Raw genomic sequence first — 70,848 nt, 5'->3', positions numbered from 1 at the left:
CTGTATATTTGAGTCCATTCTGTCTTGCTTGGTTGTAGGGACGTTGATTTATGCACTTGTTTCAGCTTGTATGTTGAGCTGTAATAGCTTGATAAAAAACCAAATATTATCTCTTGGGCCTTTTTCTCTCATGAAGTCCATTGACTTTCTGTTAACTTCATCAAGATAGAATGGGTGCATAGTACACCAAAAAGTTCATCGTCCCAGTCAGCAGAACAGGAGATTCAGGGGGTGGTGGTGGTTTTTCCTTGAACGCTTGGACTAAAACTTCAAAAGAATTTGACAGTAAATTTATGCTGCTGTTATCAAGTAGTTACAAGACAGTATTAAGAAGCCTCTAAATGCTACTAGCTTTTGTGAGTAAAGGACAACAATCTTTGAAAAATTGGTCTAAAGACAGAAAGCACATACTTTTATCCTTGTTAGACTGTCTATTACCTCTTTCTATCGTGGTCTGCCTATGGCTCCAATGTGTAAGACTTCCTTATCGTTCAGGATTATTACTGTTCCAGGAAAGGAAGATGTGGTTGGGTAGTGCACAGTACACATGAATTTCTAAATCTATATCTATCTTTTTGTGAATGATTTTCAAAGAATCAGTATACTATGGGGTGATGGCAAGATAGAATTGGCATGAGCAAGAAGTAGAAAAGTGAATAAAAAGATGCGCAACTTCGCTCTTCAACAGCATCAACAGGGACCTAGGAAAGATCCACCATTTGTCAGGTTTATCTTGGTTTTGGGTATCTTAGACCTATTGAGGCTATCAGAGACTTGAATGTACATAGCCCACATGTAAAACATCTTTGGAGAAGGGTAAGAGGCAGAAACAAAAAGGGCTAGAAGAAAAGCTAGACATGCATCCTAAATCAGGAGCTCATAGGGTAAAGGGGGATGGAAGCATCTTTAAAAGTAAAGTTGTTGAAAGAACCATAAGTCAGTGACACATAAGGATTAGAAATGATTAAAAGGTGTTCTTGGGTCATTTACATATAGTTACAGCACACTGATTCTCAAGGGTCATGACTCATGACTCCAGTATGATGTAGAGGCTAGATAGACAATATTTTTCTCTCTCTCTTCTTACTCGACTTCTTGCTCTTCAAGTGAGTCCATCTAAGCTTGCCTCTCGGAGCTTATTTCTAGTAGAGGTGATGCTTATCGTCACTTTTAACGACTTCATGTTTGAGACTCTCTTCTCTTCTCTTCTAATAAGCTTACACCCAATAAGCTTTTTTTTGGCAAATCAATTAGCCCCATAGGAAAGAGCGAACTTGATAACATGCTGTGCTTTCCCTGACTATGATTGTCTTACCATTTGATTTGTCCCATTTCAAATTTGATTGTCCTAACTCTGTTAATTAATTACACCACCCGTCTAAACCCTACTGGCTTTTTTTATTCTCAATATGTACCTTTCTGTAGAAGAGTCATGTTGAAATAGAGGAATTATTATTGGTTTTGAGTTTGAGCAATATCCTTTTTTTGCACAGAGCTTCAAGGTGTTTCTCATTTCGAACACCCAAGTACAACAGCAGGCATCTTCATTAATCTCCCATTATCTTGTATAACCACCCAATAGAGATTAATGATAATGTTGTACATTTTAATCATGTTGGTTGCTGGAATGGAAACAATCTTGGAAATTGTGTAAAACAAGCAAGTACCTCTCAAGAGAGGATATAAAGGAATTCATTTGAACAGTTATTAGGAAGCCGACAATACTTTAAGGCTTTTCAGGTGCAAAGGTGCACTTCCGGTATCTATTCAAGTTACTGGCTCTCTTTACTTATTTAATAAGAAAGTAAATCATGAAACTCGGTTTTCTTTATCCTTTGAGATTGTATTAAGATGTATTACAATGTCAATATTCCATTTCTGATTTTGTATAGAATATTTTTGGTGTTATTTTTTAAAACTAAAAAATTGTGTGCTTTGCTTTGCAACTCGTGTTCTGCTCTCCTTCTGCCTAGGTTGCAGTTCTGTAATGTGTTGGTGCACTACTGCACTTGATGCATTCTATAGCACTGAACTAGAATACATATTGTGGAAAGAAACATTATGCCAACTGAACCGAGTACTTGATATATCAATTGTCTTAATTGATGTAGATAATTTAGCTTTAACTAACTACCCTTACGATACCCTGGCAGTACAACTTTCCAAAGCAGGAGGTGGTTGTGCAATTCGTCATTGAGGCCATTCAAGCAGAATCTTTCAACTCTAAAACTCTGTTTCTGATTGGCAGTTACACAGTTGGTATGCTGATTTTCTTGGTAGTTTCCACTCCCATTTTGCATCCTATATCTCATCTCTGATCCACTTTCTTTTGAATTGATAGGAAAGGAGAGAATTTTTATAGAAGTAGCTCGTGTTTTGCGTAAGAAGATCCATGTTCCTGCAGCAAAACTTCGTCTCTTGGAGTGTTTGGAGCTGCCTTCTGAAGATATGCAATGGTTTACTCTCAATGAACATGAGAGCAACATACATATTGTACCAATGTGGACGATTGCAAGCTTCAAAAGGTTGAAACAGCTATCATCTCAATATGCAGTAAGTGAAAAATATTATGACTTGCTTAAACCGTATCATCTAAAGTTATACACTACTACATCACCAACGAGCTTTTACCATTATAATTGTTAAGAAAGGTAGCATGATGCATGAAGAAGTGACTTCTACCACTTCTGATTGATTCTTTTGGTTATTTACGTTTTCAAGTAGTGTTCGATCGATTACGTATTAATAAATATTCGATTGATTGGTCTGAGGTTATCGACAAAAAAGATTTGTCTAAGTCACTTCGTTTCTTTTTGTCCAAGTTGCGTCTCTTTTTGTCCAAGTTGCTTCTCTTAGCATGATGCATGAAGAAGTGACTTCTACCATTTTTGATTGATTCTTTTGGTTATTTATGTTTGTCAGGAAAGGTTCAGTTTGATAGTTGCTTTTTCTCCCACTGGTTGGGCGTTTGGTAAAGGAAAGAAAAATGCAGGACGTGCAGGGAGAAGATGGCAGCAGGGTACTATTATAAGGTGATTATCAGTTTAAACTCCACATATTTAGCTCAATAGCACTTGTCATCTTGTTTAGAAGGAACCATCCATCGAGGAAGCTAGAGACCCACTAGTAGGAAAGTATAAAGGTGAAAATTTAAAACTAAGACTGCCAGCACTAGTATAGGTGATGTGTCTAAAACCCATCAAGAAGCAGCTTTGAATGAGCCGAATGCCTTATTGGTAGGACATGATAAAACTATCATTTAGATGGCTGTAGACCTGTAGTACAATATAGTTTTAGGGTCAGCGAACAAGCTTTACCAAGTTTAGTTCCAGGTGATGGATTTGTTAGCGCATACATTTTGTTGGATGTATATTACGTCTCAAGATAATTGTGGAGTGGTTGCCTTCAGACTTCAGGCATTGTTCTGGGTACAGAATTTCTGAAGTTCTGTGATAAAAGCTGGTGTTATGTGATGCCATCAAGCTATAAGTCATAACACAATGGAGTCTTCGAGGGGTGGCGCCGTGGGGACTGGGGTTACTAGGAGATCTCATGAAGTGATCTTAACGTCTCGTAAGGTATGGCTTGACCTTCCCTTGACCTAGGTGAAGGCATGCTATGACCTGGTCCAGCCAAATGCTCTTCTGCCTTCATTTGTTTTAGGTCACCCCTATGAGTATGTTTTGAACCTCAACTACCTGTGATCTTACATAGGATAAATATTGTGTTTATTAAGTTTCTTGTTTCTGTTAAATCAAGGGGTTTCAAGAGTATCAAAGTATTTCGAAGATGAGTAGGGAATGGAAATAAAGAGGGAAAGTACAGCGAGGGACCGAGGGTTTCTCTTAGTTGGTATCCTTTTGGTCTTTAAGGAGAATCTCTGTCAGCAGTTTTTCTGCGTTTGGCAAATGTGCTTTTTTTTCTCATTCATAGTCCAGACTCCATACCCTAGAGTGGTGATGTAGATCCACGGCAGTTACTGCAATTTTGGGTTTAACAGTTAAAGGGGGGTGGGTAAATGGCAAAATATTTGCACCTAACACTTTAATCTTTGAAAATTTTGTTCCTTTTTCTACATATTCAAAGTTATTTTCCCCCTAAATCTATGTTTTGTCAGTAATCAAATATTTGAAACTGTTCTTATTTTGTTGCATTGTGTAGGTATGAAGTACCGTACAGTGAACATTGCAGCTTTGAAGAATTGAGGGAGTTTGTGAAGCTTATATCTCCAACTAAAATAATTCCTAGTGTCAACAATGATAGTGAAGCCTCTAGTAATGCCATGATTGAGCTCCTATTGTCGTAATTTGATGATCCAATCTTTTTTATAAGCAAATCATTTTTTATGCATATTGATTGCAAGGGGAAATATACAGGGTAGCAAGCTGATGACCTTGGTTTAACAAGTTATATGGCAGCGAAGTATGTCTGTAGATTAAACCAGCAGTAGTGCAGAATCAGTTGCTCTTCTTCCTTTTGCCTGTTTCTACTCTGCTACTGTTCGAGATCATGAACTAATGCACGTGCAGAGAATGCATAAAGAATTTAAGCATGGCTTCAACTTTTGCAGCTACAAAGAATGAAATTGCTTTTTCCAAAATTAGACCAGCTCTCTGGTTATTTTGGTATAATGTAGTACATGAAGCAGTCCTGTAAATGTCATGTAATTTCCTTGGGAATGAGTGAAAGATTATGTGTATTTATGTATCCGTTGCCCAATCAAGTAATTCAAATTATTTTATGTTGTGACTTTGTTCAAACCAGTTCTTATTTCTTCAACAAAAAGAAAGAAAATGTGATGTTGCAAAGCCCATCTGTTTTTATGGTTGCTTAATATTTTCTTCTTTCTGGAGTGTTTGAAATTCGTAGTTGTCAATTGTCATAATAACAAACAAATAGCCGAATTCTTTCATCACTAAATCAAAAAAAGATGATGCAAAAACTATATCTTGTCCTGAACAGTTTTGCAGAAGTATAAGATCCATTTGTCTGCACAAACTTGGAAGTGAATATCAACTTCATGAACTATGAAAGACCCGTTGTTACCTGACTGTTTCATAATCATAGTGACTCATTCCAGAAAGCTGGTTGAATACATTATCTCGAGGAATGTTACGTACTATTGGAAAGTTGCATGACAGAGAATCCGATGTCTGAAAGTAATTTTGATGACACTGAGGCAGGTTTTTGTATGGTTCAGTTACTAATCCAATATAATTTTTTGAATTTAACGGACTGTCCTGTATACCTGTGGCTGTGGCCTTGCTAACATCTTACCACCTGTAACAGAAATTGTGCATATTGCAACTGAGGATCTTAACGAACTTCTGAACATCAATTTCTTTATACAATAGCTACCAGATCCCAAGATTTCTGGAGAAATCATTTGTATTGTCAAGATGGTATTCTGATCATATAGTGTACACAAATGTATATTTTATACAATGAGTTAATATTGATTAATATAATATACTTAGTATTTGGGGTTCTAAATGTTTTGCGGTCATATGCGGTTGCCTATGTTGCACGTGCTCAGCACCACCTTCGTATACGACGACAACAACAATAATAAAGTGAATGCTTACAAGATTATTCTCTTTAACAATCAGCACCATTGTGCATTTCCAGTAGATTATAGTTTAGCTTGTTGGAAACTTCTCTTCTGATTTCGGGCAAGATCATGTCAGAGATAAGTTGTACGTACACAGAAAAGACAGACCAAAGCCACTGCAAGAAAGTAAAGCTAATGAGTATTGACCTACTTGCCTGAAGTTAGGGGTTAACTTTCTGATGCGTTTTTCTGAAGCCTGCACAGTAAATGAAAAACAATCTCCATTTTTTTTAGAGTTGGATCAATTTTTCTAAATTCACGCAATGTGCAGTACCAGAATGTACAGTACCGTAACCAATTAATTCGTTTCATGTAGATAAAATTAGTACAAAGTTGCATGATACATCTATTTGAATCCCGAGTGTATATGATGGCCGAATAAGCACAGAGCGATCATCAGAAAACTAAAATTTAATAATTAAAACTGACATTATTCACTCTAGTTTTGCTAAATGAAGCAACAAAAGGCTTGAAGATGTGTTCTGACGTCGTCATTCAGCATCAGCGATCCCCACCAAGCTTGATTACATGTGATACAATGTAACTTTGTAGCATTCATTTTGTTCAAGCGAAGATTGACGAGTTTTTCACATTCAACAATATTGACTTGCCGCAGTGCATGCCATTCAAATGAATCACATGTATGAATGTTAACAAGTCTTTCAAGGCTAACAAGTTCTAGAATCTTCAACTTGGGAAATGTGTCAGTCCCATTGCACTGAGGGTCCATCTCAATTACTTCTACAACTTGAGAACACTTCTCTACTCTCAAGTATTGTAGCTCTTTGAGTTGTTTGCCCATCTCCCCTGAAACAATTTTCAACAAATTGGGACAATCATACACGGTCAAAGTTGTCAAATTTGCAAAACTGTCTGAAGAAATAGGGCCTTGGCAAATTTCAGTAAGTTGCTGCAACTTGAGTAAATGCAGCACCTTGAGCCACGGGAATGCACGAGTTTCTGCTACACAACTACTTACGACAGTTGTCATTGCATTGCATTCTTTCACCTCGCACACTTCCAAACTTACCATCTCATCAATACCAAAGTCTGAGAAGCTTGTAATGTTCTGATGCTCAATGAGTTGGAAAGCATGAGTGACCAAGAGCACCTCTTTGATTACATTTGGTGTATCTGTACCTTCAGAATAGTGAAGATATCGCCGACCTGAGCATATAGAAGCACTAAACTGCGGTGAGTTGTGGGTCCCATGAGAACCCACATATATATTGAATGATCTAAAGTTTATCCCATTTCCGTTCTTCCAAGAGATGCTAGTTCGAGTGAAAGCTTCGAGTGCTTCTGCGGTTGGGAAGTAGAATGAAAGAGAACTCAACTTCTTTAAACCAGCCAGTTGTACAGCAATTTCTGGTGCTATCTCGTTCCACCTTGGATCCTTTGGATCTGCATCAATGGTTAAATCTTCCAATTGGATAGGTAATTGAAGGATTTTGGATGGATATTTATCCTCACCATTGCATGCAGCATGGTTTTGGTTGCTCAAATAACTAGTGAACGAGACTCGCAGACATCGAAGACAAGTTAGCTGCTCAATCACCTCAGGAAAACCATGAACCCCAGTGCGACGAATGTCAAGGACTTCAAGATTCTGGAGCTTCTTCATATCCACAGGTAGATCCTCCAGTTGGTGGCAGTCATTAAGATAAAGCCCTGTAAGGTTGGTTAACTCGGAAATAGATGAAGGGAGAAATTTGATGCCCGTTCCAAACAAATCAAGAATTTTAAGGGTGGGCATTCTATTAAAGAAAGATGCTGGTATTGTTGATAAGCTTTCATTCTTCTGAAGAAATAAAGTTGAAACCGTAAGGCATTCAGGATTCTCAGGCAAGTCTACTAAATCAGAGTTCATCAAAGAGACAACTCTGGCATTCTTCCATTTCTCAAGGGGAGGATGACTCTCTGGTTCTTCACCATCTATGACCAATATCTCAAACTTTCGAACATAAGCCATTTTTAGAGCTGCATTTCTAAATATGATGGGCATCTTCACATATTTTGTGGTCTTACATCTGTCAAATAGGCATCTGTCCATCAAAGTATCCAAGTTTGAATGTCCTTCTGCACAAGCTTTCTTCAATGTCTGACCAATCCCAATTAACTGCTCTGCCTTCCAACATTCAACCAAATAGTCTTTATAAATCTCATAATCTTCTGGAAAAGAAGCTCCATATAGCAAGCAGTCCTTTAGACTATCCTGCAAGTCATCATAGATGAGTTTGAAAGCGGAAAAAACTTCTTGCGTATGCTTCAGCTGATCCATACTCGGGGACTGCAACCTCGATAATGTGTTACTCCAAAGATCTTCGCTAAACTTTCCTTTTAAATGGATTCCTACAGCTCTGATGAGCTGCGGCAACTCTCCACACTGTTTAAGCACCTTTTCAGCTATTGGCCTGATTCCTGGATACTCAAATGCTACACCTACAACATCACGGAACAACTTTCGGGCATCATTCTTTGACAGTCTTTCCACTTTGATCTCTTCATCCGTCTCCATCATGTTGCAAATGATTCTCTCTCTTGTTGCTATCACCACTTTCCCTTGCATATCACTTTCATAAATTCCTACGTCATGCAAGTTAATTATTGAGGAAACTTCATCTAAAAGAAGCAAATATTTTTTATTTGCCAGTGATCTTGATATCAAACTTGCACCTGGATTTTCAGCATCAATCCCTTCCCCTTTCACACCCAATCGCTTCAAGATTTCCCGTTGTATCTGACGAGGACCCCCCTCCTTCGACACAGTCACCCAAACTACAATATCAAATATCTTAAGCTTTCCTACTTCGTCATGCAGATTTTCTAGAATTGTTGTCTTACCTACTCCAGGCATCCCCCATATTCCAACTTTCTTTATGCTGTCATCTTTAAGAAACTCTAGGAGTCTCTCCACATTTTCACTTTGTGTTGGAACATCTATTTTCTTGGGAAATTTCTTCTCAATTCTTTCTACAGGTAGATCTCTCAGTAAGATATCATCAAGTTTCATCCGATCTTTGAGATCAACAACAGACGTGGTCATTTTTACAACCTCTCTGCTGAGCTTCAGACGAGTGTGCAATAAACAGGGTCCACAAGAGCCATTGTTAGCTTTCTGATATCTAATTTTCAGATCTTTCAGATCATCTGTCATTTTACTGACATCTTCCAGCCAAGTCTCACATTCATGAGTCTTCTCCCTCATTACCTGGTTCCTAAAAATCTCATTATTCACATCTTTCTCTCGGCTAGACAGATATCTTGCTTCTTTCTCGAGGTTTTCAAAGTTCCGACCCAAGTACTTGATATAGTAATATTTGCGCTTCAGACACTTGTATATCCCTTTACTAGCATCTGCTGCTGGACCAACCAGTGCTCCAGCTGCTTGCCCAGCTCCTCCAGTTAAGATATCCATCCCAACTGACCCTCCTGACATCCTGTGTAGATGCTGTCATTTCAAAGATCAGCCATGTAAAATGAGCGGTAAGCATGTAATGGTTCAAATGGCAGCTCAAGAATTTTACTCAATAAGATATAAGAGGCAAAAAGAACAAAAACAAATTAAGCTGGTGCATCAGTTATATAACATCTTACCTATATCATTATTTAATCATATACTAATCTTCATTTGGAAAGGTTTGGTGTAGTACATATTCTCATTTATTTATATTAAAGAATCAAGCATAGTTAGATATAATTTAGCCTCCAGAAATCCCATTGTCAGACATCAAGATTCAAGAATCTGAGCACACTTTTCTTTCCCCCTTATAAATATGAGATTGTTTTAATCAAACTAAATAGAACAATAATTTCAAATCCCCTTGCAGATTGCAGTTAGTGTTCAACAGTTATACTGTATCCGGAATTGGTTAGAAAAGAGAGCATTCGGCTTATTCTTCCAATCTTGTGCCAATTTTTGGAGAATAGGGTCATACTAAACTATGTAAAAGAGTGTGTTCTATACTTCTATTCCATTGATATTGACTATGAACATATTGGAACTTAAATTTTATAACTTATCCGAACTTATTTTTCTCAAACATGAAAAGAAAAGGTCAAAACAAGTTGCACAGGATACTACCTAGTACCTAACTATGTCACAAAATTAGTAATGGATGCTAACTATTAGCCAAATAACCACTTAAAGAATGTAACATTTTTCAACAACTAACATTCTTCTAACTCAAATATCATCTCCTGTTTAATAGTGCTTAGAACGAACTCAATAACCAAATGAACTTAATTATGTATTACCAACAATTATACAAATCTCTGTTCTTAAAACTTAAAAAAGTTGGATCTTCTACTGATATATGCATTTTTCATCAGCTCTTAACAATACAAATTCATTTTGGTTGGTGGTTTTAGTTTCTGTGGAGAGGGAGAGAAAGAGAGAACCTGAAGAATCTGGGTTGATGCTCCAAATGTAAACTACAATGCAGGGTGTTCTCTTCTGACTGAAAGTTCCTGTTACTGTACAAGCTCTGCAAAAAAAAAAAAAAAAAACCCAGAAACTAAATAACCAGGAAAAAAGTGATTGAAGTGAACAAGATGGATAATTGTAGCAGCTGAAAGCTGAAAAAAATGATAGAATGAATTATGAATATATTATACTACTAAAACTGTATAATTTGGGATCCAGATAAGTTATCATCCAGTCAACTCTTTAATATACTCCAAGTCTAGAAGATATGGACCCTCATGCAAGGCTGGAAATTTGGACTTTTTCTGCATTCACATATTGATATTATGTGTGCAAATGTGTATTACTCCCTCCGCTTTTATTTATTTGCTACATTATTGTTTATACAAAAATTTAAGAGATGTCCCTTTCATTTTTTTGGGTGTATTTTTTGACTTTTTTAGCATTAAATAAGGTAAGAAAAAGGGAAAAATAGTACTTTTTGGTTGGAGAAGAGAAGAAACAAATATAGAGTTTGTCTTGTAAGAGAGACCGCCTATTTTTAAATTAAAATTAGGCAATAGTAAGCCCAATATTAAAAAGAGAACTAACTCAGTATTGACTAGGTTAATTCTTCCGGTGAGTAGTTTAATCCATTTAGGGACTATGTCTACCTTTTTATATTAAAATTAGACCGTCTCTTTTAATAATTCTTGACAAATATAATACAATTACTTTTTGGTGGGCCAAGTCTCCGAATAAAGAAATGTAGCAAATAAGAAAAATCAACCCTTTTTGAAAAATGTAGCAAATAAATAAAAGCAGAGGGAGTATCAAATTACTCCCGGTTCTTTTTAATTATAGTACTATATTTTCATTAAATAGGTAAATAGTTGTTTATATTTAATTGTTAGATTGTCTGAATTTTTTTTATTTGAAGTACTTGATCTATCAAAAAGAAGTATTTTTTTTGCTTACCACCAAAAAGTACCATCCAGAAAAGTTTGAAAGTGATATTGCCTAAAATCTTTTGTAAAAAAACAATGTAATAATAAAAAATGGAGGGAGTATGTCTTCTCTCTTTTGTAAGAAGAATGTTTGCACCTTTATAATTTAGTTTCACAATTGTCATTAACTTTTTGGGTAGATCAACTGTTAGAAAGTTGGAAAATTATAGTTCTTCTTTAAAATATGAAGATTTTAACCATTACTAAAAATCATGTTTGCAAATGACAAAAGGCAAATTGATAGTTACCACTTTTATTGACTGAGAGAACAAACTCTTAATGCTTGGATAAAATATTCACTACTTACAAGTGATAGTTGATTTTCGTCTTTTGTAAATGTAGGGCATTATAACAAGTTTTGTTATGTAACTAGTTATTAGGCCCCGATTATGCCCCGCGTAAGAAAAACATCTATTAATAGAATACTTTATAATAATAACACTAAATACAACTTAGCCTAGTGGTTAGAACTTTGGTATATGTACTTGAGGTTTCGGGATCAAATCTTATACTATGCAATTTCTTAATTTTTTTAATGGATGAGGTTGAGTTTGAGTGACATTGTACCCGAAACCCGACTCATCATCCAATTCATTACTTGCTAATTATTGTACCCACAATCCACTAGATTTTTTAAGAAAATCTACCATTCATGATTAAATAACTCGATATGTAAAGAGCATTTCACCAAATAAAAGATAAAATAATTTATGTCATGTAATTTAATCAAAGTTGAAATTTACTGTATACGTATTAATTTGGTTGTTGAATATCTTTTTTGAAAATCATCCATTCCAATTAATTTACCTATGACTGACATGAATTAGATGGAAGTGACAAACGTAAGAGGTGACTTGTGGATTGGGTGGAGCAAATGAAACCAAATGATGATAACAATAAAGCTCCATCCATAATGAGATGATTAATTAGGTTGCTTATATTTTTTTATAATTTTGACACTAGTCGTAGGAATATATAAAAGAAAAAATGATGATACTTATAGAATTTTTCACCTTTGACGACATTCGCACTAATATCTAAATATATATATTTAAATACTTCATTTATTCTAGAAATATCTAAACACGGTGTTGGAACACATAATTTAAGTTGATACGTTATAGTATGGTTATCAAATGTTAAATTATTAAAAGGTAGATGTGATAGAAATTGGAGGGGTATTTTTTATGAAGAAGAGAGAAAATTGAGTAAATTTTTATTAATAAAGGTAGAATGTGAACCCAAAGAGTGTACAAGAAATAATATAGTAATTGTGGGACATGCCAAAAAATGAAAGTGTTCAAACTAATTTGGGACAAACATAAAAGGAAAGTGTTTAGATTATTTTGGGACGGAGGGAGTATCAAACTTTTATAACCTTAATACTTCATCTGTTTCTATTAGATGCTACACTTTGAGAATTGTAGACTCTTAGACAATTTTTCTTAATGTATAATTCGACTAGTTTTCCACCCGTGCAAAAATGCACGGGAAGTTTATTTTTTTGATTTAATTTTTTATATCAAATAAGAATGTGTATATATTATGTTATACATGGTAAAAACACTGCAAGTTTGCATGTAGCATTTATTGAAGAGGAAACACGAAAAAACCCTTTTATCTCAACGAAGTGAATGAACATCACAAATGAATTATTAAATGACAATAATAATAAGAGTATTTTAAAAACATTTTGAACCACGTCTTTGTACTATACATTTGTGGTAACATTTGAATTTTCACGTTCTTTATCAGCTATTAATGTTTTTCAAACCCTTTTTGCTAATAACTCTTGATATGAAATATATATTTAAAATTATATAATACGTCCCTTGAAATCATGGTGTATCTATATTTATATAAATATGTAATGAAATAGTATAAACATAAAAGTAGAGCAGGCAACCAGCAAGTTGGGCTGGCAATCAGTTCAAGTTTGGTTGGATTTGCTTTGGGTTTACTACACATTTAATAAACAGGTTGAAATACTCAACCCTGACCCGACCTATTTGATAAGCGAATTACCCGTTGAACCCATTTAATTATAATTAGTATTATACAAAAATTAATTATTTTCTTAAAAGTATATATGAGAGAGTTCACTGTTGAAATGAAAGTATGCATGTTTAATATTTCTTATAATAATTGTGACCAATTTTAGCAATATTTACTTTTTTAACCAAATTTTAGATTTATCAATATATTTTTCGAGAATTTTCTACATATATGTAAGTTAATAAAGTCAAAGCATGTCAATTTCGAGTCGAAAATGTCAACCTCAACCTACCTGTTTAATCAATGGGTTAGAAAATCGGTCAAAGTTCCAACCCTAACCTGCTTATTTTGGGTTAGGTTCGGGTCATATTTCGTATTGAGTTAGCTTTTGCAAACCCTACATAAAGTAGTGACATTATAATTACATGTATAGTAAATGTAAATTAACAAAAAAATTAAAGAGAAAATACATTTTTCAATTTAGTTTATTAAAAAATAACATGTAACTCATCTTATCAAATAGACAATAAATTTCATTATATTGTAATATATAAATGAAATATATTGTAATGTATAAATTTTTCTTCTAATATATACCTAAGAAAGAATATAGAAATATCAGTTATTAATGTTCATCAAACCCTTTTTGCTAATAACTCTTGATATGACAATATATATTTAAAATTATATAATACGTCCCTTGAAATCATGGTATAATATTTATATAAATATGTAATGAAATAGTATAAACATAAAAGTAGAGTAGGCAACCAAGTTGGGCTGGCAATCAGTTCAGGTTTGGTTGGATTTGCGTTCGGGTTTACTAAACATTTAATAAACAGGTTGAAATACTCAACCCTGACCCGACCTATTTGATAAACGAATTACCCGTTTAACCCATTTAATCATAATTATTATTATACAAAAAATTTCATGTATATTGTAATATATAAATGAAATATATTTTGTAATGTATAAATTTTTCTTCTAATATATACCTAAGAAATGAATATAGAAATATCCTACACGATATTATGATCTTGTAATGAGAATCGTATAAATTAAAATGGGTTTAACCTTAAACAAAATAACTAAATGGGCTTGTTATCTAAAATGATATAATATTGTATTAAGAATAGTCTAAAATTGGCTTACAACCCGTGCGATGCACTATACTGAAATATAAATTATCTATAATAATCAGTATTATTATTATTATTATATCCATATAAATGATTAAATGGTACTAAGTTAATAGCACATACATTGCTTAGGTTAATTTAATTAACTTTGAGTAACATTTAGTGGTCAAACTTGTTCAAACTCGCTTTAAGCTCACATAAATTTTCTTACAATGAATCTAATTGTTTATATCAATATTGTTACATATTAAAAAAAATATCTATTCCCCTAGATAGCATGGTTTTCATTTGCGGGTCAGCAAAATATGTGCTGATAATTAATATTAATAACATATATCTAAGAAAAAATATGAAAACCCAAAATATTTAATTTAGAAATTGAATATTTTGTGATATTTACATTAGAATCATGAAGTGATCATACACAACTAAATATTGAAATAATTTAAGAAAGATATAAATGAGAAATAAAGATTAGATGGCTTTTAAAATTTGTTACTATTGACTTGCGAAATAATTTACATCTTGACTATTTGAGAAATAATTTATATTAAGATTATCTAGGCCCGTGCATAATGCACATGGATTTTTTTTAGTTCTCAAATAGTTTTTTTTAATTCCAAAATTATTGGAATGACTACATTTAAAATTGAAAGATTATAAATTGTAAATTTATATTTCATGATATAATCTTTTCATTAGGGCTGTCAAAATTAAAGCTGATCCAATATGATAACCGTCTCGAATCTAACCTGAAAATTTCGGATTTGGGTTAAAATTTTCAACCTGAAAAAAAAGATGGGTCAGCCCAACCCGACCAGAAAAAATAATGGGTTAGGTTCAGGTTGAATTTTTGAACCTCAAAACAATCCGAATAATCTGACTTTGAAGTGGGGTCAAATTCAAGGCAGGCCAACCTATGTTTATCTAACTTGTATTAGACCAAACTCGTTTCTTGAATATTCTAAATTTGATTAAGTTGGATTTGAATTCAAGACTCACTCAATATGTTGAATTATTGCAATGATTAAATTTAAAATCAGGTCATTTTGGGTTGGTTTCGGGTCAACCTGAAATCGAAAAGGTCGGGTTCAAATTCTAATTTTCGACCTGAAATCAGAATCAAGTCAAGTTTGGATTAGGGGTAAGTGACCCGAAATAGAAATCAGGTGAACTTGAAATTAATCCAACTCGAACTTATTGCTACCCTACATTATTAATATAGACAAATGACACGTAAAGATAATTATTGTATACTACAATAATATCTAATAATAATGTACTCTACTGGAGTAATAATTAAGCAATATAAAAAGTTGTGAAAATTATCAATCCCGCAACTCCAAAATAAATTGTCTACATTATAAATCAAAATCTACGACTACGGGTAAGTTACATAAATGGTAATGTAAAATGGTAAGTTATATCAATATTAACATTGTTTATTATTAGTTAGCAACTGTGCCGGAATTATAACGAAATAATATGATTGTAAAGTACTTCCATTTGCTGAGTGAAACTTACCAAATTTATAAGATTGTAATTGATCCATTTTACACGTGGCACTAAAAAAATGAGAATAAGTATAGTGATGACATGTGGCGAAATGAGTAATAGCTTGACACATAGGCAAATTTTTCTAGCTTTATATATATATATATATAGATGAGAAGGGGCATATAATTATAATAACTAATAATACAACTAATACATTACACCACCACCTAGGATCCACTTGCACCACCCTACCACCTCCAGTCGCCATCACCTCGCCAACATCACCACCACAATCACCCCGCCACAACCACCCCGCCAAACCACTGCCACCATCCCGCCAACACCACCACCACAACCACCCCACCACAACCATCAGAACCACCACCATCTTCCATTTCTTTCAAATCCTTCTATCAAAATTCACGAAAACTTACCTATATCTTCTTTCAATGTTGTGCATCTTTCCAATTGTGAATCCTTTTATCTCATAGGATTCAGTCGACCTCAAACTCATGAGTCATGACTGATTCAGATTTACTAGTAGTCAAGCCCTCAACACAAAAATTTCCACAATCACAGGAGAAAAAAACTCTTCTTTCGTCTTTGCTTCATCGACGTTTCTAGTGCTAGCGCGGATGAATAAAAGAAGAGAAAAACCATTTGTTGGGGCTCGATTGAACAAGTATTCGCATAAAACCCTACACAGAATCCATATGGAGGAAGAGAGAAATGAGATCGTGGGCTTGGAGGAGGGATTTTTCAAAGAGGAGGAAGAAGCCAAGACGAAGGGTCGGGAGGAAATAGATTAGATGTGGGAGTTACGGAGACAGAGGAGACGGCGAGGGTTGTTGGTTGGTTGGTCGTCGACGAAGGAGAGAGGGAGGAGGAGGGTTGGTTGGTGGTCAGTAAGGGAGAGGAGGGAGGAGGGTTGGTTAGTGGTCGGCGAGGGAGAGAGGGAGGAAGGTGTGGTGGTTGGTGGTCATGGTTGTTGGTTGTGGAAGTTGGGTTTTGGTGGGTTATGGGTTGTGGTTGTGGAAGAGAGAAGAAGTTAGAAGGGTGGTGGCTGGAAGTTGGTTTAGTTGTTTTAGATTAGTATAGGTAATCAAAACTAATTTTGGAAGGGAGGTGTTCGACAAGGGGAGGGGGTTGCCACGGTGGGTGTTGGGCTGGGCTAGGAGGTGGGTAGAGGGTGGGGAGGTGGGTGTGCAGGGGTTGTGGGAGGTGGGAAGAGGGGTATGGGAGGTGGTATATGGGTGGACAGGGGTGTTGGGAGGCGGGCAGGTAGGTGGGCAGGAGTGTGGGGAGGTGGGTGTGGGCTGGGGGCGGCAGGGGGTGTGGGAGGTGGTTTGTGGGTAAGCAGGGGTTATGGGAGGTGGGCAGAGGGTCTGGGGTGGGCAGGGGTGTAGTGAGGTGGGCAGGTGGGTGTGGGCTGGGGGCAGCAAGGTGGGGCCTGTGGGTATTTTTTTTTAATTTTTTTCAAAAGGGTTTAGATTTTGGGCATAAACCGCGACCCTTCTATATTTGAAGGGTTACGGTTTATGAACAAACGCAACCCTTTTGATAATGAAGGGCTGCGTTTTTTTATTAAACCGCAACCCTTCTAAAAGTGAAGGGCTGCGATTTTTCTCCCTATCGCAACCCTTCAAGTACTGAAATTGCAGTTTGTTTAAAAATCGTAACCTTTCTTTTGGCTAAAGTGCTGCTACAACAAGGGTTGTTGGCCAAAAACACATCCCTTAGGGCTGTTTTGACCCAACCCTTGCATATTTTTCCACTAGTATAAGGGGTTCAAGTAATTTGACAACCCAAAACTTACCAAATAAGGAATGAAAAAAAAGTGTAGCATCTATTATGAAACACCCTTTAACAAAAATCATATCATCTAATATGAAACGAACGAAGTATTAAAAATAAGTGTGTGAAATAGTGAAAAGTAAATCAAACAACTGCAATTTTGTAGGAATACTAGTAAAAACAGGGACGGAATTACACTAACTAATATAAAATCATTTAACTTCAGTTGAGTTTTGATTTTTTGAAACATTTCTGATTTCACAATAAAATGAAATTTGCGCTCATGTTTTTTAAACATCGATCATTTTACACCCACTAATATATCCTTCCGAACCCGATTAGGAATACCCACTAAAAGATGGCCCTTTTCTGCCCAATGTGCACCCGAATCCACAGTAGTTGATGACCTTATTCTTGCAATTGCAACCATTTGGTTACCCCCAAAGCCCAGAACACTTTTTTTTTTTCTTTCCCGGATTTTCTTAAGAAACCTACATAATTAAGATTAGCCAGCAATTTCTTATTTCATCTTCTCTGCCCAAAACTTAAAATCCAGAATTCAAGCGGCAACTTTCATGCCAGACTGAAGTACAACCAACAACAAGGTGAGAAATTCACTGTTTAATTCATACTCTTTTTGTTACTAAGCTTACTATGCACTACCATTCTCATTTTCTTTTCATGCTTTAAGTTGTCAAATTTCCCTTTTATTTCATTCAATGTTCGTCTTCTTTATGAGAACCAATTATTACCCACTTTATAGAATTCCAAATTACTGTCTTTTCCCATTACATTTTTGGTAAATTATTAGTTTACATTATACATAATTAGAGTTTTGAACTATAATGCAAATTTGATACTATATGTGTTACTGGGTGTTATTTGGTCTCTTGTGGGTATAATTTTTGGCTGCTCTGTACTTTTCTTTTTCGAGTCACAAGGGGAGTAAATGGAGAATTACAAATTAGGCAGGAGTGGCGTATTACTAATTTTTTTAACTTATACCAGCGGATTTTGGGAGAAACTTTGGAGAAAATAGGGGGTTATAAGTTATACATGTAGAGTGTTTTAGTGTGTTATAAGTTATAATAGTTGGGAATTTTGAGTTTCGAGAAATTAGGGAAGGGTGAATGTTGATACCCTCGTTTGATGGATGAGTGTATGAGTTCCCTAGTACCATATTGTGCATTACTAGAAAATAGGGGGTTCTAAATTATAAATGTAGAGTGTTTTAGTGTGTTATAAGTTATAATAGTTGGGAATTTTGAGTTTCGAGAAATTAGGGAAGGGTGAATGTTGATACCCTCAGTTTGATGGATGAGTGAATGAGTTCCCTAGTACCATATTGTGCATTACTAGAATTTTCTTTCAGAAAATTTGTCAATTATTACCTTTTGATAGGTCACTTTGTGAGTCATAGCATTTTTGAGATATAGTTGTCAATCACTACCTTTTCAAATAGTTTGCATTTGATATTCCTACCTCTCGCCCTTTTCCGATGGGATTTGTTGGGCGATAAAACCACAATTTGGTGGTTGAAACCATCGGGTCGGCTTTGCAGACTAGTAGTATACGTAATTGCATCATTTTGGTTTTGGAGAAATCTATCAAAATTTTGGCAAAAGGTAACAATAGTAAAGTAGAATATTTAAAAAGGTAACAATTTTTTTTAACAAAGCCTGTGATTACAATATGATCTATTGAGAAGGTAGTAATGATGTAAATTTAGTGTTTTAGCTTAAGGTGTTGGTGGGCGAATGTTATGCTTCGTAGTTTCTCGACCCTATGATTTGCTTTGCTGTTTTAATCTGTGTTTCCATGTATGCTTTCTCTATGCAGCAGGCAAATACTGGCATGAGTGTATGGCTTGCCATTGGTTGTCTTATCTTCATGCCTACTCATGGTCAACTGGGTTCTTAGGGAAGACGTTTCTTAAGCACGGGGTCAGCAGGAACCTTTGCAAATCTTATGTAATCAATTTCTCTTCAGCTATCCATGTAAAGGTAATTTTGCTGGTTAATTCTTCTGGATTTTTTTCTCTGTTCTCCTGCCTTGAAATGTTGAGGTTTTGAGTGCATCCTTTAAAGCTTGACATTCCTTTGGCACCGGGTTCATCATGTAGGGTGTTTCCAAGTTATCTTTCAGTTCAGAACGAAATATTATTAGCTTCCGTGATGTCTCTTCTGGTAGCAACGTGGATACTTCCTTGGAAAGCGTGCAAGGGAACGGACAACGCGTGTTTCCACATTCTGTTGACCCCAATGTCTCGGAAGTAAGCAAAGATGTTTCAAATGGTAGGGTGATGCTCATTGATGGGACAGCTGTTATCTATAGAGCCTACTACAAGCTTTTAGGTATTTTTTGCTCCCATCTTTTATGCTGTGGGGAAATAAGCCACTTCTTTCAATTTATGTGTGTCTATTTTTGAATCTAAAATGTTTCTGGTAGTTTTGTTTGTATAACTATGCCTTGATCTAGATGTAAAACTTGCAGATTAGAGTCTGCAAGATTGTTAATGATTCGGTCGATGTGCTGAACTAATAAAATTTTGTATTGATACCTAATACATGCAATAGATTAGCAGGGACTATTCAAACTTCAATATTTTTATTGTCTTGCTGCCGTTGTTTGTCAAGCTTTTCTGCTTGAATCTGCTATGAGGAGAGGTCAACAATGCTATATTATACATTCAAAGCACATTTATCAACTATGATATGACAATTTTCAACACACGCTAGTGATGGGATAATCCTCAAACTCGCACAATTACAGGCTATGTTTGGGTACCCATGTCAGACATGAGCACATGTCCAACTGTCCAACTCTGCTTTCTTATGAAAATATTCCATGATTTGACTAAAATAAAGTATCGGCGTGTCCATATCCATGTTGGCTATCGAGCATTTGGCACCAGTAATTAAGGGAAATGAAGAGTTTGTATGAGAGCGAGGGATCTCTTGATGATGCTTATAAAAAAAATGGTGTGTTAAAAATGAGTAAGGTATAGCATTAATGATAATGACAAATTGTTCTATTAATGTCGCAAGGGCGAGTAATTCCTAATAAGTTTAGACAATGACCAATAAGTTCATGAAGTTCAAAAAAGGGCTTAATGGTGAATAAGTTCAAATTAAGGCGAATAAGCTTTGGTAAGGAGAATGGAGCCTAGAATCTTCTTTGTCACTCTAATCTGTGAGCTCGTCTACATTATTTATGTGTTTGTAAACACATTTCATCCTATGGTGTATTACATGATGAGAACAAGAAAGACAGTAAGGCACATTACTATTGGTGATCTAGTATTCATTTTCCGGAATTTCTTTAGCAATAATAGTTGATCAATTTTTTTTACCAAAACTTGCTTTGTTTAACTCAGGTATACTGCAAGCATTAATATTCAAAGCTTTTTTGTCATTGCTTAACTCTCTGTTACAGGAGCTCACATTGCGTTGGTTGAACTGCTCTTTGATATCGTCAATTTGACATTTCCATTGTTGGATATTATCTACTTAACGTAGTAAAGTATCGTCGTGCACTTGTGTGCTCTATTGGCAGGCATTATTTAGACCAGTTTATAGCTATCTTGTCCTGTTGTCCAGTATCTTTATGAACTTTTGTCAATTTTATCCTGTGAATAGGCTAAATCATGCATTCTAATGTTCGATCTGATTGCTGCATGGCTTTTTGAATTAGAACAATAATAATTTTTGCTTGTTTTACTTTTCTATCCTGCAAAAATATTCAGCGTGCCTTATTTCGGACATGTTCTTTAACCTATATATCCACTGGATTTAGCTGTTCAACTTTAATGTAAACTTTGTTCATGCTTTGCTAGCAAAATTACACCATGGCTATCTATCTAATGCTGATGGCAACGGAGACTGGGTTTTGACGATATTTGCAGCTTTATCTCTTGTAAGTATCGTGATTTCCCCCCCTTGTTGTTCGCATTTTAGTGTTGCAGCAGTTCCTCTAATCTATCTCCTCCTTTTTGTTTTTTTTTGGGGGTGGGGGTGAATGGGAGGGGGGGATATGGCAGGGATTGGTCTTTGTGGATGAGCAAGGTGTTTTAGTATTTGTCTGCCATTTCCTTTATATGATTCCGTCATGTGTTTCTCTTTTGTGTTCATCATTAATAATGTTGTCACGTGTTGTTTAACTATAATATGATTACTTGTTCAGATTGTAGCTTTCTTTCGCATGGTGTTGGTTGAACTTAACGTTTTGCTTTTCTAGCATACTGTATTGACTAGCATTCATCTCTCTTGTAGATAATTGATGTACTTGAATTCAAACCATCTCATGTGGCAGTAAGGCTTTCTTTCCATCTCATTCAGTATTTTTTTCTGTTTGAATATTTGTGCTTTGATTTAAATGTCAAAAGTTGCAACTCTTTTATTGGCACTTGTCACCTGTTATTATTGGCGATCATGAAATTAGACATAATTGCTACTTCTGGATCATAAGTACATACAATCAACTGTGCAGTCTATATTAATTATACAGCTTATCCTTTTCTTTTCTTCCACTTATTAGATTGGACATTAATTTGTGGCTTGGAACTTCGTGAAGCGACTCTATGGTTTTAGGACTAAGTCATCGAGAAACTTTGGGCAGTACAAGAAATAAGAAAGTTATAATATAAAGGTTTAAGAGCTAGACCTAAATGTGAAAGCATTGTAATAAGATGATAAGTGTAGCATATGACTGCTATATATTAAATTCACACACTAAAATAAGAAACTTTTGCCAAACGCTTAATGCGCATAGGGTCTGTTCTATTCAACTTAATTTTACTTATTTTCTGAAAAATTAAGAATAGTCCAGAAAAATTAAGGAAAATTTCAGAAAAGTAGAGAGAAGTTAAGAAATGTTCAGAAGAATTAAGAGAAGTTAGGAAATGTGTAGAAAAATTAAGGAAAATTTAAGGAAAGTTAGGAAACGTTCAGGTTAAAGAACATAAGTTCAGGGAAAAGTAGGTCGAATGGAATAGTTTAGGTCAAAGCTTATGATGCTTAAGTCTCAATTAAGGAAAATTTAAGGAAAGTTAGGAAACGTTCAGGTTAAAGAACATAAGTTCAGGGAAAAGTAGGTCGAATGGAATAGTTTAGGCCAAAGCTTATGATGCTTAAGTCTCAATCTACAGCTCTTAGCAGCAAAATAGTGGATTGTTGTACCGTAGTGGTGGTAGATTTGTATAATTCTCAGTGCTGTTCATAGCATAGTAAAATATTGAGATGACTCTAATAAAGTGGTAGATTGCTCATCAATAACAGTTTTCAGTAATAGCAATAAGTAGTTACTTAAGCTATGGGAGTATTCTGTGACTGTTTCCAGTAACATGAGTGTGGCAGTGTGCTACTTTTTCCATTGACTTCTGCAAAATATTAGTGTGGCAGCGTGCTACTTTTTCCATTGACTTCTGCAAGGCTCCTTATCCCTTACTACATATTTGTTTTTCTATCACTCATGAAATTTTTCTACATTTGAAATTAAGATGTAACATTATTGTTAGATGTGGTATTAAACATGAGCGTCTGAGTCTATTTCATAGCTATGAATCGCCAAAGGTTGTTGTTCTTAACAAATAGGAAGTTTAACTTTATTGCTTTTGCCTTAAGTCGTTTGCTAAAAAGTGAGACATATAAAAGGAAAAGGAACTAGTGGAGATAGTGAGAGACTGATAATGCAAACAAGGATATACAGCCGTCAGAAAATTATGTTGGAACTTATCCCAATATAAACTTTTTCAAGGCTGTTTCATTCAGATATAATGTCATTTAGAAAGAGAGGGAGCACATGTATCATGTGTTTGTCTCTCCTGGAGTGGAGATTCTAGAAATGTGCTTAATTTGTTGCAAATCTTGAACAATTTAGGGCTCTGAATATCTAGGCAAAGTGTATTATGGTCAGTCGTCAGGTTAATTTGGACAGTATTAGTATTCTGGATAAGCCGTCTTCTTGGCTTGCTGTAACTATGCTATACCTCTTACCGATCTAGGAGTGCCTTAAGGGGATATCGCAAGAGAGTGCTTTACATGATTATCTAACGGAAACGAATCTTTAGGAGGCTTGATGCGTGGAAGGCGACTATTTCTTCTCCAGGGTATTACGCTTATTGACTCGTGTCTACTCCTTTATTTTGCTTGTCACTCATTATGGTTTTTAGGGTGTCATTGATAAGATGGAGTGAATTAAGAGGGATTATCTCTAGTCAAGGGTAGGATAGGAGAGGAGAAGGGACATTATCTAGCTGTTTCACTGTCTGGAACCTTGTATATAAGCTTACAGGATGTGGTTTCCTTGATTTTGGCATCTAGGAAGTGGAAGCAAAATTCTGGTTTTGAAATGGCCTTGGTGATTCTTGGTACAAAGTGATTGGAAGATTTTGTGGACCTCAAAGGAATGACTGGTAGGCTTTGGTAATGGGAAGAAATCATGCTGCATACACCAGTCCTTGGAACTTTATTTCCTAGGTCTATTTTTTTTCTTTTATTAAACTACTCCTTTGATTTTTATCGCTCTTCACACCTGCCCCAATTACAATCTCTACAGATAGAGATGGAGACAAAGTCTCTTTGAGTTTAGGAGGATCCTTTTGATTAGAAGTTAGTGGCGGTTTTTGATATTTATGGAATTATGGATCCTTGATACACCTTCAATTATTAAATTGCTCAAGATCGTAGAGTTTTTCTAGGCACCTTTTCTGGTAATTCCATATATGATACACTTGTGAATTGTGATACTCCTCTAGCACTTTGTTTTCCTTGTCTCAAGTTACTTTTGGAATTCAAGGCCAGGTAGAAGTTATTTTGAATCGTAAAATCGTAAGATTTTAAGATTTGAATCGCGATTTTAATAACTTTGCTTGTGATACTCCTCTAGCACTTTGTTTTCCTTGTCTCAAGTTACTTTTGGAATTCAAGGGCCAGGTAGAAGTTATTATTGCAAATGTGGCAGCCAACATTCATGCGTGTTTTGTGACTTATATCTCTTGACAAGTGGGATCATGTTATCCATTTATCTCTCCATCGAACGTAGCTTGGTTTTGTGGAACAAATGTCTTGAGCTTGTTGGGTTGGAGAGAATTTGTCTTGCTACTGTCAGAAACGCGTCTGGAAGTTCTGTTTGTTGATTTCAACAAGGACAAAGGAGGGACAGGCACATTTTGTGTGGACATCTTGTGGGGGTGTTGTGGTTGGAGAAGGATGACACGATTTTCTGCTATAAGATTCATAAACTTGTAGGGTTTTTTTTTAATTGGCATTACTTCTGTCTGATATTTAGTTTGATAACTGATAAGTGCCTTAGATGAAATGTACATGTTCTTTGGTATATGTTATTTTTCACTCTTTAGTTGAATAATTATTCTTATCTTAGAGAAGGGGAAAAAATTACTCCTAGAAAGTCCAATAATGATACAATTCAAACTGAAATAACCATGTTTAGTTCAGATCTGTTGATATTAAACTTGAAACTTGAAGTTGTATGGATTTTGTTAGAAAATGTTGTCGATAAAATGTTCAATGACACTTCTAAGTGTCACTAGATGATCATTGCAGCAAGTTGGGGCACATCTGACTCCTTTCACTTAAAGTAAATCTTCTCTCTTTTCCTTTTGTTTGGGATGGTGGCTTGGGTTAGGGGAGAGCTAATGAGTCTGTGATTTTATTTTTTCGGCTTAGGAGGTGCACTTCGCGTAAAATTTCCAAATTTATGAGTATTGCTATCTTATACAAGGAAGTTTCGAGCTGAGTAAAGACTATACTATATATCATTGGTGTTGCTGAACTACTTATACCTGGCTGATATGCGTTGCTACCTGACTCTCATTTCTTTCATTATATTTGTGCAGGTGGTGTTTGACCATATTGGTGAGATTTCCAGTCTAGCATTTCATCATTTCATGCCCTCGGTTGTAGACTGATAGCATATCTTTCTGATCAAGTGTGAAAGCATGTTGTCTTTTGCTGTTTCTTGGATTTAAGCCGAGGCAATGTTCTTATAAAGATATTTGAATGTTATACAGTCCTTAATTGTGCATCATCTGAAGCTTCTTGTTGACTAGTTGATAATAGGTTGTTCCATTGTGATGTTGAGAGGGCATTTGTGATTTCCTAACTGTAAAAAATCTTCTTTACAGAACTTCTGGAGATGATCACTGCTATCATATCCTTTAGGGACGAAAGTTAAGGTGTATAGTCTAGCTTCTTGATGACTGAAAATGGCTGGCTATCTAGATTATCCTGGGACAGTCATGCTGTTGTGAAGTGAGTTTGCATGAATGAAAGTCATGTATCTTATACAATCCAATCATATCTTTGATAAAGTTATGCTAAGTTGGTTGAGGTGTTCATGTCAGCTAATTTCATTTCTGACCTGTTGGGGTAGGATGTTCTTGGATTACTCACCTTGATATTGTGATGTTATTGTAAGAAGTAGTTGAGAAGATCAATCTCTTTGCTTGGGAAATTTGTGCTTCTTGGTGTTGGATAGAGATCTCATAGTGTATGGCACTCATTCAGTAGACAAAGGAGTAATTTCCTCAAATGTTATTCTCAACTTCTTAATTTGTTTGGTTTTCTAGTAGGGGAGAACTTTGAACTTGTTGACCTTTTGCTTCAGGCCACAGTAGGAAATTAGGAATCAGAATATGGCTGTGAGCTGGAAGCCAAATAAAGAGAGAGGGAGGGAGGAAGAGGATAGGTCAAGCTAAGACATTTAACTGATCTATGTTCTACACAATTTTTTGGCACTTCTATAGGCCTTGGATCTGATTGAAAATCCTTTATCTGTGACCAAATTGTCAGAGAAGTAAATTTAAGCAAAAAGAGAAGAGGCATCTTTGTCTTCTGGTACTGCTCAATTCATTGACCTAATCAAGTCAAGGATCAACTTCAGCTGTAAAAAATTTGTTCTGGGCTTTACAGTGTGCTGTGGAAATTGTAATATGTGTGACTGAACGATGACAGCCAGGTTTAGGCGACTTTAAGAAATATATTGTTTGAATCACTCCCTCATTCTATTGGCCTCTATCCATTTGAGGCAGAATATCCTGCTTGTATGGTTGCGGGCATTTTTGCTTCTTTTGATAGAAGAACTGTCTGATTTCAGGAATGGGTGATTCTACTATTTCCTCAAAAGAAAGTGTAATGTTCAAAGGTATGTTTTCAATATATTTTTTTAAAATCTTCATCTCTCTGGTCTCCTGACATAGATGCAGTGCAGGGGGTGGGAGTGTGCCGGAGGGGGAAAATAATCCGTTACTTTCTTAACTAAAATTTTCGCTACATCTTGTTGGGTTGTAGCCGAGTTAAAATTAATCAATATTTCTGTAATTCTTTTTCAAAACCTATTTTCTTTCGTATCCGCATTAGTATGCGTCAATATTTTGCTGTTGTTTGGAACCAGAAATAGTTTTAGTATGGAGCGATTTAACGATCAGATAGACACCCCGTCGCATTTTTTCCCTTCCCTGAGTATAAAGATGGATCCAGTCTATCTTAGTCTTGCAATTATGGATGTCCTCATTTAGTGTTTTGCTATCAATTCTTGATTTAAGGGCAACTTCCAAGCTAGTGGGATCAAATAAGATATTAAGGGATATATACACATTTATGCCTTAGAATAGTTATTAACACTATTAGTCCATGACATGTGTGTCAAACTCTGGTAACCATATTTGTATATAATAGTACAATTTACGTTTATGATAAGTTCCGATTCCTGTATTTTAGTGTGTGCTTTAGTTGATGCTTTGTATGGATGCTTACTGTGTTTTGGGAGGGGAGGGAGGCTAGTGAGGTGATACTGATGCTGACTCAAGTAGGCTCATTTCCCTCACCCAAGTAACTGAATGAGCTCCCTAATGCTGCGATGCTTGACCTGTTCCATTAATTTGGAATATGTTTGGGTCAATTAAGGCCCTACTCTGTCTACTTTGAGAGTGATTTAATTTTGCATCATGTGATCATATAAGATTCTTTATTGGTAACATTGAGGATTCCTATAGTTTAGGTTCTAAGAGGAAATTGACGCTTTTTTTTTATGGAAAATGAGATGATTTAGAGTCTCTCTTTTGAGTTCGCAGTCTTGGTTCTCCACTTGCGTTACTCGATTTTTCGAGCCTTTTGATCCCTATTGGGATTGATTTTGGTAATTATGGCAGATGATATAGTTTCGAGGGTCTCGAATTTAAAGATTAGAGCGGAGGAAGGCGCTGCTGCGGAGTTTCATGATGTTCTTAATATTGAAAACAACCACGACTTCGTACTGACTTTGGTAGGGAAGGTCTTGACTGTTCGTACCTATAATTTCGAAGCGATGAGACGCACACTCAATCAAACCTGGGCCATATTCAAAGAGGCTCTCTTTTGATCGATAGAGAACAAATTGTTTGTGGTGAAATTTTCGTGCAAGAGGGATAAAGACAAAGTTATGGCAGGGAGGCCATGGACCTTTGACCAAAACCTTGTCATGTTACAGAAGATAGATGATGATGTTCAACCTTCAGACATAGTATTGAATTTGTGCCTGTTTTGGGTTCGTTTATATAACCTACCTATGCGTAGTTGATCTCAGAACCATATCTGATTGATTGGAGGGAGTCTCGGAGAAGTGTTGGAGGTGGACACGAATGAGATTGGCTGGGACAAGTTGGCGCACCTTAGGGTTCTTCTCGATGTAACAAAGCCCCTTAGACGTGTCCAACGAGTTGCTTTGAAGAGCGATAGTTCAACTTTGGTTGAAATAAAATATGAACGATTAACCACTTTCTGTTACGTGTGGTGTAATTAGACATATTGAGAGGGATTGTCTATCCAACCATGATGATGACAAATATGTAGAGAAACAATGGGGATCATGGATTAGGGCATTGCCTTGGAGAGGGAGACAAAATCGAGGAGGCAAAGGTGTTCTTGCATGGGGCTCGTAGTATTAACTTTGAGGCTGAGCAATCTAAGCATACTCAAACCCAGCGTATTTCCTGGAACGAGAGCCATTTACCAGCTTCGTGGACTCCACTATTGTTCCAGTGAAAGGGTCTGAGCATTCTTGCAGTGATGTCGTTGTATCCGCAGGTGAAAATATTCCTTTATCGCCTTTGTTTGTGGTAATGGTGGTACTGCCACCAAATTTAAGAAGGTTAAAGTTAAATCTAAAGTGCAAAAGCATGGTAATGTTAGGCCAGGAGACCCATCTTGTATTTTAATGCATGATCATGGGGTGGGGGGAGAAAAGGAAAATTTTGGATAATATGATAATTGATGGGGGTGAAGAACAGCTTGACTTGGGCTCCAAGAAAGTGAAAACTCAAGTTCCTTTAAATAGTGGCAGTGATGTTAGCATTGTCGAGGCGGAGGTTGGAATGCACCAACCCCTCCGGGTCCAATGAATATGTTGTGTTGGAACTCTCATGGTATGAGTAACTCTTGGACAGTTTGTCAAATGAGGAGGCTTTTGTGCTTCTAATACCCCTGATATTTTCTTTGTATCAGAAACAAAGGTTACTAAAGAGATTGCGGAGAAAACAAAGATCGTATTGGTTTTCTAATTTAGTTGGAGTTTCGAGTATTGGAAGGTCAGGAGGTTTGTGCATTTATTGGAAGAATGAAAACTATTTCCTTCACTTTAGTTTCTTTCTCTCAAATTCATGTGTGGAGATGTTGTGAGCAAGGGAGTTTTACATTGAAGTTTTGTGGGTATTTATGGGTGGCCGGAGGAGGAAAACAAGCACAAGACATGGACCTTGAATCTTGATCAAGTCTCTTTGTGATGATTTTGATGGCCCCATTATGTTTTGCGGGGATTTTAATGAGATACTTAGCTATAATGAGAAGGAAGGGGGGGCGAATAAGAAGAGAAGAGCTATGGATGGGTTTCGGCAAGTGCTTGATGAATTGGGAGTTAAGGTTCACACTGGTACACATGGGAGAGGGGAAATAGCCCGGAGACCCGAATAAGAGAGAGGCTCGATCGGGTGGTAGTATCCATGGCTTGGCTCCACCTTTTGTCAAGCATTTGGTCCGTTATAGCTCGGACCACACTGCTATTTTAATGAGTGATGCCAACGTGGAGGTGAATAGACGGAATGGGAGAGGATTCAAGTTCAAGACTTGTTGGCTTCTTGATGAGGCATGTGAGGAGGTGGTGAGAGGGGCATGGAATGCAAGGGGGCGGTGATACAAGAGAAATTAGGGGCTGTGGCGCGGAGCTTACAGGCTTGGAGTAAAGTGGGTTTTAGAGAGAGCGGAGAAAAACCTTCATGTCGAAGGAGACCATGAGTGCAGCTTGTGAGAAATATGTAACTAATGAGGCTTATTGGTATTTGAGGTCGTGAGTGGCGGAAGTGAAAGATGGTGATAGCAACACATCCTATTTTCACCACAAAGCTTCCCAACGTAAGCAAAGGAATTTTATTCATGGAATCTGTCACAGAGAAGGAGTTTAGCAAACAGGCCAAAAAAATTGAAGAAGTGGATCGTTATTTCTACACTATCTTTACCTCTTCGGATCCCTCTAATGATAGTCTGCAAGAAGTTTTGGAGTATGTGAGTTCATCCGTGACACAAGAGTTCAATGACATTTTGATGAAGCCTTACTCAAAAGAGGAGATTTATACTTTAGTGAGCCAGATGCACCCTTGCAATGGCCCGACGGGATGCACGCAATTTTTTGATAAGAGCTTTTGGCACATTATTGGTGATGAGGTATTTTTATTTGTTAGTAATATTTTACATAACTTCTCTTGCCCTAAAAATGTAAACTGTACTAACAATTGCTCTTATCCTAAAATTTAAATCTCCGAATGCTGTATCTGAATTTAGGCCTATAAGTCTCTGTAATGTATTGTATAAAATAGATTCAAAAGCTATTGTCCTTAGGCTTAAAATTTTACTTCCTACTATTGTATCGGAGAACCAGAGTGCATTTGTGTCGGGAAAAATGATTTCAGATAACTCTGGAAAATGTTCATTCTATGAAGAAGAGAACAACAACAGGAAAGGTTTGGTGGGTATGAAGCTTGATATGAGTAAAGCTTATGACAGAGTGGAGTGGGGTTTCCGGAGGAAACTTCTTCTTGGGTTTCGATGGTCGTTGGGAGCTGCAGTACATTAGTTACTTACTCTTTTATCATTAATAGAAGAGTGAGTGGTTTAGCTACTCCCTCGAGAGGTTTATGTCAGGGTGATTCTCTATCTCCCTTTCTCTTCATATTGGGTGCTGGTACATTTTCTCAAATGATCCAACACAAGGTCAATACTAAAGATCTTCATGGTGCAAAAGCTAGTTGCAATGGACCGAAAATTTTTCATCTTCTTTTTGCAGATGATAGCCTTCTTTTTACAAAAGCTACCCGACAGGAATGCTTGACAATAGTTGATATTCTCAACAAATATGAAGCAGCATATGGGCACAAAATTAATTATGAAAAGTTAGAGGTATCTTTTAGTAAAGGCGTGAGCTGTAAGCAAAGAGAAGTGTTGAACTCTATTCTCCATATGAGGCAGGTTAATAAGCATCAAAAATATCTTGCATTCCAATTATAAGTAGAAGATCAACGAAAATGGTGTTTCGGGAACTTTTAGATTGAAGAAACTGAGAGGGTGGAAAGAAAAGTTGTTATCCAGGCCGGGAAGGAGGAAGTTCTCATCAAGGCTGTGATCCAAGCTCTCCCTACATACCTTATGGGGGTTTATAAGCTTCTTGTGGCAATTGTCAAAAAGATTTATTCCGCTATGGCACTGGTGGGGTGGCAAAGGTGTTGAGAGAAAGATGCATTGGCTTAGCGGGAAAAGATGTGTAAACCAAAATGTGTGGGTAGAATGGGGTTCAAAGATCTTGAGGTTTTCAATGATGCATTGCTAGGTAGGCAAATGTGTCGGCTGTTACACTATAAAAACTCTCTTTTGTGCCGAGTGATGAGTGTAAAATACTACCCTAATGGAGATATTTTTCAAGCAAGGTTAGGGTACTCAAATAGCTATTCTTGGAGTAGTATTTGGAGTGCGAAAATCTTGGTGAAGGAGGGGTTAATTTGGAGGGTGGGAGATGGAAAATCGATTAATCTATTGAGTGGTCCGTGGATTGGTGATGAAGAAGGGCGTTTTATTAAGAGTGAGAGAGGGGGGCTTGGAGTTGGTTGGGTATTTAATTGATGAGTAGCGAAAGGAGTGGAGATTGGGTGTTATACAGAGCCACTTTGATGAAAGAGACCAATGTTGTATCTTAGCTATCTTGTTGAGTTCAAGATGTATGCATGATGAGTTAACATGGGCCTATTCCAAAGATGGGATTTATTTGGTGAAAACGGCTTATATGCTTGGAAAAGGTGGGAATTTGGAAGACTTTCATAAGGCTGGTATATTTTGGAGCTTAGAGATGTCTCCAAAAGTTCGTCACTTTCTTTGAAGAGTTTGCACGAACTCGTTCCCGTGGAGGGTTGTCCTTAGGGCCCGACATCTCATAGATAATGACGAGTGCCCTTAGTGCTCGCATGATGCTGAAACGATACAACATCTGTGTTCTCTTGTGATCGATGGAGTACTGTTTGGGGGGAGTTGGAGTGCCAGCCTATGATTAATGGGGTAGAAGGAGAAGCGATGTGCAAGACGCTTGTGAGATGGAGTGAGCTAGACTCGAAAATGGTGCAAAGAGGCTGCTACTTTGCACTTTGCGTGGCATGTGTGGGATGAACGCAACAAAGTGGTGTTTGAGAACCAAAGCCAACCTGTGCCCGTAATAGTCCAACGATTTAGAAGGCAATGCAAGGAGACAACACCTACACCACTCACATTTATGGTGGTACGAAGAAGGCTAGCTGTGAGTTCTTCTCGGTGGTTCGTGCCTCTTAGTGGCACTATCAAGATTAACACGGATGCCTATCTTGGGAGGAAGGATGGGTTGGGCTGGGTTGGGGATTGTCGCTCGTGACTCAAGGGGCAAGGTTTATTTCTCGGATGTGCATCGCATAAGGGCCTGCTGGCCGGTTGCAGTGGTGGAGTGCTATACACATGGCTAAGGCTCATGTACTAGTGGATGTTTTGATCGAGTCAGATTCAGAGGTGGTGACCAAAAGGCTAACAAATGAGACCCTCTTTTTTTTCGGACTTGGATTACATTTTAGGAGATGTTCTTTCTTTGTGTAATGTTTTTAATCTGATTAGTTTCGTTCATGTCAAGAGAGATGGGAATGCTATTGCCCATTATCTTGCTAGAGTAATGCCCTTTGGTGTTGAACAATGTTGGGAGAACCATTATCCTCGTGAGGTGGCTCTATATGTACTTACGGACACTTTGTCCTTAGATTAATGCACCACTCACTTTTCCCTTCAAACAAAAAGAAAGGACACGCTTTTTAAGGAGAAATTGGAAAAGGCTAATCTGAAAGATCAAGTGATTTTCAGATAAAGAACCATTCCTGGAGATATGTGCATTAATTAGTGAATAGTCTGGAAACTGGAAAGTGCTAATTTATCACCTTTAGAGTTGTTAGATGAACAATCACAAGTACTTGGTGGGTATACTGGCATATGGTCCCAAGAAGTGGAGTAGTTTCCAATGGAATGAGATTCGCCCCTCCCCTGGGCCCTGTATACAGGATGTAAAATTGTATCTGATTTTTGCTCATTCAGAGTTATATACGACATGTTTAATAAATGCTTGGACTGATAATATTAGCATAATTCTGGTGAAGGGAGAAATTTTCGCCACACCATGTATCCACAATATAAAAGCAACCGTGGTCCTACACCTGATACTGTGGTTCAAGGACTTCAGTATCTAAAAGCGTCCATCAAGGCTATGTCAATTAAAGTACTTGAGGTAAGTAATGTAGTGCTGTTGTACATATATATGATGTTGAGTACTCTCTCCGTAACGCCTAATCGTTACTTTATTGAATTCAGGTGCCTGGTGTTGAAGCTGATGATGTTATAGGAACCCTTGCTTTGAGGAGTGTTGAGGGTGGTTACAAGGTCAACTTCTAGCTATGCATTACGAATAGTTTGGAAATCTGAGCTATATTAGTTTGAATTACCTGGCAATTATAACTGTTGTTTTCTAACAAGTGATATTGGTCATATATTGGACCCACTCTTATCTATGAATCTATCTGCCTTAAACCCTTCCATATAGTAGGCTGGCCGTTTTACTGTGTTTTGAAGAGTTTCTTTTTTAAAACAAATCTTAAATAATTCCATTAAATTGTTTGACAATGTGTGGTTAACTAACCATCTTTTATAGATGGATGTGTAGTGAAGAGTTATATAATCAGAGAATCAATAAGGTGTCCCCATGGAGGAATGGGGAAAGCTTTACGAGGCCTTTAGTGTACTGTGTATTTTAGCTAGAAAATCAATAATTAACTTGTGACTTGCAATGCAACACTTCGCTCCAATCATGCAACAATCTTAAAAGGAGATTTATGTTCTTGACCCAGAGAAACTTTGCTCTCGAAGGGTTGCTGGTTTATTTGCTTCCATAAATTTCACTGTCCATGAGGCTTTGAAATTAGCCAACTTACTCTTTAGGGATTCGAGCCTTCTCTTTCCCCTTTATCAGGCCACGAGCACATCTCTAGGCTTACCCGGTTGCACCAAATTCATCCCAAACAGAGCTAAGGTTACATGCTGAAGGATAAAACCCTGGGACAATATTAAATAAAAGATGTTTAACATAGTCTATATTTCCATCTCATCTTTATGGAAGTTACGCAGATTTGCATGACTGAGTAACATGATTACTCTCAGCCGGGAATATATATATATATATATATATATATATATATATATATATATATACATATATATATATATATATATATATATATTTTGTTATTTATGGTTGTGTGAATTATGAAGAAAGATATCAATCTGAAGGATCAAATGGTGAACTCCCTCTTTCATTTATTGCAATTTGACTATTACTTTAATTTTCATAACTCTACTTTTTCCAGAGGCTTATATCAAACTCACTGGTTGAAAGCTACTCCACTTTTCTATATGTATTATTAACTAAGTTTTTAGCAGGTCCGGGTTGTCTCACCTGATAAAGATTTCTTCCAGCTTCTGTCGCCTTCCTTGCGTCTTCTGCGAACTGCTTCCCGTGGAGATGAGTTAGTATTGCTTCTGTTTTGACTTTGAAAAACTTCGTTCATTTCCTTTTGAATCCCTGCTCGAGGGTTTTTCATGCGTGTTTGTTGGCTCTTTTGGCATCACCGATCATTGCCAGAACTATGTACATGCTCTAGAATGCTGAGTCTCTGTTCAGGGAGTCTCTCTCTCATTTGGGTTGTAGTTTACATGTTTAGGATCTTGGCATCTGTTGCTCTACTTTTGACTTATTTGCTTATAGATGCAGGCTGATCTTCTTTTGCCTTCCCCGCCCCATTTTTTTAGCTATCTACATAGTATTACTATGTTCTAGTTATCTGTCTATTTTTATCCGTCCTAGCTTGACCACACATTTTCTGAAGTATCTTCTTGCCAAATTATTTTATTCATTTTTTCCCTCTTGTAAGGAAAAAATGTTTCCATTGAACAAGGGGGAATGTAGTATATACAAGGAGTCGAGGATAGAATACCTTTACAGACATGCAGAACCAAAACCAATAACAGAAAAGAAATATGTGGCTGAGACACCAAGCCTTTCCATTTGAAAATTTGAGATGCTAAACGAGCCTTTTTGCTTACACTGACCTTGAAGGAAAATCTTAGTACCTGATGATATTTGAGTTTGTCTCCAGGCAAAAGCGAGATAGACCATTCATCTAGCCATCTAAGCAAAATTTTCACTTTCATTGACCAAATTTCTGTTTATTAGGCTCGATTACAGTACATATACTGTAAATTACTGTTATTTTAAAATTCACATGTTTGCAGTTAGTTGATTAAAAGTTACCCCTACTAACAATCCCACTGCCACATAATCCATCTTCAAATACTGTCTTCTTTTTTATTAGAGATGTCTCCCTAAGTTTAACTTAGTGGTTGAATTGTTTCAGTGGTCAACACCTAGCCATGTAGTTGTACATTGTCCTTTGTAGCATGAACTTTGTCAGAGATAATAACATCCAAACCAAACCCTTTGTGTAGCCTTCTATTTAGAAAGTTTCATATCCTCCCAATGTTTTCAGATATCCCCCTTGCAGCCTTGCCCATTGTGATGAACAAGTTTCCTAGGTAAAGCTGAGAGAAAAAAATCTTACTGTACATTGGTTCCGAACTTATCTACAATTATACAGTTCACATATGATTGGGAGAAGCTCCTTCTTTCTTTTTTGCCTCAGAAAAGCTGCTACCTGAGGTAATGAATTAAATACTAATACACTATCTAAGATAGCATTTATCCCAAGCCTGCTAAATGGTGTGGAGCACATCAATGATGCTGCCCATCAAAAGTGCTTTAGAAACTATGCATGAAAAATATATTGATAACCTTCTGCAACAGTGCAGCCTAGTGGCTGGCTGACCATAATCTGTTGAGTTCTTAGCCTGATCCTAAATGATGTTAGTGATTTGCTCAGATATCCAAGCTAGCTTTACTTGTGATTGAATCTGGGCCTGTTCAGAAGTAGTGCGAGTCTCCTCACTGCTGACTCATTGCTCCTCCAGATTAACACACTAGAAGCTGTCTACCCATTACGGTATTCCCAAGAGCTCCAGTACTGAGATGCTATATACTGAAGTAATTTGTAGAAGGGAGAAAAAAAGATAAGAAAAAGGAATTATCTGCAGAAGAGAAGGAGAAGCTAAATTTAGGGAAGGTTGAAGATTGTATTGATTGGGCTGATAACTTTCCACTGAATGTTGGGTCTCTCCTTACAAAGAGAATTACTCAACCTAAGCAATTCTACAATGCCTTCTTCTCTCATAGCACACTCCTATTTCTTACAAAATAAAGATTCCTTCTTTCTCCTCTAAACCCCAATTGCTATGTTTTTTCTATTTTAGACCATTGCATATTTACATACCTTAATTATGTTGTCCATGTCATTGATCTAATGGAGGAGTTAGCTTCATATGCGTGAATTTACATAAAATGAAACCATGGTACAAGTATCAGTCGCTAAAGTAGAACTTCACCTCACCTCAAAGTTTCCCATAATGGGAATTGTTAGTATTTAACATTTATACTTCATATTGTTTCTTCATTGTCCTCTGAGATTCTTTTGCTGTTGCTCATACAAATTTGAATCCGCTGTTCTGCAGGATGGTTTCATTTGGCCTGGAGGACTTTGCAAAAAGATATGGAACTCTAACTCCTTCTCAGTTTGTTGATGTTGTTGCACTTGTTGGTGACAAAAGTGATAACATCCCAGGTCGTGTTGGATTGAGTTTCTTTTTCTTTCTTTTTGTGGTTCATTTATTAATGAGATTCTTGAAATTTTGTGCAATTTTTATTACAGGGGTAACAGGAATAGGAGAAGTCAATGCTGTTCAGTTGATAACAGAATATGGTTCTCTGGAAGAATTGCTGTCTAATGTTGATAGAGTGAAACAAGGCCATATAAAAGAGGTATTAGTTCTTTCGAGTTTCGACTGCAATACCAAAGGCAAGAAGTATTTGTGTTGATAGGATGAGTATAAGAATTTTTAGTTTACAGAAGGTAATTAGTTTGATTTTGGCATAAACTCATCCACATATATGGACTACTAGACATAATATCTGCAGTCTGCACTTCCTGGCTAAAAACACAAAAGAAGAAGCAGCTCTAATATTTTCTTCCGCTTCACCATAATTGAAAGCGAGCTGGCAGATTCCCTAGCCCATATTTTTTTTTCCTTTTTTTACTTTGCAATTTTCTACGGGTATATAACTTCTAGTTTTGAAAATTTGAATGCAAATCTGTAGTAAAATATAATTTTGTATGATGCCTATAAAGTTACTTTTTTGTCCAAATTTTTTTACACTTCCAAATTCTCCCATATCATAGTAAAATTTATGACTTCAAAACTGTTTACCTTCTCGAAAAATACTCATCTATTCTACTTTTAATTGATCCAAATCAAAATTTCATCAGTCGTCATTCCCCATGTACTCAATTAGTGTCCCATAACCTTTATAAGATTAATGTAAGTTCAAAATATTAAATAAATAATTAAATATTATTTTATGTAATTATAAAATAGTTGAACTATAAACTTTCATGATATAGTATGTAATTAATGTTAAAGAAAAAAATGAAATAGATCTAATAAAATATTGCTAAACTATTTTTGTGGAGAGAGTATTAGGGATAAAGCATAAAACTGAGTGTGAGTCTGAGAAATAAAAAAAAAGTACGTGAACTATCCTTTGAGCAACTTCGCTGCAGAGACCTAGACACTAATAACATCTACAATCAATTGGGTCACGTTCACCCTCATAATCCTTTTTTTTTTTAAATATATATCTCAACTAATACGTTTACTATCCGGTCATTGATAATAATAACCTGTTTCTAATCTTTACTTGTCCAATATATCACAGTTTTTAACCTGAGGCACAATAATTCTGGTTTTCTCTCTGCCCACTTAGTTTCTTCAAGACACAAAATGTCTATTGTTCTTCAAATCTTCTCTTATGACTTCTATCAACTCTGCTAACTATTTTGTCAGAGACCATATATCCCAAGATGCTATACAGAACTACATTTTCATGTTCTTCCTTTATCTTCCTTCTTTAGAACCTAGAAGCCCTTACTTATTTGACACCGCTCTCATGCAACAATGTCGTGTGCCATTTCCAGGTGACAACTTATTAACCCTTGCATACTTATGAATTATGATTACATCCGGGTCTAAGAAGTGCAGGTCATCACTGATTAGGGAACTTTTTCACAAGAATATATTATTTTGGCTCACTCATTGATATGAGTTGTCACCAAGTGCAACCGTGCTCCATTATCTGAGCTTGGGACCAACCGCGAATGGCAGAGGAACACTCACCTGCAGAGTTAGACCATACAGTCAGCAGAGTTGAACTAGATCTTGAATTTAACTGTGTTGGATTGTGTTTCTAATTAACCCAAGGTCAACTACAAGAATTTGATATAAATGAGAGAAAGAGAGGATTTAGATAGAGTATGATAGAGAACAAGAAGAATGGAGGGAGGAGAAGAGAAGGAACATTCTAGGGAAACATAGCAGTAACGCAAGAAAGAGAAGAATGTTGTAACTTGAATGGTTATTGTACTTCCCTGTCCCCCTTACATCATCTGTATATCACCTAGTTATACTAAGTCACCAATGCAATACACAATCTGATAACCTCCAATCCATATGTAAGATATTAGTGTTCTATCCATCAGTTAGTTTATAGCAATCTTAATCTGAAAACAATGTAAAAAATATATGATGTGTATAGAAGGAGGCTGCATTTGCAGTGCATAATTTTCTGAATTGATTATAATTTGCTGAGGTTGTTGTCATGCATGCTCAATTATTCATTTTGTTTGTGTTTTGACTGTGTAGGCGCTGATATCAAGCGTTGATCTCGCTCGCCTGAGTAAAGAATTGGTAATGTGTTCATCCAAGTTTTCATTATCTTTGATAGCTCCATGCATGTGCAAGGAATTACGATAATCTTGTCTGTTCACTGATGCTGAAAATCTCCCTACTATATTGCTAAGGGAACTAATGTTAAAGGCTTAAAGCACAATCCTTGAGCAACCCTTGCCATACAGTTTAGAGAGCTCTTCTTTTAGATGTTCTTTTCTTTCTTTTTTGGGGGAGGGAGAAGGGGGGGGGGGGGGGGAGACAAATTTTAGGTCTGTCCAGTGAAAGTTACTCGCTACTCTGGTGATAAGTAGTAAACACGTGGTTGTGGTGCGCTGCTGAGGATGGACTGCAACTGAGTAGCTATAATTCATTTCTCACTCATCTGAAAATGATTCTGGCACAAAGACAGGTCCATTTCTGGACCACTTGAGTTTTTGCTAAGATTCTAATGAGATGTTTTAGGATTATCAGAGCAGCATGATTGATCTGTTAGAGGAGAAGATCTTTTTTTTTTTTTTGGGAAATGCTTCAAATGAAATACGATACATGCATAAATTTCCGAACATAATAGAGTTGACATGCTAAATCAAAACGGCTCGTTAAATTGCCTGTATTCATCATCCCTTGTGAAGTAGTAGACACTAAAGTGCTAGACAATTGTCACGTGTTGGATTAAGGTTCAGTATGGAAACAAACTCTCTATCATCACAATTATGAGACTGCTTACTTCCAAACCACCCTCCCCCTAAAGTTAGGTGGCACATTTTTAGAGGCATTGCAGTAACGTTGTTCTGTCACATTCTTGTATGCATGGATATTTCTTGTAATTTATTTGTTTGAAGGACAAGTTAGGAAAACTGGAAAATGAAAGAAAAAGCAAATGGTTTATATGCGTTGTGTCTTTCTTGTGTTGACATATGCTAGTCTTGCAGGCTATGCTACGGGATCTTCCTCATTACATTGTTCCATTTGCTACAACTGATCTGATATTCCGAAAACCAGAGGTTTGTATGTCATTGTTAGTTTGGATTTCGCTTATTATAGCTGTCTTTGGTGCACTTAGTCAAGTAGTTGCTGGTGTATTCAGTGCAACCTAATTGATGGTTACATGATCCTGAATGAAAATCTGGAAGCGTCAGATTTAGAAAAGTGCATCTTTGAAAACAAATTATTGTTAGACATACTTACAAATAAAAGGAGTAATTATGGTTATCTAGCAGCCTGACAATTTATCGGACTATAATGGAAACTTCACTCCCCCCCCCCCCCCAAAATCATTGTTATCGTACGACGGCCTCCAATTGCTAACTAGAAGTAACATTATGCAAAGAAGCTCACTTGTGTAGGAAACAGTTTTAATCAATATTGTCGAACGTCCTAATTGTTATTGTATATACACAGGACGATGGGGAGAAGTTCACGGCCCTATTGAATGCAATTAGTGCATATGCTGAAGGTTTTTCAGCAGATCCCATCATCAGAAAGGCACTCTACTTGTGGAAGAACCTAGACAATCAGTAACCAGATTGGCATTTTGGTTTGCTTCAAGCTATTGGGAAATTCAGAAGTTGCAGATGCAAGATCCTGAGACCTGGAGTGTTGACATTTTACATTCTTTTTCTGGGAAATTCAACAAGAGATTTTCCTTGTAAATAGACATGTTTAGCCGGTCCTTGTCATTGTAGTATGGCTTGCTATACTCATATAAAACATATAGATCTTCCAGGTTCAAGATTTATGTAGAATATTCTTGCAGGTCGTTCATATAGTGATAAAGTTCCAAGCTTTACTAATACAAATAGCGAGTGTTCTGTCTTCTGGTTTTTCAAATGGTAAACAAAACCTGCAGTGTTTTGACTTGTTGCTTCTGGAGCATAGCTCACACAGTTTCATCAAGTATTCATAGACTTGCTGCAAAAAAAGAACATTTTTCTTCGTTTCGAGTGCTTGAGCATTAGGGATTATTTTGTAAACTAGTAATAATTGGTTTAATAACAATGAATTTATATGCAATTTTATAAAGAAAGTCTCATTCCAATGCCTATGATAATGAAACCTCTTATCTCTGAATATGTTATTTGTTCTTTTTATATTTTGCTTACCGCTCTACCATCTCTAAAGTGGTAGTAGCGGTCACGAAAACTTGTGCAAAAAAGGGATGCGTAAGCATTGGTATAGATGTAGTCATGTAGACATGATATATTACAGTTACTTATAAATACTCTTCCCGTCTCCTTCCGTCCTTAAATAAAGTGTCTATTTTTTCATGAAAAATGATATACATAGCCCTTAGGGCTATGTATAAGGTGCTTAAAATGGAAATAAAATATTAAATCAAGCATTTATTACCTCAATTGATGTGAAAATATGTCTTGAATTTTTAAACCGTTTCCATTTAAAGAAATGCACTTAATGCTTAACATTACCCTTTTTTCATTTATGTTTGTCTTAAATAGACTTTCCATTTCCTTATGTGGTATAGTCCATCAATTAAAATATTATTTTGCTTTCAATTTTTATAATATCACCCACTTTTTCATATGGCCCACATTCTCTCTCCTTTGTAAACTATTCATAAAACAAATGTACCAACTTCTATATTTAATTATGATTTGGTACAACTAAAATCCTACAGATGATTTCTTCTTAATACTTGTGTCCAAAAGAAATGAGCACTCTATTTAGATACAGAGAGAGGGAGTCCATAATTATTACCAACATTTATTATTGTGATACGGCGGGAGGGAGTCCATAATTATTACCAACATTTATTATTGTCGATCAAATGGAGCCTAAAAGGTAGTATTATTATCTTACTGTCCAAAATTCTAGCACCACCAACAGATACGAGAATTGTAAGGTACATGGGTAGTTCTCTTTTCTTTTTTTCAATTGCCTACTCATGCAAATTCAGCTGCATAAAACCTAAGAAGCGTATAGGCAAACCACATGTTTTCCTAACAAAACTTGATTAACTTCATAGAACTTTGTGGCTAGGAATTTGACCAAAGTTTAATCTTTGTGCACAGTTACTACTTAACATATGCCATGTTTGGATGTGCAAGCCCCATCGGCACAAAAGACGTTACAGAACAACTGCTTTTGAGTAAGAGATTCATTCTGTTTCACCTTCAGTGCTAGCAGTTTCAGATTCTTCATCTACAGCTTCATCAGTGCTAGCAGTTTCAGTTTCTTTATCTACAAGCTCTAGTTCAACATTGAAGCCAAATGCATTTCCAGGCAAGAAACATTGTTTAAGTTCATCTTCAGATTGAGTTGTGTTGATCTTATCATCCTTCACACTAATATTTTCCTGTGGGAATACAAAGAGCAGATGTGAGTGAAAGCTTACCAAATCAAACAAGTTAGGATATACTCAGTTCAAGTTACTTGCCTTCTCCACATAACCTGCCACAGCAGAGGTGACTATTTCCCGAATAACAAAATTCCTAACACGCTCTCTACCAAGTATATCCAGAAGTAAGTTCCTCGAAACCTGCACGATTCCGTGGATCAGAAACTTATAGAGCAAGAATGGTGGGATTAGAAGCACAATGAGTTCTACTTTTATGTTATCTCGCTTCTTTATCTATCAACAAAAACTACAGCATACACACTCCCAAGGACCAGGGTCATAATAGATATTAGCTCCATTCAAGTTTCCCCCTTTCAATTTAATGCATATAGTTGCATCAACTTTTATTTGCACATGGCAAGCTCCAGAAAAGTACAAACCTTCAATTTGTTTGAGAAAGAAAGAGGGAAGAGACAGTGGCGGATCCAGGAATTGAGTCACGTGGGTTCGGAGTAGTTTGAATATAATGTTCCAAATTAATGAGTTACAATTTTAGTTTGAATATTTTCAAAGAAACCGAGAACTTTCAACAACTATATTTTTCAACAACTTATCAATTATTAAGGAAATTTTTATTAAATCAACTTGTCAATTATTAAGAAATTTTTCATAAAATCAACTTATCAATTAAGCGTGAAAATCTAAAACTATATATATACTTCTTCTGTGTTTTCTAGGTGCAACATCTGCCTTTTTGATGGATGGATTAAAATAATCAAATGTATCGAAAAAAAAGAGATAGTATATGATACGAAATGATGACACAAAGTACGAGACCTGAAAAACTAGCACACAAATATGAAATCTAGCTAAAATGACAATAATTAGCAAGGAAAAAATTGTTTAGAAAGGGAAATGGGAAGATGATGGAAAAAAGCCAAATTCATTAGCTTATATTGTATTTGTACTTGGTGGAAAAGAGAGATTTATAGATAAAAAGTAAGCTAAAAATAAAGAGGGAATTAAAAAAAAAAGGGGGAAAACCAATAATATACCATAAGCATGAAGGGGAAAAAAAATGAAGGGGAAAAAAAAGGGAAAAAGAAAAGAAAAAGACCAATAATATAATAAAAGTATAATGGGAGATAAAAAAACAAGAGGAAAAGAGAAAACACAAGACAAAGAGTTTCGAAACCACGACCTTTGGACGGATTGAACAAATGATTTTTTACTTTTACCGCTGAGCCAAAGTACATTTAATGAAAATAATACGCCTGTATTGTTTATATAACATTTCTGTTCCCTTTCTTCTTCAGCTCTCTTTGTTTATTTTCCCGGATCCACGTGGGTTCAGTTGAACCCACTGAACCCACGTTGGATCCGCCACTGGGAAGAGAGAACAACTTGGATGGACAATTCTACCTGCACTGTGATCTAGTAGTTTCTATGTTGAGAAAGAAAACCTTTATGAAATTCATATGGTGCTATTGAGATTATTATACTTGTCCAAAAGACGACCTCGGTTAAGTTTTTTATTGCATCATGTGAAATGGCGATTGACCTTTAATAAAACAAAGGAAAACACTCCTCCAACTCCAACCCTCAATTCTTCTCTACCTTTTTTCTCGTAAGTTCCTTTCTGACGTGTTCCCTACTTTCCTAAATTTTAATCTAATTACCATCAGCCCCAATGAGAATCTCTCCAAAATAAACAAATCATTTGAGATTTTGCCATTCATCTCAATATAATGAAAACAATATTCAAAGCCATGTTGAACTGCGCAGCTGATAGATATTTTAATTGAAATGATTGTGGAAGGGGATCACATATATGTACCACAACCCAAAAATCATCAAGGTTTTTGTATAGAATATCTGAAATCAAAGATAGGATGCATGTATCTTACATAATACTTTGAAATAAAACTCCGATCTATATATTACCTTTGCTGTTTTCCCTGTATTCTCCCCATGCAGAAGCAAAAGGCAATAATGTCAGAATTCCTCAATTGACAAGTTATTAAACCTGCTGACTAACCTGAGACATATTTAATCACAAATAGTAATGGATAAAAAATCAGATAATCAACTTAATTCCTATCATGTTGGAAAATGCAAATATATGCATTATGGCAGACAATTATGCAAAATCTCACAGCACAGATGGTGAAGCGTCAATCATAAGATATTCGTTCCAAAATGCAAGAGTTCCTATCATTAGGTGAATTTGTAGAATCGGTCAAAAGACCAAGATAATTATTATGCTTCCTTTCTATTATCACCAGATTTCTACATAAGTGCATGCAATAGTACATAATACGGGCAGATATACCTTTTTACTCTCACCTAAGAGGTTAGACCTCTGAAGGAATGTTAACAAGTGGTATATCTAATTAAAGGGACCATTATATGTCAAACTTCTTGATGGCGATAAACCAGCACAGCATCACAAATCTTATAATAAATTTTAATCCTACAGTGGCTTTAAAACACCAGAGGTTAGAACTCTGAAGGAATGTTAACAAGTGGTATATCTAATTAAAGGGACCATTATATGTCCAGCTTCTTGATGGCGATAAACCAGCACAGCATCACAAATCTTTGAGTATAATAAATTTTAATCCTACAGTGGCTTTAGAGCACCAGCTGCATGCCTGATTCTTCTCCCTTAAACGGATTTTATTACCATTGTTAGATGGTAATAGATAGATGGTTCTACTGATCCATCCATTTACTTTAGTTTGACATAAACTTATCGACCACTATATATTTAAGGCTGAGATACATATGAAAAGCAGTAGGCACCTATGATAAGGAAGACTCGTGGATCCCTCCTTATAATGCAAACATTATGGGAATAGTCAAGACTTAATTCTCTTTACAACCAAAAGTTATTCTCATCCTTCGGTATTATCTGTACAAAGCCCAAGTTGAAAAACTATGAAAGCACCACCATGTGGCTACGTAAGAACCTACTAAATGATGAACACACAAAGTATTTTTTGGCAAATTCCTTAATATGTCGAAATGGACATACCACAAATCCTTGACCATGTGATAAAGGCAAAGAAAACAGTGTGAAAGCCCAGAGCTACATCAACTACACTTTTTACCTCCTTTTTGGCGGCGAAAACCAGGAATTGGCGGGGCTGAGCGAGCTAAGTTTGACAAGACCACGTTAAAGGCCTTCTGTGTTTCTTCTCCAGGCAAGTCCACTCTCAACTAGAAAAAGGAAACGAAGGTTGACTGGGATAAAACTCATGTCTACACTGGAACTCCAGATTTAAAAGCTTTGCAACAAGTTAACAATGTGAAGCAAACCATATCAGTTAGACAGTGGTCTTTTACCAACTAGCCGATATACAAGACAAACCAAAATGCCAAAATAGAATAAGAATATGAGATATTAGTTTGATATCATAATGAGATATATGGCGAGAGGAAAGCACAAAAGCTTGACCTACAAATCACAACTATCTACAATCACCAATATTGTAAAGAATAAAATATATTAACTCATGGACACAGCTCACCTTGATCTTCTCTGCATCTTGAGATTCAACAGAAATCTCAACCGTTTTAAGTGTTAGTGTACCAGCCTTTGAATCTGTCATAGATGTCTCCAAGCCTATAGCACAATGAAGTTTCTTCGTGAGAGTAACTTTAGTAAAATTAGCATCGCACTAAACTGCAGAACGTGGTAGCACAATCTAAATAGAATATCACCTGAGCCGACTGCAGAGACTGGCTTCAATAAATCTCTGTGATCTCTTCCTCTTAGTTGGTGAGCGTATGACAATCTAACAGTGAAACATATGATGGTCAGCTTTCAGATACTTCAACTAAGCAAAGCAGGAAATTCTACCATTATATAATTGTTCAGCTTCGTTTATGCTTCTAAAGGTAAAGTGCATAACCAGAATACTGTCAACATTAAATTCTGCTAGAAGAAAAGATTGGACATGATTTAACACAGCAATAAAGTGATTATAAGCAAATGAGAAGCAGAAAAACCCACCTTTTGCTGGATAATTGTTCGTTGGAACAGAACGCCACACAGTGCCTTCCTGAGCCAGTATAGCAGAAGGCAACATTGAACTATAAAACAAGAGTCACAAAAGAATACCCTTAGCTTTCATACTTGTAATCCTAGTACAATACTCGTATAATGTTTGTGCAGATAACATATAAATAACTCAAACATAAAGGTAACATAATTCTGGGATAAATTCCGTGTAACTACATGAAGCTCGAAGTTAATATCTGTTAAGATTAATGCACTGATATAAAAATAGCCTGTGTCACGTCATGTAGTCAAGTATCCCCAAAATGAGGAACATAGTAGATCAGTAGAAACTATGAGTCAGCCAACCAAAATAGTGTCATTAACATTGAAAACCTATCTAGCATGGCAGCATCCATTTGTTCATATGATGATAAGTCCGCCACACCATGACACCAAATCAACTTTCGCAATATGCTTAGGATTGACGGTCCGTTTGGTAGGTGGTGACAAATGGCGGCAACGATTATGAATGTAGTGTAGTTTTATAAGGAGGAAAAAGATCTCGTCGATATCTATGGTAATGAGATTTCATTACCATGATAAATTGATAATAAATAGGGGATTTTCTTTACAAATTACATTGATTTTATTCTCATTACCACTATTTAGTACCGCCTACCCAATTGCACAACTAAGTAATTGCAATGCAATTTGGTATTCCAAAACCTTAAAGCCAATTCCAACCCTTAAAAATTCCATTCAATTTGCAACATTGAAGTAGATAAATAAATAAATGAATTTTATATGGACTCCACTTGATTTTCTTTGAAATTCTGAACATGTCGAGGCATTATTACAAGATAGAGTGATTATTACAAAATACAGTGATATTGTGGTGAAAACAAGAATTTCCATTTTAGCTAAGTAGACTAGTAGAGTAAATAATCCATAACGTACAAATGAAAAAGAAGAAATTATAGTTTTGGGGAGTTGGGGGTGTTATAGTTGAGAAAGTTGGTAAGTTCTTACAATGGAGTTGCGCAGAGGATTGGCAGTTGGGTTTGAACAGATGGATGTCGATATAGTTGCCATTTACTCTCTCTAATTGGGTACTTGTGGAGTGGACTGTGGAGTACAGACTACAGAGTTCTATGCTGCTCCTTCCGTCCTTCGAGTTATCCTTATGACCTTGGAGGAAGTATTCTCCCAGACCTGTAGGGACAACTTTTCCGTGTTGAGTTCCTCCAGAGTTTGAAAATAACTCTATTCGGTAGAGTTCGTTAAATACTAGTCGTTTATTAAGAAATCAAAGGCTTGTATTTTCTTTCCCAAAAATCCCCTATTTTCCCTCGAATATCCTACCCATATCTTTTCCTTTTCCACCAATCATGAGCCCTTGATTTTATAATATATGGCCAGGATTCAATAACTCTACTTTGTAGAGTTTTCATAAAACTCTAGAGGATCCGGACCCAACTTTTCCCATATCATTTACTTGATATGATTAGATGTAAGTCTGTAATCCAAATATAATAACTAACCGATATGATAAGATAGTGTTAATGTTAAGATATACTAAAAGATTTCAACTAACAATGACCTTATTCCCATGTGTAGCATAGTGCATACATCCGCGGGGTAGACAGTCTACCCAATTGCTCCCTCGGTTTTTTTTTTTTTTTTTGGATTTTACCATCTTAGAAGTAGTTACTTTTACACTTTATCATCTTTTGTTTTTGTTTTTTTTTTAATTTTATCACCTTTAACTTGCCAACTCACTAAAAATCACCAAATAACTCGTGCTCTGGCAAAATTCCGGTGAAGGGGCCCACATTCTGGGAATAATTTTTTCCCCCCCTTTCTGACTCTCTCTCTCCCCGATTTCTTTATCTTTCTTCCTTACCGATTCTAATTTTCATCTATTACCTTTAATCTCCCTCCCTTAACTATTAAATTCCCTCCAACAACCTCTCTGTAAAAAATTCATCAACCCCTCTTTGATTTTTACAGAGAATCTTTTTCTCTCTCTATCCTCCACTTCACCCAAAATTCCAGTTAACCAAGCTCCTTTCTCTCCTTTATTTCGAATTTCGTAGCAAGAGGACAATTGTGGGGACCAACTTATTCGCATCTTCATCTATCTCAATCAGTTGAGTGGACCAAACCAAGGAAGTTGAGGTAAGCGCACAAACCCTAGCTCAATTTTTAACCTTTTTTAAAGCTTACTTATTTGATTATTAAAATAGAATTAGGGTTGGAAAATGTGAAATTCAAAAGAGCTAACTAATATTAGTTGTTAAAATGCTGACATTGGATTCATTAGGAAGCATAAACTACAATGAAACAAAATAAAATTTGGGACATTTACAATGATTATTTAATTGAATTTCATTAACTAATGACTTTTTTTTCCCCGTGTTTCCAGATTTTATAATTGAAAGTGAAAGAAAACATGTTTCCCTTAATGATATTGACAACGTTAGAATTAGGTTGGGTGGGAATTTTTTATAGCAGGATTTATAAAAGTAGGAAGGTGATTTCATATGATGGTGGGTGGATTTCATTGTACCCCCAGATCAGGTTGAAAGATATTAATATGAGAATGCTTAGGGACCTCGCATTTGCTGCTTATTATAATGCAAGACAATTCGTGCTCAGTGGATTAAAACTGTGGTTTTGGCTACAGGAAAGAAGCTTGAGTATTGGTAAAAAGGAGTTGGTCAATGATGAGGACATTCTTTTGCTTTTGGAGACTTTGGATGTGTTTGACAACATGGACTTGTACTCCACATGTGACCTCCAACCCTTTGCCCAAATAAAGCCTCCCCCACCTTTTTTCCCCTCTATATAGATCCAAACTTTTTGGATTTTCTGAAATGTTAGGAGATTACCATAAGGAAAAAAGGGAGAAAGATGTATCTTCTAGTAACAATCCACCTTTAACACAAAGCAGCAATCCACCTTTGACACAAAGCAACCAAACAACCCTGGTCAAACCAAAGCTTGAAAACTATAAACTTGGAGGAGAAGCCCTATGTTTGTAGATCCAGCTCTTGCGAAAACTCAGTCCTCCCCAACTTCTCTAGTGGTGATTAATGAAGAAAAATTTAATGCTGCAGTACACATTCTCACACCCTCTAGAAGAAGTACACCTAGAGTAAAGCATGTTGCTGTGAAAGGGGTAGGAATAAAGGGGAAAGAAAGTGATAGAAAAGGAAAAAGGAAGATAGTTGAGGAAGATAAAAGGGGCAGGAATAAAAGGGCAATAAACTGATAGAAAAGGAAAAGGGAAGGCAGTTGAGGAAGAGCCAAAAGAAAAAAAAAACAAAAGAAAAAAGGGAAGGGGAAGGGAAAAAGGAAAAGTAGTGCAAACTTTGTAGCTCTGATTGTTGTTAATCTTATTGAGGGAGTTTACATGAAACAACCTGCAGGCATTGTTCATTCTTATTTTCCTAATCATATTTGTCGTCTTAGGAAAGCCATTTATGGGTTAAAACAAGCTCCTCGAGCTTGATATCTTCGCTTTAGTTGTTTCTTGCTACAATAGGATTTCTTTTGTTGTCAATCAGATACTTCTATGTTCATTTTTCGTCATGGAAAATATATCCTCTATCTACTTCTCAATGTTGATGATATTATTGTCACAAACAACTCAACTCCTTTGATCACTAAATTTATTTCTCTTATGTCTGTTGAGTTTGCTCTAAAGGATTTAGTTTCTCTTATATCGTATGATGTGCATTTAGTTTCCCAATCTATGCATGCCCCCCGCACATCTCACTTGTTGGTTGTTAAGGGTGTTTACGGGTACTTGCACGGTACTTCTGACTACGGTTTATGGCTTCGCCCCTCCAAGACTATGTCCATCATGATTGCATGCTAGGATGCTGATTGGGCTGGATGTCCGGGTAGTTGTCCTTCAATCTTCGGTTATGCTATCTTCTTAATTAGGTGGCAATCTCATCTCCTGGCGCTCAAAGAAGCAACCAACTCTCTCTAAAATTTCCACTGAAGTCGAGTATCGTGTTGTCACAGTATAAGAAACCCTCTCGATCCGTCCTGGGTTGGAACTCATCATTCGCGCCCTCGTTAAGCTGTTTTGTGATAATATTTCTGCTTCCCATCTTATTGTGAACCCAGTCCAGCATGATCATCAAAATTGATTATCATTTTATTCGGGAGCATGTTGATCATGGTGATTTAGTTGTACGATATCCCTACTTAGTTACAAATTGCTGATATTTGTACAAATGATCTGTCTGGTCAGCGTTTTGAGATTTTGAGGTCCAAACTGTACGTGATCCCCCCGTACAGTTTGAGGGGGTGTAATAGAGGATATTAAGAGTATCCTTGTCATTGTACTATTGTACGTATATTGTATATGTGAGTCCAGACACCCTCATTGAGGTTAAGCCGTATCATTATTCTCACATTACTTAGTCAAAATTGACATTTCTTTTTTTTATAAATATTCGGGTACATGAGAGGAATTTACACCTAAGTTCAGGATCCAATTTGCGTGCTAGACCCTACCCATTGTCATTCCTTAATGAAGTAAACACATTCAATCTTATGAAAATCCAGGCACAATAGCAATCAAAACATTGAGAAATAAAGCACGTAATAACATGGGAAATTAACAAAAACACACATTTTTCATACCAATAAGTGAAATATGCTATCAATCATATTAACAATCCATCACGAGTTCGCGACAAGATACTTAAGCCGTGTTCTTTTAGACCTATTTTGATTGAACTAAATTGAAATGAAGTTCAAGTGAACTGCAAAGAGTTGAACCGAACTGACATGAAATCAACTAAATTCAACTGAAATTAACTGAACTAAACTAAAAATAAGTCCAAAATAACAAGATCTTAATGACCCAAATGGAAATCAACTAAAAAGAAATTAAAAATGTCCCCTACACAAATTCAATTACAAAATTGAAAAATGTTATATTCATAGTGCTTTTCACAAAAACCCCAAAAGACAACCAAAAATTGATAAACGGAATTATCAACTGATGGAAATGGAGGGAATGTGTTGGATCTTGGACCAATCTTCCCCTATCGGATTTCGGCATCTTCTTGATAAAAGCTCTGAACATCGCATGATTTCAAGTCGCTGGAGAGAGGTGAGCTGCCGCATTGCAGTGGGAAGTGATATGAGATTTGTACAACCACTGAGGCTCAGGGATTGAAGAGATGAGAAGCAGCTTATCCATTCTGGTACTTCATTCAACGGCATACAACCATCAATTTTTAGGTGTCGCAGGCTGGTCAAGTACTGCAACCCCTTGGGTAGACTATCCAAGCTCCTTAAACCGCTTAATTCCAGGGAACGGAGGGTCTGGGAAACAGATCTCCAGGGTGACCCATCATCATTCTCTTTACAGGAAAAGGCCCTTGAAGCTGCATGAATTTTTAAAGACTCCAAGGCAGTGAGATACTCTAAACCTCCAGAAAGACTCTTAAGATTAACGCAAAGGTCAATCCCAAGATTACGTAGAGAAGAACACCTCTTGAAAACCTCTCCAATTTCTGACAAACTCTGGAGCCGTAGAGCTAATCTGATGGTCATGCTAGTAAGACGTTCCACAGGGATTGATTTGAAATAATCCGTGTTATCTAAAGTCACATGCCTTAAATTTGGATGTGTTCCAATATCTGACTGCAATTTTGACACACAAGTGGATGAAGAAACCAACTCTATATCATCCTGGCCCATTTTTATTTGCAATGCTTCGTTCAATCTAGTCAAACAAAGTTCTTGCACGCTTGGACAGAGAGGAAATGATAGCAGATTAGGGCAATTCTCAATGGCCAATAAAGATAGACATGAAAACGATGATTGACAGGCATGTGAGCTGTTACTGCTATCAATATCATTGAGCTGATTTGCCACTCTCCACCATCCTTTCAGATTCGGCACTTCCCTGATTTCTAGATTTTCAAGAGAGGGGAAAAAGGTTAATTCTGCTATCCTTGACCCTGACACAGAAAAGGCTGTATGATCACTATTGCTCGTTGAATCTTCTACGTACTCCAAATTAGCCAAATCTAAAAGTTTCAGTACTTTTAGATAACGCAGTTTGCTCAGCGATGGGAGAATCTGCAATCCATAGCAAGACACAATATATAATTTAACCAGATTTGGGAGAGAATTCGTCAATTCTCTTCCCCACCTTGGAAAGTCTACACTCTGGAAACGTATCAATGAGAAAGCCCTGAGATTAGGATGTGGCTGCAGATCCTTCAACAGAGATTCATGGTAATTAAAGACATTTATAGAATTTTCAGATGTAGATTCATAACCTTTAAAAGTTATTGATAGTTGCTTCAGATGTTGCATACTCCTCAAATATCCTCCCTCCTCGTCATGTTCCTCTATATCTATAGCACTTAGTGGAGATATTGAAGCTGTCTCTTAACTTTTTGAGAGCCTTGAGATCTTTTAGCTGGTCAACATAATGCTTTCCACGTACAATGAACTCAGAAAGTGTATGAAGATAAGACAACTTACCCATGCCTGGAGGCGTGCATAGCAGCCAAGAGCAGTCATCGTTGAGCAAGCATCTAAGATTTACTAGTTTATTCAAGTCGTTGGGCAACTCTCTCAACATAAAGCATTTGTGTAGATCTAGAATTTGAAGATTATATAAATTTGTAATTGAAGTGGGAAGTGCCCTGAGATTTCTGTTTTGGGACAGATCAAGATATCTTAAATGCAACAGTTTACCGATTGAACCTGGCAGGAATTCAATATTCAAGTCATGTAGGTCCAGCACCCTGAGCAACCGCCAACTTGCTAGTAATGTGCTCACCTGATTTAGGTTATAACCATCTCTAAGATATGTACGAATCTTAAGTTTAGAGAAACCCATTGTACAAATGTTTCCAGCATGAAATAAATGACGATTAGTATCAGCCAAGTTGCTTGCAAGGCCATTAACCAGACACATTTCATTTCCAGCTACATCTTGAGCAACATCCCGCATCAAATCATGAATCTTACATGAATAAACTTCACCAAACTCACTCTTTTCCACATCCTGGAAGAAACATCTTCTTAACAATATTGAAAAATATTCCTCACCCGCATCTTCTATGCTTTGGCCTCCATCAAATGGCACAATATATTGTTGTGCCATCCAAAGATTAATCAACTTTCTTTTGTTTATGACATGATCCTTGGGAAACAAAGCGCAATATCTAAAGCAAGTTTTCAGTGGTGATTCTAGATTATGGTAACTAAGCTTCAGTATCGACATAATCTCATTCTCACCTTTTCTAATTTTGGCTAGACCACTCTCTTGAAATGATTTCCACTTGTTCAGATCTTGACCATATAGAAGACTACCGACCACTTTTATAGCCAGAGGAGAGTTATGACAATTTTCAACAATCTTCTTGCCAATCTCAACTAATACACTAGGGAAATCTTGGTAGTCCCCCATGCCAAATGCTGTCATCTCGAACAATCGCCATGAATTCACTTCAGACAAACATTCTAACTCATATGTACTATGCTCACTTCCTATGATACTTGCAGTCATTTTTGAGCGACTAGTCACAATAACCTTACTCCCCCTAGCGCCTGTAATTAAGAATTTTCTCAAATCAAGCCACCTGTATCGATCCTCATTCCATACATCATCAAGAACAAGCAAGTACTTGTTATTTCCTAGCTCTTGTTGCAGTTGACTTTGCAATATATCTATTCCAAGGCTATCATGTTTTTTAGATGTAGCTGATTCTAGTATCTTGGCAAGAATTGTTCTCACATCAAATTGTTCCCCATCTTGATCAGATACACAAACCCACAACCTCAAGGAAAACTCACATATAACCCTTTCATCATGATAAACTAATTGGGCAAGAGTGGTTTTCCCCAATCCTCCAACTCCTACAATAGTTAGAAAACCAACATCATCCTTGACATCAGAATCTAACAACATGTGTATGACAACATTCAGGTCATCCTCCCTCCCGATAACATCAGCAACATAAGCATAAGAATAGGACTCTGCTCTTCTCCTAATTGGTCGGGAGCAGGACTCAACAACAACAAAGCCAAATTTTCTATGGTTATCAGCAAAAGCATCCAATTTCTTCCTGATTTTCTTAACTTGTTGAGAGATTGTGTAAGCCACAGTAAATTGGTTGTTAGAAGATAAGAAATCACGAACCTTTTTAAACAATTTACCAATACCAATACCACCAGTGTTCTGCTCCTTTTGCTTAGCAAAAGTAAGGATCTCATCGAACAAATCATCAGCATCATAAACAGCCTGTTGGAGTTTCTCAATCCAATCTTCTTCTTCATTAGAGAACTCTAGCTTAGCCTCTGAATCTAGGAGCACTTTTGTTATGGTGGAGACAGTTAATTTGAGGTCTTCTAGATCAGATTTATAGCCCCAAACAAAGAATATCTCCTTGAGGCTTGAGCATTCCAGTGCTGCAAACAATGTTTGAGCAACAGTTAGCACAGTTCCAATATCAGCCATTGTGTTTCTGATATTTTGGTTGGGATTGTAGGGACTATGAACTATGAAATATTAAGTAAGAACTTCAACTGTGAATTTCTGCAATTTTCGTTGTTATCACCTGAAACTTGAAAGGTTAGATAACAACAGTCATTTTTCTACTTTTTCTTTTTCTTTTTTATAGTCCACCTATTAGTCAATGTTCAAAGTACTACCTCCACTAGCTCCACTACCTAGTACCTACCCACATTACTATATTCCATAGATTATGTTATGCATGTGGCCGATGTGGGTCCGCAAGCTCCAGGTTAAAAGAAATAACAAAACAAAAAGTTAAAAAATTAAGTGAGACCTTACCTCATAAGTCATATCATTGTAGTTACTGTAGTAGTGTAGTATATCTATTAATCATAGACTATAGTAGTACAGTACTACCTTACTATATCACTCTAGCAATATTATATTTCACAAAAGTTGACTAACCCTATTGTAAGTGTGGAAAGGTTCTGATACATTGCATCCTCGACTGGGTTAAGGCGTTAAGCAAAGATTTGTTGAGGAAGGTCCCAGAAAACTATTAGAGTAGGTTCCAAGTTCCAAGTTCCAACCAATGCATTTTCTTTAGACAAGTTGCATCAGCACGAAATTTGTGAATTTGATAACTCATTTGCTAAACACCGCCCTATTATTTTTTACTAACGCCCTGTATTTATATTTATTACGTATTTATACTATTTTACTTTCTCCCACCCTCCATTCCCATACTTCACCCCCTCTCTCTCTCTCTCTCTCTCTCTCTCTCATCACTCCCTCACTCTCAATTTTTCTCGTTACTGTCACGAAGGAACTCTAGCAACGGCAACAAGTCAGCAACAATTTTCGGCGCCATTATTTCCGGCAATAATATTTTCCGGCAGCAATATTTTCCGGCAACATTAGCACACCCCACCCCCTCTTCTCTCCTCTGTTTTCTGCATTTTCATTGATTTTTTTTTAAAAATAAAATAAAGGGAGGCGTCCACCATGGATGCCCCACCATCGGTGGAGGCGTCCATGGCAGGCGCTCCACCACAAGGTGAGGCGCCTGCCATGGACGCCTTCACCAGTAGTGGGGCGTCCATGGTGGTAGCCTTTGGGGTTTGAATTTTTTAAAAAAAAAATATGGAGAGGCGTCCACCATGGACGCCCCACCATCGGTTGAGGCGACCATGGCAGGCGCCTCACCTTGTGGTGGGGCGTCCATGGTGGACGCCTCCTTTTATTTTATTTTTAAAAAAAAAATCAATGAAAATGTAGAAAACAGAGGAGAGAAGAAGGGTGTGGGTGAGTGGTGGGGGTACGGCGGTGGTGGCGTAGCAGTGTGGCGGTGGTGGTGCAATAGTGGTGGTGCGATAGTGGTGGTGCCCAATAAATAGTCATTGATACAGTAATAGCAAAAAAAATTGCGGTGGTGGTGGCGACGGTGTTGTTGGCAATGGTGTGGGTGTGGTGTTGGTGGCGGAGGTGTTAGTAATGGCGGTTTCAATGGTGGTGAAAGGAAAGGGGGAGGGGAAGGAAAGAAGACAAAAAAAAATGAAGGTATAAATATACAGTATAAAAATATTGTATTTAGGGCGTTAGTAGGATATATTAGGGCGTCAAATAGCAAAGCTCATTTGATAATCAAGTGTAAAATGACGAAAGATGAGAGACAATACATTTGTACCAAGCTCAAGCTGTGGACCTGTGGTACATTTACAGCTCTGTTTGATAGGACGTAAAATGTTTTTTTAGAAAACTGTTTTCCTCTATTTTTAGTTTTACATTGTCTGATTGACAAATGATTGTAAGCCCATTTTTCCTTGGGGTAAAATTAATCTCTCAATGATGGAAAATCATTTTCCCTTCAAAATGAAGGGAAAACTATTTTCCTTATCTCTCTTTTGTACACTCCTTTCACTACCTCCTTACTTTTCCTTACATTTTCCTTTCATTTCATCATTTTTCTTACATGGAACCAAACAATGGAAAACTAATTTTGAAATTGTGTTTTCCATTATAAATTATTTTCTATGAAAATCATTTTACACTGAAAATGTTTTAGGCCCTATCAAACGGAACCTAGACCATGCATGTCTCTAAAATTATACCAACCTATCCAGAATTAATAGTTACATAAAGAACACACTATATATGCTATATCTAAACAAGAGTAGAGTGAGTGGTGGGGCCAATGTGAATCCAAGCTCATGTTTCTAAGACTAGTAGTTTGGCCGCGCGCTACGCGCGCGCATGGCTAGTAGTAATCAAATTGACGTCAATGTGGCTCAAATGACCTATAATTTCTTGTTATTATAAGAATTGTCCATTTTTGTCACGAGAATCACAAGTTCTATTTATTTTGTATGAAGGTTCTTGGATTTATACGTGGCCTACGTTCGCGTACTTGATGACATTAGTAGCAATTAATTATGTTCTCATGTGTTGGACCTATCTTTCTTTCAAAAATGCTCCATAACTCCCCTTGCTTGGAGGGTCTTATTTTGGATCTGATGAGTGGGAAGTATATTGAGTTTGTTCACTTAGTCTATGTTAAACAGGTTTCTTAACCAAAAAATATTCTTAGATGCGTCATGAACTGTTTCTTAACATTTGCGGATCCCGTTGGCCCTCTTCACTCCGATTTTTTTGAGTTTGATATACATTATAGTTCCTCCGTTTTCTTTTAATTACTACATTTTCCTTAGATAATTGTTACTTTTTAGTTGCTACATTGTTTGAACTTTGGTATAATAGTTGGCCTAGGGTTTCATGCGTGACTTATTTTTGGTCCTCCCTTATAAAAAAGTGTCTAGCTACGCGCATGGCAGGAGGGGATCAATTATGATAATTCCTACAAGTAGCTCCACCTGACGAGGTCCCTCATTGTTTGCTAGCACATCTCCACAGAATTGGAATGCAGTGTTTCCAAGGAAACAAAGACGAGTTACGATATAATTGATGTGCATTTGCAAGCCTTAACGAAGATGGATCTTCACTGATTGAATGTGTAAGACAATATAGTGTTGGGAATAATGTTCGCAATGCTATTATGCTAAGCATATTATCGTTAATTTGACTTATCCCAGAAAGTAATTAGTTACATTAAGGAGGTTTCTTGTAAGTGTTCGCTTCTTTGAACTCGGACATGGCACTTCTTATCATCTCAGCCGCGTGAGGTTGCACAAATAAGTGAGTATTATCTAGGACGCGTATTATGAATTTCTGGTTTTGCTGGCAGTGAACATTCATATGGATAATGAATTGAGCCATTGGTATGTCACTGGAAGACGAGATTTCAACAACCAAAAAAGGAAAAAAGAAAGGTTAGACAAGCAGTGAAGAAGCCAAATTTCACAACCGCATGATAACAAATGATTATATGAATACCAATACAAATCAAACATGTCCATGCATACTGTATTAGACTGAGTAGACATGAAGTGCAACATGCAGTTAATAAGAAGAACAAACATATGTTGGAAACAATAAGAAACATTAGTTCTTGCTCAACAGATGCAGAAAATATCGCCAAGATAAAAAATTTTCACAACACAAGCTAGACTTCATCCTCTGTGCACTTTGGTTCAAGGTTGTGTTAATTAGTGGATTATCAAGGAAAAGTAACGGAATTAAATAAAAGAGAAAAGAAACAAAGGAGATCTAAGTGTCAACTGAGCTTGCAATATGCTAGATACAATTCGAAAAAAGAAAGAAAGAAAGTAATGATATACAAGCAAGTCAGAGTATCATACCAGAAGATGAAGAATCCTTTGGTGGCATTCACCATGATAGAGTAGCTTCACCTGATGTATAGATGATCAAATGGAGTCAAGTGGTAATTTTAAAATCTTGATGTCATACGACAAAGCATAAATCCAACAGCAAAAAGAAAATCGGACATGTGTAAGGATTAATTTTTATGACGGAGTCTAAAGAGCATTATCATACAACAAAAAGGAAACAAGAAAGCTAATTCCAGTTAAGTTTCTTCAGAAAATTTTTTTTTCTTTTATAATTTGTTGGGCTTTATGGGACAACTTCTTTTCTTAAGATGAGGGGCAGAGAAGCGGGGGGGGGGGGACAAAGAAAAGGAGTTCAAACACTCATCATAACATATTTCTAGAATCACCTTTAAGGAAACAAGTAACCCAGAAAAAGTGAACTACAAGATAAAAAAATTCATCAATCCACGATAGACAAATTGAGTTCACTAAGACTGTGGGAATAGGTGGGATGCAAATCCCATTGGATTTGAGAATTCGTCGTATATACAAATGGCTCTAAGGGAGGATGTTAACTCATTATTTTGTAAGATCAAGAGCAGCACTATGTAAAATATCAAGGCAGAGAGAAGTATGACAAAGAGGCAATCTGGAAGTTGAGAAAGAAAAATAAGGGGGATATAGTAAAGATAAGATGACAGTCATAGGCTCTACTCTCGCTTAAAATTATTGAATATAACAGGTGAAGTGTCAGCAGACAAGTCTACACTTTGGGCCTTGTCTATTAGGCTTAACACTGTGTCAGGGAACTTGGAATAGAATGGAACTAATTTTTGTAAAACTTAATTCACTACTATAAGTTTTTTCCGAAGTTTCCTAGACACTTCTAATATGAATTTGGTTTCAGCCGCATCCTTTGTGAACATTGACAATATTAGAATGCATAACTACTATGATTCAAGTTAACTACTATACTAACAGAAAATATTCCACTCAAATTCTAGTGGAATGATTTTTGCAAATTTGATAAGCATGCTTAACAAACCTAAAAGCATCAAGTACACTAACTAAAGTAAATTCATTAGGCCTCATAACATCAGTAAGTATATAGTTTTTTTTTCTTTCTATGACCCACAACATTATTTCTCCTAAAACTCTGTGAAAAAAAAAAGTAAACTAATAAAGACTGGAGGGAGTATATCTCAATTTTACCTTTTGAAAAAAGAACAAAAAACAATCAGATTATCTTTTGAATTAATTTACAAATGTAACAACTTGTATTTTACAAAGAATAATTATAATTTTAGTACCTACTTCTCCAAGTAATACACTTGAAAGAATCAGAAGCTAATAACCATCTGAACTTCACTACTTAGAAAATTGAATGAGTGTTACATGGCTAAAATAATTACTATATATATGAACCATATACAAAAAGTATGGAGATCGATATGAATATAAGTAGAATGGTAAAAATCTATATGGGTAAAAAATTATCAAAATAGTTTAAGTGTACCATTTACGCGGATTGTGTTTGTATTATCTTACACTTGCATACCAAAAAAAGTAAACTAAGAGATTGATGTAAATGATACCTCATCCCTAAAATAAACCAGCCACATTAGGTAATTTCTTCTTATCTCTTTGATGTGGAACTTGTAATGTATATCTAACAATTACAATGTACATCATCCATTCTAAAATAAGTGAAATACTTATATCAAAAAACTCTCATATAAAATAGAGAATAGATCGATAATTGGAAGATGGGCCGGATTCACCTCCGCCGATTTTTGGACCGATCCATCCAACATCCGCTTATAATCCATGTTTCTTCGGGTTTTCATCCATTAGTTCAGATTGGGTGGTTAGGTAATCCACGGTTTCGAGTGAACTTGCTAGCTCTTCACCATTTAGTTATGGTCATTAAAATTTGCTTTCATAGTTAAAAATAAATAAAATTACAAAGTTTTGATGTAATGGTTAATGTCGAACAAATTGCTAAATAGAAAGAAGCACCAAAAACTGCTATTCGTTTGTAAAATTAAATTTGTGTCAAGCAAAAATTATATTAGTACACAAAAAAGAAAGAACGCATTTTTTTTCCTTATGAAAATACGTGAAATGTTACATCATCTCCAAGAAAAAAAATATGAACCCTAGAGTAATAAGGACCTCTAGATCCAAATGCATAAAGGCACTATCTGATTTTAAGAACTGAATGAGACAAACTCAAACCATTTGCTTTTATACAAAATTCATCGTATCAATTACTCATATTATACAAAAGGTGTAAAACTTAGCATTGCTAGTATAATGTTTCACCCACTTAGTAAGAGAGATAGAAGTAGGAATAGTGAGCGCATTCATTAATTGTTTTTTGTTTTTGTTTTTGGTCACGAGAGGCATTTTCCTTGTTTTCTTAACTTAAGTTGTAAATTATTCATGGTTTGCAATACATATCTTACACTTGCATATCAAAAAAAGTAAACTAAGAGATTGATGTAAAGGATACCTCATCCCTAAAACAAACCAGACACATTAGGTAATTTCTTCTTATCTCTTTGATGTGGAACTTGTAATGTATATCTAACAATTACAATGTACATCATCCATTCTAAAATAAGTGAAATAATTATATCAAAAAACTCTCATATAAAATAGAGAATAGATCGATAATTGGAAGATGGGTCGGATTCACCTCCATCGATTTTTGGACCGATCCATCCAACATCCGCTTATAATCTATGTTTCTTCGGGTTTTCATCCATTAGTTCAGATTGGGTGGTTAGGTAATCCATGGTTTTGAGTGAACTTGCTAGCTCTTCACCATTTAGTTATGGTCATTAAAATTTTCTTTCATAGTTAAAAATAAATAAAATTACCAAGTTTTGATGTAATGGTTAATGTCGAACAAATTGCTAAACCAAAAGAAGCACCAAAAACTGCTATTCGTTTGTAAAATTAAATTTGTGTCAAGCAAAAATTATATTAGTACACAAAAAAGAAAGAATGCATTCTTTTTCCCTTATTAAAATACGTGAAATGTTACATCATCTCCAAGAAAAAAAATATGAACCCTAGAGTAATAAGGACCTCTAGATCCAAATGCATAAAGGCACTATCTGATTTTAAGAACTGAATGAGACAAACTCAAACCGTTTGCTTTTATACAAATTTCATCATATCACACAAAATTCAGAAATTACATCCAATGTACATGTTTGTTGATCACAGTTCTAAGACTTGGCTAAAGAGTGCCGAAGTAGTACACAATGAACTTAAGAAGCCCTTTTTATCACAAGATACAACACACATGATTTCAACTGTTGTTCATGGATGCCCATTTGCTGGAAGTGCAATTTTGTCCTGTGGTACATACGAAATTGAGATAAGTTCTGACCTAAGCTTGTCAATTTTTCAGCACTGGTAACTGAAGCACTGTGATGATCATTTGTATGTTCCTCGCCAGTTTCAGAACTAATAATATTTCCCGGTAGAGATTCGAAAATAACAATATGAGCAATTACCTAGCCAGATCCAAAGAAAGTTTCTTGCCAAGTGATGAGTTTTCAGCCATACACTCTGTTATTCTTCCTGAATATAACAAGCAAGGTGTGATTTGATAGGTATAACTCAGATTTCATATATAGAGATTGGAGATGTTCTTTAGATTAACATAGATGAAGCACAAAAAATTCCAGGAAACAATAAAAACTATAGTGACAACCAAGTATTGGACACATGGGGGTCAAGAAACAATAGTAGTAAAGGGGATAATGCAAATCATATCTATAATATAATTGTATACTCGGCTCTGAAAAAAACAACATACTTAACACATAACTTCTTGAGCACTTCATTTAGACACTAAGTTAACACTAAAAGACTTAAACAACTCAATTGAAATCATCAACACCCCCAGATGAAAAAAAGTAAAAATTCAATCAATACCTCAACAATCCAGATGTAGAAGAGAAGAAGCAGCCTAATACTAAATACCAAAAAAAAATATCAGAAACTAAAATTTATCAAAACCGTGGTCCATTCTTTCAATTCGAATTACAGCAAAGTCTTTGAAAAGGTAAAAGAACAAAAATTTGAACGAAAGGATCAAGAACTCATATGAAATCAGGGTTTCATATGGGAAACAAACAACAAAAAATGCAAAACAACAAACGTCAAAAACAGCAGATTCATCCGCAGGGAAAAAAGAAGCAAGATCCGGTTCTAAACTCGCCAATTTCACAGGAAAAAAAAACTCAACAGTCAATGGATGCGCATATACAACTCATCTTCTTCTTCTTTAATATCTATTTCATCGGACAAATAAATTACTTCACTATGTGGGAGGACTTATGAGAAACTGATTTAATAGAGGTTCTTTAAAAATGCATTGTTTTAGTACAACAGTGACTTACCCAATCCCTTGGGTAACTCCTCTTTTCTTTCAATATTTGTATGTGTTCAAAAGCGCCTCTATGTAGGACTTTACTGCCCTTTTCTCTAATTAGTTTTTCTAGTTCTTAGAAACTATGGTTCTGGGTCCATGGCTTGGCAGATGCACATGTAAATAATACAAACACTAATGGGTGATCGGCTGGCATATTTGAGATCGAAATGCAGCCATTGCGAGCTCAGGAGAAGTAAGTTTTCAGAGATATCAGTGGTTTCAATTACAGCCTTCTACATATTGTCTCAATTGAGTCTTAGCTAGGATCTTGTTCCCTCCAATGCACATACTTACATAGCTCAGCTCCCATATGCAAGAATAAGAATGTGGATCCTAGACGCGAGAGATAAAGACAATATTTTTAGCGCACACGAGGAGTTACTCCGAAGTTCTTGCTGCATAACAATGTATGAAGAGCATGTATGTCAACTGAAGGGGTGGGTTTCAATAAGAAATATATCAGACAGATTTTGCTATCATACATATATGATATGGCAAAAAAAGAGGGAAAAAGGAAGATTATTAGCATATAGGCTTCCTACCAAGTCCTTAAAGTGGACCAATGTAACAAATCAGCAAAAGTATGATTGTCACAAGTCATCAGACAAAGCTATGCTACTAATGGCATTGGAAGGGGAGTTCCCCTTCACATATAACATTCAGCAAAACAGCAAATTAAAAAGTCCAAGCTTCTTTAAAGGCATCATTTAAGACTTCCAGGTTGCAGTATTTATATGAAAAAAGAACACTCCACACTCATAACTAAGCTCTTTCTTTTACCAGCACTGAATGTCTCGCAATTCTAACAAAAAGAAGAAACCCAACTTATAATTTAAGTGCACCACAATGTTAGAAGATTGTTTTCACCAAACAACCAACAGGAGCTGGTGGGATGTTCATCCACAAACAACAACACGACACGACAAGTGGCACTAATAGAAGCCAGACAACAAAAAGAAAAACTTTTCTTGACCTCCAATACCTTTTAAGACCAAAGTTCTAGAAAAGAAGTATGGAAATTAATAAAAAATGATTCAGTTAGCAACATAACGTTAGACTATGTTGCTCCAACTCTACATTTACAACAAAAAAAAGGATAGAGGAAGGGAAGTATATATGCTTGAAAATAGAACGAGAGATTTTTTAAAAATAGCAAGCCAACTTTGTTTTTGCACAAAAACTGACAAGAAAAGCCCATGTAAAGTCCTTTTAGTATTTAGTAATATGTTTCACAAATTATGTTTCCCGACACCCACGTCCAATTGTCACGACAAATCCCCCGGTTCGAGAATTACAAGCCATAGCCCACGACATTTCAAACACTTGAATGTGCACCAGTAGATGACACACAAACAGGTCTCCAGGTAACATACATCATAAAATAGGTAGTCAGGTAGACGAGCTGCACAGACATTATAATGCTGATTCTTACGGCTGCGAGAACAAGATCAAAGCAAAATACTGCCCGACTTTCGTCTCCGTTCGACCAGTCGGTCTCACAGTCAGGCAGGCTTATACCATTACGCTCATGAGCAGAATAGACGTTTAATTGTTGGGACAAAAAATAAAGCAGCTGATTCAGTAGCACGGGCTGCAATAAGGGCTCGCTGTCATTATGTTAATAAAAAGTGGCTTGGAGGTATGTTAACGAATTGGTCCACGACAGAAACGAGACTTCATAAATTCAGGGACTTGAGAATGGAACAAAAGGCAGGGAGACTCGCTCGTCTCCCTTTAGCATGCATAACAAAAATAAAATAATAGGTTGTCCAATTTCAGTAGGATGTAAGTTCAATTGCTGAAAGAAAAACTTTCCAGCACATGTGTGCATAAATCGTTGATGATAATAGTAACAAGCCATATACAAGTAACACTCCCCTAAAGTGAACTTTGAAGCCAAAATCAAATGCGAAATATACTCATAAAGTCGTAAATGTGTTAAAAAAAAACATCAGAATCTCCAGAGAGTGAAAATTGCTTAATCTCAAGCTGCTATATAATTCGAAACAAAATTCAAAGTGTTCGAAATAAAGGTACCAGATTTCATATCAACACGTTCAACTCTGCCGTACTTGGAGAAGAGTCGTTCGAGATCAGATTGACGAGTGTCACACTCGAAATTTCCGACAAAAACAGGCCTCATCGTTCTTCGTTTCAAATGCTAAACTGCATTAATTACAACTACAATAAGTTAGCAAACCTTCAATCGAACTAAGATAAGACTGGGAATTACAGAGATTAAGCGATTGCAAAACCTAATTGGTGAATTACAATGAAGTAAAAGCCTCTGGAAAGTGCAATTCATAGCCGTCCAAAACAAAATCATCTACTTTGGAAAAAAGAAACTGGAAAGTGTAAATAAATGATTGAAGAAAAGGAAAGAAAATTACCAAGAATAAGCTAATTTGACCCAGATCTGTCATATCCATAAGAATGAATGTGGAGCCAACGACGCATTTCTCGAATTCGAATCCCACAAATAAGGTTTTGCTGGAACAAATACACAAAAAACAACATTGAAAGCAAAGATTAGGGTGATTTAAAGGAGAGGAACTCATATAATTCTTGAATATTTGCTTTTCACCAGTAACATAAATTTCAAGAGTCCCTCCACATTCTATTTTCGGTCTTACAAAAAATTTTACCTTTAAACAAACAAAGTTTACGAACTGGAAAAATACAAAGCGAAATAAATGAAACAAACAAAAAATCACAAACTGGAAAAATAAACATACCTTCGATGAAAAAATCAAGAAAGACATGTGGTCAATTTTAATGGTTGTATGAAGAATTACTCATAAATATACCTTCGATTTTTGAGAAATTCAAGTTCCAAATCTCGTTGAAAGATCTCGATTATCCCGTAAAAGCAATTTGATGCGAAGTGCCGATGAAATGGAATTGTGTTCTTGAGAGAAAGCTATAATTCCTAACAACAAACCCTAAAATTTGACTGATGAATGAAGAGAGATTAAGAAACAAAGAGAAAGAGGAGAGAGAAATTTCTCGTGTCTGCTGTTTGGAGGAAAAACCGAGTTCAATAACCTAAAGAGTATAGGGCAGAAGAAAGGAGGAGAATCGTGCGGTTAAGAATGGAGGATGATGAATGGCTCAGATTCTTTGATTGCTTATGAATAGTGAATTTCATGGTTTTGTCACCCATAACACTATTGAAATGAATAGTGTTGAACTTCCAACTTTTGGAAAGGTCTAAGATAAGATACAGAAGAAAATCTCTGGACACATTTCTTTTCTTTTAAAAAACTGATTATCACGTTAAACATGAACAAACAAAAGCAACCAAAACAAAATCATCTTAAAATCGCCAACAAAAAGCTAATCTTACCCAGATTTATGAGGATCCATGAGAATTCATGTAATTTCTTCAAAGGCAAACTATACATTCCAGTTGAGAAATGCTTCCTTTACCCGCCAGAACAAACCCTATGAAATCGCAAATAAATATAACAGAAATTAAAATTTATCAACGAAAACTGAAATTCATCTAAATTGTGGTTTCATTTCTGAAAATATCGAAGAAATTAAAGATTAAAATAGAGAAAACTACCACGCTTTGAGAAAAACGTTGGATTTGTGTGCCGTCTGTGAGTAGAGGTTTGAAAGCTGCAGCAAAATAGAACACGGGATTTTTTTCTTAATCTACAGGGGAGTTTGGAAGAGAAGAGTGGTAGAAAATCTAATTAGCTTTTTTCCCAAATTTATAGATTTATAGATTCAACATCAACATGAAACCCTGAAAAAAAAATCGAATTCAATGAAATATATTACTTACAATTCAAAATACACTCTAAAACTTGTTATCTTCCTAATTACCTCCTCCGCCTTGACCGGAACAATTGAGAGGAGCTATTAACTGACTGACGAATTCGGAATCGGAATTGGAAGATGATTCTCATTGGTGATTTTTCTGGGCGATCTTCTCAAGCGTTAATTTGGCCTTCGATTTCTGCGTGCTCAACCATAGCCAAAACCTTAAATTTTCTAGATCTAGAAAATCGCGAAACACAACAAAATATGATAAATTCAAGGAGAGAGAAATCGTGTTAACGAATTCTGACCTCACGAATTCAGAATCAGAAGTAGAAGAAGAAGAGTCGCATTGATGATCTTCTCTGGCGTTGATTCATCCTTGGATTCTCCGTGTTTTGCCATAGCTTAAACCCTAATTTTTCTAAATCTGGATGAAAATATGAGGGAGAAGACATAGAGATTGAGGAATATGGGAGGAGGAAGAAAGACTAATCGTGCGGTTTAGATGTTGCAACGATGGAAGGCTCAGATTTCCCCATTCTTATGAACAGTGAATTGCAGCTGTTTGTGACTCAGATCACTGTAGAAATGAACAGTGTGAATCTTCCAACTTTTTAAGGGTGTAAGATAAGATATAGAAATTTAGATATCTAGCATTTCTCTAACATATACTTTCCACGATCCTTTTTGTTGTTCTTTAATATTTTCAATTAAGTATGTGAATATATATAATACTTATTTTGTTTTCCAATATTTGATAAACTTTGAGTCTTAAACAATTCAGGTTGACCATCATTAGATATTTATATGCAAGTAAAAAGTAGTGAGGTGGGATCTCATTTGGATTTGACTCAAGAAATACTTTCAAAATATCAACTTTTTACAATTCTTACACAATTGTATTAAAAGGAGTAAATGGTCAAACTAGTGTATCGGTTAGCGTAATTTTGAAACTCTAGCATATATTAGATAAGGGTTTTTTCAGCATCATTGTAGTTTTCAGTTTTTTAATTTTTTTTGTTTTTAAAAGTCATGATATAGGTTATATATAAACCAAAAGTTAATCAAAACTACTAAATCATGATATTTTTGGAAAATTGACCACAACATACTTTGTCTAATTTCCTTAATTTTGATTTTTATTTAAATTTTTTACATATAGAAAAAGAAAAAACTGAAGATCAAAAAATGATAACAAACAAGGACTCGCAAGTACTCATTCAAGTTTACACCTATGATAAGCCAAACACGTAAAAAGAGAGGAGCAAAAGATAAATGTTACATTGTTACTAGCAGTTCAAAATAGTACATGCACATACACAAACTAAGATGGCAAAGTAAAGACTTAGCTTTGATGTAATTAAAAAAAAGATATAGAGCAAACTAAACTACGAAAGTAAAGACTTAAATCTGATGAGATGATAAGAAAAAAAAAACATTAGACCCAAAGTAAGCTAGTAAAGTAAAGACTTAGCTTTGATGAGATGAAAAAATGACAGAGCAGAATATCTTATGACACTTGAGTTTTAGCCTATGTGGCTATGTTACTCAGACTCGAGTACCCATGTCTGACACGGGTACGTGTCCAAGTGTCCGACTCAGGTATTTTTTGGAATTTTTTCTATTATTTAGCCCAAAACAAAGTGTCCAAGTGTCCCATCCATGCCCGAGTGTCGAGAATTCGACACGGGTACTTGAGATGAAATGAAGAGTCCGATCAACATAGGTTGTAGCCTTTTAGGATGAGAAAAGGAAGTCCAGGTTTATAATAGATTGACGAGATGAAGTAACCATATTGACACAAACAAATAGCCACAAAAGCATAGAGTAAAAAAAGAAACAACAAAATTCCTAGAGTATGATCGAATGACATGAGTGAATATGAAAATGGACTGACCTGCTTCATAGAAATATAAAACATGCTATGCAAATAAACAAAAGAAGCATTTTGGCAATAGAGCTAGCTACTGAGAAACTTCTCCAAATGTTGGCCTCAGTTGATGACACAACTTGTTCCCCACTGAAAACATTGATGTTTTTATCAAAATCAAACAACAGAAGTATTCCAAAATCCAAATATACTATCTAAGTCGGACAGACCACCAGACAAGCTTCCCAAAGTCCTCAATCATTAACAATATGACAGATATTAAGATATCCTCAATCGAATCACGCCTTGAAGCAATATCAGAAATAGGATTTCACCAAAACTTTTTTTCGTAAGTTATTGACAGTGCCCGCAAATGATTTTGATATAATCTACAAATGCTTCAGAGATGTAGTATTAAACATTCAGCTTCCTCAAACCTGCAATTTCAGAAGCACCTATTAAGGGTGCGTTCTGCTCAACTTAAAAACTTAAGTTTCAGGTCCAATAAGTTCAGATAAGGTCCAATAAGGACAATAAGTTCCAATCAGGTCTAATAAGGTCCAATAAGTTTCAATCAGGTGCAATAAGTTTCAACCAGGTCATAATTCCAATCAGGTCTAATAAGGTCATAATTCAATAAGGTTCAATAGTCAATGTTCAATAAACATTTAATTATTGTCCATTATGTTATTATTAGAATTTTAATTAAAGTACCATAATGATTATATAGTATTATACTTGTATTAGTGTCTATTATTTTATTATTCATATTACTATTAGCTGATTATGTTATTATTTGAATCTGTGTAGAAATTAAGGTTAATGGTCTGTGTTGAGCAAGTCCTTAGGTCTGAGCAGAGCTGGTTATCAGTTCGCCGGAAACCTGCAAAACACAGAAAAACTACCCCGGGGGTTGTTCCGGGATCGCCCCTCCGACGCTCAAGTCAGTTGATGATTGAGGTAGAGAGAGAGTCTAGAGTGAGAAACTCAAGTTAGTTAGGTGAGAATTGAATACCTTTGCAATGATGTGACAAGAAGTATTTATAGTAGTGGGAATTCCTAGAAAGAGGTGTGCTGGATGAGACAGCTCACATAGGGATTCGTGACACCTTTTCAAGAATGATTTTGGTGGGACCCATGGATCCCCAAATGCTTGTTAGCCATGCTGTAGTTTGGTGGGACCCACAGAGCTTAGGTGGCGGTGCCACATGGCACAAGATTCTTGAAGGGATTTAATGGGCCCAAACATTTAGCCCCACGCCAGGAAGGGGCAGAAGAGCCATCCGACCGGGCGAAGCCCATTTGTGGCGTAGATTTCTCCCCATGATTTGGTGGCTGACCCATAGGGGAAGACTGGAAGGAGACCAGGTCGGGCAGGCGCCGACCAGATCCATGACTTCAGCAGGGCCAACATATAGTAGACCAACCTCCATAGGGGAAGATTGGAAGGAGACCAGGTCGGGCAGGCGCCGACCAGGTCCATGACCAGCAAGACCAACATACAGTAGACTGACTAGGGACCCACATTGGTACCGGGTCGGCATAGTGGAGTTCCCTTGATACCCGGTCGGGACACCATGAAGGGGAACCTGGTCGGACATGGGTTGGCCAGGTACCCTTAAGTCCAAGTAGTTCATATGATGGGGAACCCTGCTCGGATGATGGGCTGAGCCCCCAACTGACCGACCAGGGTCCTTGAAGAAGAGACCAGCTCGGCTGAGGGGCTAAGGAGCCTTTTGATTGACCGACCAGGTCCTTGAAGAGGAGTTCGGCTCGGCTGAGGGGGTAAGAACCCCCTTGATTGACCGACCAGGTCCTTGCAGAAGAGTCCGGCTCGGCTGAGCGGATAAGAGCCCCTTGATTGACCGACCAGGTCCTTGAAGAGGATACCGGCTCGGCTACGGGGCCAAGGAGCCCCTATTTTGACCGACCAGGTCCTTATGGAAGAGACCGGCTCGGCTGGGGGCTAAAGTGTCCTCAGATTGGCCGACCAGGTTCCGGATGGACGGGCGATGCTCGGACAGAGGCTAACGAGCTCTGGAGAGGCCGATCAGGTGTTCCCTAGCACTTAGTCAATTTGTCTAAGTGAAGGGAGCTTACAGGGACCTGGTCGGACAATGGGCAAGGTAGCCCCATGTGGCCGATCGGGTTCTGGATTGACGGGCGCTGCTCGGACATGGGCTAACAAGCCCTGGAGAGGCCGACCAGGTGTTCCCTAGCACTTAGTTGATTTGACTAAGTGAAGGGAGCTTGCAGAGACCTGGTCGGACAATAGGCAGGGTAGCCCCA

At 36.4% G+C, this 70,848-nt stretch overlaps 7 protein-coding genes and 1 long non-coding RNA gene across 12 annotated transcripts in view; 2 read left to right on the top strand and 6 right to left on the bottom strand.

Annotated features, from left to right (window-relative positions):
- Positions 1–4,741, top strand: part of LOC104888897 (DNA cross-link repair protein SNM1) — an 11,596-nt gene extending 6,855 nt beyond the window's left edge. The window contains exons 8-11 of one of the 2 annotated variants that reach the window (XM_010674008.4): positions 2,154–2,259; positions 2,342–2,553; positions 2,923–3,032; positions 4,162–4,741. In XM_010674008.4, coding sequence (XP_010672310.2) covers positions 2,154–2,259; positions 2,342–2,553; positions 2,923–3,032; positions 4,162–4,306 — 573 coding nt within the window. In that variant the 3' untranslated portion in view covers positions 4,307–4,741. The remainder of the gene's footprint in view (positions 1–2,153; positions 2,260–2,341; positions 2,554–2,922; positions 3,033–4,161) is intronic. The other variant, XM_048641171.1, reaches the window with a different exon arrangement.
- A 1,151-nt stretch (positions 4,742–5,892) lies between these two features.
- LOC104888896 (disease resistance protein At4g27190) lies at positions 5,893–10,374 on the bottom strand. Of its 2 annotated transcripts, none has more exons than XM_010674006.4 (2): positions 10,013–10,374; positions 5,893–9,062 (listed from the first exon to the last, which is right to left on the bottom strand). In XM_010674006.4, the coding sequence occupies exon 2, from the start codon at positions 9,048–9,050 to the stop codon at positions 6,060–6,062; it is 2,991 nt and encodes a 996-aa protein (XP_010672308.2). In that variant the 5' UTR covers positions 9,051–9,062; positions 10,013–10,374; the 3' UTR covers positions 5,893–6,059. The 2 variants fall into 2 exon arrangements, with proteins under 2 accessions (XP_010672308.2, XP_010672309.2); XM_010674007.4 differs by having other exon boundaries at positions 5,893–9,051.
- A 7,471-nt stretch (positions 10,375–17,845) lies between these two features.
- Positions 17,846–40,732, top strand: LOC104888894 (uncharacterized). Of its 3 annotated transcripts, none has more exons than XM_010674004.4 (15): positions 17,847–18,056; positions 19,294–19,454; positions 19,574–19,805; positions 21,287–21,366; positions 21,723–21,761; positions 25,307–25,325; positions 26,566–26,613; positions 33,149–33,276; positions 33,360–33,428; positions 34,482–34,567; positions 36,663–36,772; positions 36,860–36,969; positions 38,907–38,951; positions 39,866–39,937; positions 40,335–40,732. In XM_010674004.4, exons 2-15 carry the CDS (start codon positions 19,314–19,316, stop codon positions 40,452–40,454), a joined length of 1,299 nt encoding a protein of 432 aa, XP_010672306.2. In that variant the 5' UTR covers positions 17,847–18,056; positions 19,294–19,313; the 3' UTR covers positions 40,455–40,732. The 3 variants fall into 3 exon arrangements, with proteins under 3 accessions (XP_010672307.2, XP_010672306.2, XP_010672305.2); XM_010674003.4 differs by having other exon boundaries at positions 17,848–18,056; positions 19,291–19,454; XM_010674005.4 differs by lacking the exon at positions 26,566–26,613 and having other exon boundaries at positions 17,846–18,056; positions 19,291–19,454.
- Positions 40,733–41,719: 987 nt separating this feature from the next.
- LOC104888893 (uncharacterized) lies at positions 41,720–47,456 on the bottom strand. The gene is made up of 8 exons (XM_010674002.4): positions 47,264–47,456; positions 46,247–46,326; positions 45,955–46,028; positions 45,762–45,856; positions 45,342–45,450; positions 44,173–44,186; positions 42,328–42,429; positions 41,720–42,246 (listed from the first exon to the last, which is right to left on the bottom strand). Exons 1-8 carry the CDS (start codon positions 47,324–47,326, stop codon positions 42,049–42,051), a joined length of 735 nt encoding a protein of 244 aa, XP_010672304.1. The 5' UTR covers positions 47,327–47,456; the 3' UTR covers positions 41,720–42,048.
- Positions 47,457–51,039: 3,583 nt separating this feature from the next.
- On the bottom strand, positions 51,040–54,971 carry LOC104888892 (putative disease resistance protein RGA1). The gene has a single exon (XM_010674001.4). The coding sequence runs from the start codon at positions 54,741–54,743 to the stop codon at positions 52,614–52,616; it is 2,130 nt and encodes a 709-aa protein (XP_010672303.2). The 5' UTR covers positions 54,744–54,971; the 3' UTR covers positions 51,040–52,613.
- On the bottom strand, positions 51,254–52,588 carry LOC125495515 (disease resistance protein RGA2-like). The gene has a single exon (XM_048640261.1). The coding sequence runs from the start codon at positions 52,586–52,588 to the stop codon at positions 51,254–51,256; it is 1,335 nt and encodes a 444-aa protein (XP_048496218.1).
- Positions 54,972–57,835: 2,864 nt separating the features above from the next.
- LOC125495991 (general transcription and DNA repair factor IIH subunit TFB5-like) lies at positions 57,836–58,781 on the bottom strand. The gene is made up of 2 exons (XM_048641169.2): positions 58,496–58,781; positions 57,836–58,023 (listed from the first exon to the last, which is right to left on the bottom strand). Exons 1-2 carry the CDS (start codon positions 58,528–58,530, stop codon positions 57,846–57,848), a joined length of 213 nt encoding a protein of 70 aa, XP_048497126.1. The 5' UTR covers positions 58,531–58,781; the 3' UTR covers positions 57,836–57,845.
- A 7,483-nt stretch (positions 58,782–66,264) lies between these two features.
- Positions 66,265–67,092, bottom strand: LOC125495859 (uncharacterized). The gene is made up of 3 exons (XR_008968602.1): positions 66,998–67,092; positions 66,487–66,542; positions 66,265–66,362 (listed from the first exon to the last, which is right to left on the bottom strand). It is a non-coding gene; the product is annotated as an uncharacterized LOC125495859 (long non-coding RNA).
- Between the last annotated feature and the right edge of the window lie 3,756 nt (positions 67,093–70,848).

This window comes from Beta vulgaris, chromosome 3 (assembly GCF_026745355.1).
Source record: "Beta vulgaris subsp. vulgaris cultivar EL10 chromosome 3, EL10.2, whole genome shotgun sequence".
Taxonomy (NCBI): Eukaryota; Viridiplantae; Streptophyta; class Magnoliopsida; order Caryophyllales; family Amaranthaceae; genus Beta; species Beta vulgaris.
Note: the sequence above shows the minus strand (reverse complement) of the source record. Positions and strands in the feature narration are given on the sequence as shown.

Coding starts and splice junctions, on each gene's coding strand:
- LOC104888896 (XM_010674006.4), bottom strand. CDS start 9,050: ATGTCAGGAGGGTCAGTTGGGATGGATATCTTAACTGGAGGAGCTGGG.
- LOC104888894 (XM_010674004.4), top strand. CDS start 19,314: ATGGCTTGCCATTGGTTGTCTTATCTTCATGCCTACTCATGGTCAACT. Junction 36,970..38,906: donor AACAAGGCCATATAAAAGAG/GTATTAGTTCTT, acceptor TTGACTGTGTAG/GCGCTGATATCAAGCGTTGA. Junction 38,952..39,865: donor CTCGCCTGAGTAAAGAATTG/GTAATGTGTTCA, acceptor CTAGTCTTGCAG/GCTATGCTACGGGATCTTCC.
- LOC104888893 (XM_010674002.4), bottom strand. CDS start 47,326: ATGGCAACTATATCGACATCCATCTGTTCAAACCCAACTGCCAATCCT. Junction 46,029..46,246: donor GAACAATTATCCAGCAAAAG/GTGGGTTTTTCT, acceptor TTTCACTGTTAG/ATTGTCATACGCTCACCAAC. Junction 42,247..42,327: donor TGGCAGGTTATGTGGAGAAG/GCAAGTAACTTG, acceptor GTATTCCCACAG/GAAAATATTAGTGTGAAGGA.
- LOC125495515 (XM_048640261.1), bottom strand. CDS start 52,588: ATGCAACATCTGAAGCAACTATCAATAACTTTTAAAGGTTATGAATCT.
- LOC104888892 (XM_010674001.4), bottom strand. CDS start 54,743: ATGGCTGATATTGGAACTGTGCTAACTGTTGCTCAAACATTGTTTGCA.
- LOC125495991 (XM_048641169.2), bottom strand. CDS start 58,530: ATGGTGAATGCCACCAAAGGATTCTTCATCTTCTG. Junction 58,024..58,495: donor AAAGGATTCTTCATCTTCTG/GTATGATACTCT, acceptor CTCGTCTTCCAG/TGACATACCAATGGCTCAAT.